The 72,089-nt window shown below is 42.3% G+C and overlaps 1 protein-coding gene and 3 long non-coding RNA genes across 15 annotated transcripts; 2 read left to right on the top strand and 2 right to left on the bottom strand.

The window, feature by feature from the left end:
* Positions 1–21,288: 21,288 nt before the first annotated feature.
* Positions 21,289–34,815, bottom strand: LOC139625688 (uncharacterized). Of its 9 annotated transcripts, none has more exons than XM_071485885.1 (19): positions 34,682–34,807; positions 34,429–34,464; positions 28,393–28,455; positions 27,673–27,714; positions 27,435–27,554; positions 25,735–25,770; positions 25,561–25,644; positions 25,405–25,449; positions 25,157–25,183; positions 24,964–25,068; positions 24,800–24,817; positions 24,530–24,577; positions 23,042–23,068; positions 22,849–22,953; positions 22,350–22,385; positions 22,189–22,260; positions 22,015–22,062; positions 21,812–21,937; positions 21,289–21,711 (listed from the first exon to the last, which is right to left on the bottom strand). In XM_071485885.1, the coding sequence occupies exons 2-18, from the start codon at positions 34,459–34,461 to the stop codon at positions 21,854–21,856; spliced, it is 993 nt and encodes a 330-aa protein (XP_071341986.1). In that variant the 5' UTR covers positions 34,462–34,464; positions 34,682–34,807; the 3' UTR covers positions 21,289–21,711; positions 21,812–21,853. The 9 variants fall into 9 exon arrangements, with proteins under 9 accessions (XP_071341986.1, XP_071341984.1, XP_071341983.1 ...); XM_071485883.1 differs by lacking the exons at positions 28,393–28,455; positions 34,429–34,464; positions 34,682–34,807 and adding exons at positions 27,836–27,883; positions 27,973–28,008; positions 29,072–29,211; XM_071485882.1 differs by lacking the exons at positions 34,429–34,464; positions 34,682–34,807 and adding exons at positions 28,546–28,581; positions 29,072–29,166 and having other exon boundaries at positions 21,812–21,925.
* Positions 25,831–26,724, top strand: LOC139625692 (uncharacterized). Its single transcript, XR_011691979.1, has 2 exons — positions 25,831–25,938; positions 26,126–26,724. It is a non-coding gene; the product is annotated as an uncharacterized lncRNA (long non-coding RNA).
* Positions 28,875–52,900, top strand: LOC139625690 (uncharacterized). Of its 4 annotated transcripts, none has more exons than XR_011691975.1 (5): positions 29,278–29,413; positions 30,867–30,973; positions 51,463–51,554; positions 51,906–51,971; positions 52,080–52,900. It is a non-coding gene; the product is annotated as an uncharacterized lncRNA (long non-coding RNA). The 4 variants fall into 4 exon arrangements; XR_011691976.1 differs by having other exon boundaries at positions 30,867–30,977; XR_011691977.1 differs by lacking the exons at positions 51,463–51,554; positions 51,906–51,971; positions 52,080–52,900 and adding an exon at positions 31,871–31,990 and having other exon boundaries at positions 28,875–29,413; positions 30,867–30,977.
* On the bottom strand, positions 48,074–48,656 carry LOC139625691 (uncharacterized). Its single transcript, XR_011691978.1, has 2 exons — positions 48,329–48,656; positions 48,074–48,203 (listed from the first exon to the last, which is right to left on the bottom strand). It is a non-coding gene; the product is annotated as an uncharacterized lncRNA (long non-coding RNA).
* Positions 52,901–72,089: the final 19,189 nt, after the last annotated feature.

The raw sequence follows: 72,089 nt of genomic DNA, 5'->3' as shown, positions 1-72,089 counted from the left end.
ATCTGCAGACTATAGCGATTTCTGACAAGAGGACACATGACAAAGCACCGCCGCCAAACGCCACACTACCAACTCATCCCAGTCCACTCAAAGTGGCCTGAAATGTGCTCCCAAAGCCATTCTGCTGACACTTTTTTTTTTCTCTGACTTCTTTCATTGAGCATGAAATCCCCCTAAACGATCAACATTTGCATCAGGTGTCGGCAGCAGTCCGCTGGAGGTGCGCCGACCTCCCCAGAAACCAAGTTTCACACCTCCGCCCTGCTCCACAGAAGCTACAGCTGTTCTGACCAATCACAGGCCTAGTATGCTAATGAGAGTCAAACTGCTGAGAGTCCTTTGCCATATTCACCCATATACCTACCTCTGTCTGACCCCAGCCCTAGCCCTAGAGAGCAACGCCCCCCTGTGGCCGTCCCCAGGCGCTGATCTTAACCCTAGCCACTCATATTAGGTCATATTTGTTGTAATTTATTTCTACATTTTTCCCTTGTCCTTCTCTATCTTGAAGAGGTTTTTTTTTCTTTCCATAACAAAAAAAACTCATTGGATGATGTTTTTTCTTCAGATTTCATGTATTAGAAAATATATCAGGGCTTTACATACATTTCATTAGGGAGGATTTCACAACAGAAGTGACATATAAAGCAGTTGCCAGTGCCGATACATCAAAAATATATTGGCCTTATTTTTCTTCTAGCACACAGGTTTCAATAAATCATTTTGTTCATTGCTGTGGACACACGATAGCTGCACAACCTCCAAATTGATTTGGGATCATGAAAATCACAATAAATGAGAATTAAACATTTAATTGGCACATAAAGAGTTTTAAAAAAAAGGCATGGAATACATTTTATAATCCAATAAAAAACAGCAACATGCAATACATACAATATACAACATACAACATTAAAACCTCAAAACCATTGACCTCAAGCAAATACTTGCTTTCAGGGAACCTTGCCTTCAGCTAACATTAGAGCTGGGCTTAAATTGACTGTATTTCAATTTCATGGGCTGTTTTGAGGCTAAAATGAGTGCTTTTTACTGATCTGTAACTGCAGGTTGAATGATTGCTGTTTTTTCCCAAGGTGGATGCAATGATTTGTTTTGTCCAACACATGGAGACACGGGGCCACTAATCACAAGAGTTACCATCTCTTCAACTCTGTACAGTAACCCTGTCAGTCTAGACAACACATCAGCCCCACTGAACACATTGCCTTTTCATACAAGCCTACACAACACATGAGTGGCACAGTTACTTGCTGTGTGTTTTGCATGCATTTCTTGCACTTGATGCATGTATATTGTGTTTTTCTATCCATCTTGGGCCAACACGCTCAGCAGCGCTTCTTTTTGTTGCTGCTGGCCACAACCTAGAATAATGAAAAGATGAAAAGATGAGGAATTTTACCAACATATCTCTCTCTCTCTCTCTCTCACAGACAAACACACACACACACAAACACTCACTCACTCTCTGTCTCTTTCTCTCTCACACACACACAGACACACACACACACACACACACAAAACAATTAAAAACAAATTTAAAAACAATGAATCATATCATTTTTCTTTTGATAAAAAACGAAAACGGGTCCCTCACACCGCTGAGCCAGGACTCCTTTCAACAGCTGTGGGAGAGTGTATTAGACAGGCTCAAATAAACCTGGAGTTGACCTTTGACCTCTCCAATTGTATGGGGTATTTTATTATTTCTATTTTTATTTCTTTTGACCATCACATGGCGTCTTTCCTAAACATAACCTGAGAGGAGAGAGTGCCTAATGCCAACCAATTGTGTTATTCATATTTTTATTCCTTTTAAACCTCACTCTTTCCTCATCTCAAGCAGAAATGGCCTACTCTTAACCTCATTTGATTTGTTTTTTTTATGAAATCATGAACATTTCTAGCTCTTGTAAACAAACTAAACGTGCCGTGGCTCGTCTTGACCACTCACCTGTTAGGACAGAACGGTGGAGCTGGGCAAACCATCGTCGAGCTTTGCGTCGTTTTATTTTGAAGGAACACTTCCTGTGGCAGAGGAAGTCCCAACGACGCCGCCATATCTAAAGTCACTTGACCGCGCCTGTCAGATCCTGCTACAATCTGCAGACTATAGCGATTTCTGACAAGAGGACACATGACAAAGCACCGCCGCCAAACGCCACACTACCAACTCATCCCAGTCCACTCAAAGTGGCCTGAAATGTGCTCCCAAAGCCATTCTGCTGACACTTTTTTTTTTCTCTGACTTCTTTCATTGAGCATGAAATCCCCCTAAACGATCAACATTTGCATCAGGTGTCGGCAGCAGTCCGCTGGAGGTGCGCCGACCTCCCCAGAAACCAAGTTTCACACCTCCGCCCTGCTCCACAGAAGCTACAGCTGTTCTGACCAATCACAGGCCTAGTATGCTAATGAGAGTCAAACTGCTGAGAGTCCTTTGCCATATTCACCCATATACCTACCTCTGTCTGACCCCAGCCCTAGCCCTACAGAGCAACGCCCCCCTGTGGCCGTCCCCAGGCGCTGATCTTAACCCTAGCCACTCATATTAGGTCATATTTGTTGTAATTTATTTCTACATTTTTCCCTTGTCCTTCTCTATCTTGAAGAGGTTTTTTTTTCTTTCCATAACAAAAAAAACTCATTGGATGATGTTTTTTCTTCAGATTTCATGTATTAGAAAATATATCAGGGCTTTACATACATTTCATTAGGGAGGATTTCACAACAGAAGTGACATATAAAGCAGTTGCCAGTGCCGATACATCAAAAATATATTGGCCTTATTTTTCTTCTAGCACACAGGTTTCAATAAATCATTTTGTTCATTGCTGTGGACACACGATAGCTGCACAACCTCCAAATTGATTTGGGATCATGAAAATCACAATAAATGAGAATTAAACATTTAATTGGCACATAAAGAGTTTTAAAAAAAAAGGCATGGAATACATTTTATAATCCAATAAAAAACAGCAACATGCAATACATACAATATACAACATACAACATTAAAACCTCAAAACCATTGACTTCAAGCAAATACTTGCCTTCAGCTAACATTAGAGCTGGGCTTAAATTGACTGTATTTCAATTTCATGGGCTGTTTTGAGGCTAAAATGAGTGCTTTTTACTGATCTGTAACTGCAGGTTGAATGATTGCTGTTTTTTCCCAAGGTGGATGCAATGATTTGTTTTGTCCAACAGATGGAGACACGGGGCCACGAATCACAAGAGTTACCATCTCTTCAACTCTGTACAGTAACCCTGTCAGTCTAGACAACACATCAGCCCCACTGAACACATTGCCTTTTCATACAAGCCTACACAACACATGAGTGGCACAGTTACTTGCTGTGTGTTTTGCATGCATTTCTTGCACTTGATGCATGTATATTGTGTTTTTCTATCCATCTTGGGCCAACACGCTCAGCAGCGCTTCTTTTTGTTGCTGCTGGCCACAACCTAGAATAATGAAAAGATGAAAAGATGAGGAATTTTACCAACATATCTCTCTCTCTCTCTCTCACAGACAAACACACACACACACAAACACTCACTCACTCTCTGTCTCTTTCTCTCTCACACACACACAGACACACACACACACACACACACACAAAACAATTAAAAACAAATTTAAAAAACAATGAATCATATCATTTTTCTTTTGATAAAAAACGAAAACGGGTCCCTCACACCGCTGAGCCAGGACTCCTTTCAACAGCTGTGGGAGAGTGTATTAGACAGGCTCAAATAAACCTGGAGTTGACCTTTGACCTCTCCAATTGTATGGGGTATTTTATTATTTCTATTTTTATTTCTTTTGACCTCCCCAGAAACCAAGTTTCACACCTCCGCCCTGCTCCACAGAAGCTACAGCTGTTCTGACCAATCACAGGCCTAGTATGCTAATGAGAGTCAAACTGCTGAGAGTCCTTTGCCATATTCACCCATATACCTACCTCTGTCTGACCCCAGCCCTAGCCCTAGAGAGCAACGCCCCCCTGTGGCCGTCCCCAGGCACTGATCTTAACCCTAGCCACTCATATTAGGTCATATTTGTTGTAATTTATGTCTACATTTTTCCCTTGTCCTTCTCTATCTTGAAGAGGTTTTTTTTTCTTTCCATAACAAAAAAAAAACTCATTGGATGATGTTTTTTCTTCAGATTTCATGTATTAGAAAATATATCAGGGCTTTACATACATTTCATTAGGGAGGATTTCACAACAGAAGTGACATATAAAGCAGTTGCCAGTGCCGATACATCAAAAATATATTGGCCTTATTTTTCTTCTAGCACACAGGTTTCAATAAATCATTTTGTTCATTGCTGTGGACACACGATAGCTGCACAACCTCCAAATTGATTTGGGATCGTGAAAATCACAATAAATGAGAATTAAACATTTAATTGGCACATAAAGAGTTTTAAAAAAAAGGCATGGAATACATTTTATAATCCAATAAAAAACAGCAACATGCAATACATACAATATACAACATACAACATTAAAACCTCAAAACCATTGACCTCAAGCAAATACTTGCCTTCAGCTAACATTAGAGCTGGGCTTAAATTGACTGTATTTCAATTTCATGGGCTGTTTTGAGGCTAAAATGAGTGCTTTTTACTGATCTGTAACTGCAGGTTGAATGATTGCTGTTTTTTCCCAAGGTGGATGCAATGATTTGTTTTGTCCAACACATGGAGACACGGGGCCACTAATCACAAGAGTTACCATCTCTTCAACTCTGTACAGTAACCCTGTCAGTCTAGACAACACATCAGCCCCACTGAACACATTGCCTTTTCATACAAGCCTACACAACACATGAGTGGCACAGTTACTTGCTGTGTGTTTTGCATGCATTTCTTGCACTTGATGCATGTATATTGTGTTTTTCTATCCATCTTGGGCCAACACGCTCAGCAGCGCTTCTTTTTGTTGCTGCTGGCCACAACCTAGAATAATGAAAAGATGAAAAGATGAGGAATTTTACCAACATATCTCTCTCTCTCTCTCTCTCTCACAGACAAACACACACACAAACACTCACTCACTCTCTGTCTCTTTCTCTCTCACACACACACAGACACACACACACACACACACACAAAACAATTAAAAACAAATTTAAAAAACAATGAATCATATCATTTTTCTTTTGATAAAAAACGAAAACGGGTCCCTCACACCGCTGAGCCAGGACTCCTTTCAACAGCTGTGGGAGAGTGTATTAGACAGGCTCAAATAAACCTGGAGTTGACCTTTGACCTCTCCAATTGTATGGGGTATTTTATTATTTCTATTTTTATTTCTTTTGACCTCCCCAGAAACCAAGTTTCACACCTCCGCCCTGCTCCACAGAAGCTACAGCTGTTCTGACCAATCACAGGCCTAGTATGCTAATGAGAGTCAAACTGCTGAGAGTCCTTTGCCATATTCACCCATATACCTAACCCTAACCCTAACCCTAACCCTGCTGAGAGTCCTTTGCCATATTCACCCATATACCTACCTCTGTCTGACCCCAGCCCTAGCCCTAGAGAGCAACGCCCCCCTGTGGCCGTCCCCAGGCGCTGATCTTAACCCTAGCCACTCATATTAGGTCATATTTGTTGTAATTTATGTCTACATTTTTCCCTTGTCCTTCTCTATCTTGAAGAGGTTTTTTTTTCTTTCCATAACAAAAAAAACTCATTGGATGATGTTTTTTCTTCAGATTTCATGTATTAGAAAATATATCAGGGCTTTATATACATTTCATTAGGGAGGATTTCACAACAGAAGTGACATATAAAGCAGTTGCCAGTGCCGATACATCAAAAATATATTGGCCTTATTTTTCTTCTAGCACACAGGTTTCAATAAATCATTTTGTTCATTGCTGTGGACACACGATAGCTGCACAACCTCCAAATTGATTTGGGATCATGAAAATCACAATAAATGAGAATTAAACATTTAATTGGCACATAAAGAGTTTTAAAAAAAAGGCATGGAATACATTTTATAATCCAATAAAAAACAGCAACATGCAATACATACAATATACAACATACAACATTAAAACCTCAAAACCATTGACCTCAAGCAAATACTTGCCTTCAGCTAACATTAGAGCTGGGCTTAAATTGACTGTATTTCAATTTCATGGGCTGTTTTGAGGCTAAAATGAGTGCTTTTTACTGATCTGTAACTGCAGGTTGAATGATTGCTGTTTTTTCCCAAGGTGGATGCAATGATTTGTTTTGTCCAACACATGGAGACACGGGGCCACTAATCACAAGAGTTACCATCTCTTCAACTCTGTACAGTAACCATGTCAACACATCAGCCCCACTGAACACATTGCCTTTTCATACAAGCCTACACAACACATGAGTGGCACAGTTACTTGCTGTGTGTTTTGCATGCATTTCTTGCACTTGATGCATGTATATTGTGTTTTTCTATCCATCTTGGGCCAACACGCTCAGCAGCGCTTCTTTTTGTTGCTGCTGGCCACAACCTAGAATAATGAAAAGATGAAAAGATGAGGAATTTTACCAACATATCTCTCTCTCTCTCTCTCTCACAGACAAACACACACACAAACACTCACTCACTCTCTGTCTCTTTCTCTCTCACACACACACAGACACACACACACACACACACACAAAACAATTAAAAACAAATTTAAAAAACAATGAATCATATCATTTTTCTTTTGATAAAAAACGAAAACGGGTCCCTCACACCGCTGAGCCAGGACTCCTTTCAACAGCTGTGGGAGAGTGTATTAGACAGGCTCAAATAAACCTGGAGTTGACCTTTGACCTCTCCAATTGTATGGGGTATTTTATTATTTCTATTTTTATTTCTTTTGACCTCCCCAGAAACCAAGTTTCACACCTCCGCCCTGCTCCACAGAAGCTACAGCTGTTCTGACCAATCACAGGCCTAGTATGCTAATGAGAGTCAAACTGCTGAGAGTCCTTTGCCATATTCACCCATATACCTACCTCTGTCTGACCCCAGCCCTAGCCCTAGAGAGCAACGCCCCCCTGTGGCCGTCCCCAGGCGCTGATCTTAACCCTAGCCACTCATATTAGGTCATATTTGTTGTAATTTATTTCTACATTTTTCCCTTGTCCTTCTCTATCTTGAAGAGGTTTTTTTTTCTTTCCATAACAAAAAAAAAACTCATTGGATGATGTTTTTTCTTCAGATTTCATGTATTAGAAAATATATCAGGGCTTTACATACATTTCATTAGGGAGGATTTCACAACAGAAGTGACATATAAAGCAGTTGCCAGTGCCGATACATCAAAAATATATTGGCCTTATTTTTCTTCTAGCACACAGGTTTCAATAAATCATTTTGTTCATTGCTGTGGACACACGATAGCTGCACAACCTCCAAATTGATTTGGGATCATGAAAATCACAATAAATGAGAATTAAACATTTAATTGGCACATAAAGAGTTTTAAAAAAAAGGCATGGAATACATTTTATAATCCAATAAAAAACAGCAACATGCAATACATACAATATACAACATACAACATTAAAACCTCAAAACCATTGACCTCAAGCAAATACTTGCCTTTAGCTAACATTAGAGCTGGGCTTAAATTGACTGTATTTCAATTTCATGGGCTGTTTTGAGGCTAAAATGAGTGCTTTTTACTGATCTGTAACTGCAGGTTGAATGATTGCTGTTTTTTCCCAAGGTGGATGCAATGATTTGTTTTGTCCAACAGATGGAGACACGGGGCCACTAATCACAAGAGTTACCATCTCTTCAACTCTGTACAGTAACCCTGTCAGTCTAGACAACACATCAGCCCCACTGAACACATTGCCTTTTCATACAAGCCTACACAACACATGAGTGGCACAGTTACTTGCTGTGTGTTTTGCATGCATTTCTTGCACTTGATGCATGTATATTGTGTTTTTCTATCCATCTTGGGCCAACACGCTCAGCAGCGCTTCTTTTTGTTGCTGCTGGCCACAACCTAGAATAATGAAAAGATGAAAAGATGAGGAATTTTACCAACATATCTCTCTCTCTCTCTCTCTCTCACAGACAAACACACACACACACAAACACTCACTCACTCTCTGTCTCTTTCTCTCTCACACACACACAGACACACACACACACACACACACACAAAACAATTAAAAACAAATTTAAAAAACAATGAATCATATCATTTTTCTTTTGATAAAAAACGAAAACGGGTCCCTCACACCGCTGAGCCAGGACTCCTTTCGACAGCTGTGGGAGAGTGTATTAGACAGGCTCAAATAAACCTGGAGTTGACCTTTGACCTCTCCAATTGTATGGGGTATTTTATTATTTCTATTTTTATTTCTTTTGACCTCCCCAGAAACCAAGTTTCACACCTCCGCCCTGCTCCACATAAGCTACAGCTGTTCTGACCAATCACAGGCCTAGTATGCTAATGAGAGTCAAACTGCTGAGAGTCCTTTGCCATATTCACCCATATACCTACCTCTGTCTGACCCCAGCCCTAGCCCTAGAGAGCAACGCCCCCCTGTGGCCGTCCCCAGGCGCTGATCTTAACCCTAGCCACTCATATTAGGTCATATTTGTTGTAATTTATTTCTACATTTTTCCCTTGTCCTTCTCTATCTTGAAGAGGTTTTTTCTTCTTTCCATAACAAAAAAAACTCATTGGATGATGTTTTTTCTTCAGATTTCATGTATTAGAAAATATATCAGGGCTTTACATACATTTCATTAGGGAGGATTTCACAACAGAAGTGACATATAAAGCAGTTGCCAGTGCCGATACATCAAAAATATATTGGCCTTATTTTTCTTCTAGCACACAGGTTTCAATAAATCATTTTGTTCATTGCTGTGGACACACGATAGCTGCACAACCTCCAAATTGATTTGGGATCATGAAAATCACAATAAATGAGAATTAAACATTTAATTGGCACACAAAGAGTTTTTAAAAAAGGCATGGAATACATTTTATAATCCAATAAAAAACAGCAACATGCAATACATACAATATACAACATACAACATTAAAACCTCAAAACCATTGACCTCAAGCAAATACTTGCCTTCAGGGAACCTTGCCTTCAGCTAACATTAGAGCTGGGCTTAAATTGACTGTATTTCAATTTCATGGGCTGTTTTGAGGCTAAAATGAGTGCTTTTTACTGATCTGTAACTGCAGGTTGAATGATTGCTGTTTTTTCCCAAGGTGGATGCAATGATTTGTTTTGTCCAACAGATGGAGACACGGGGCCACTAATCACAAGAGTTACCATCTCTTCAACTCTGTACAGTAACCATGTCAACACATCAGCCCCACTGAACACATTGCCTTTTCATACAAGCCTACACAACACATGAGTGGCACAGTTACTTGCTGTGTGTTTTGCATGCATTTCTTGCACTTGATGCATGTATATTGTGTTTTTCTATCCATCTTGGGCCAACACGCTCAGCAGCGCTTCTTTTTGTTGCTGCTGGCCACAACCTAGAATAATGAAAAGATGAAAAGATGAGGAATTTTACCAACATATCTCTCTCTCTCTCTCTCTCACAGACAAACACACACACACACAAACACTCACTCACTCTCTGTCTCTTTCTCTCTCACACACACACAGACACACACACACACACACACACACACAAAACAATTAAAAACACATTTAAAAAACAATGAATCATATCATTTTTCTTTTGATAAAAAACGAAAACGGGTCCCTCACACCGCTGAGCCAGGACTCCTTTCAACAGCTGTGGGAGAGTGTATTAGACAGGCTCAAATAAACCTGGAGTTGACCTTTGACCTCTCCAATTGTATGGGGTATTTTATTATTTCTATTTTTATTTCTTTTGACCTCCCCAGAAACCAAGTTTCACACCTCCGCCCTGCTCCACATAAGCTACAGCTGTTCTGACCAATCACAGGCCTAGTATGCTAATGAGAGTCAAACTGCTGAGAGTCCTTTGCCATATTCACCCATATACCTACCTCTGTCTGACCCCAGCCCTAGCCCTAGAGAGCAACGCCCCCCTGTGGCCGTCCCCAGGCGCTGATCTTAACCCTAGCCACTCATATTAGGTCATATTTGTTGTAATTTATGTCTACATTTTTCCCTTGTCCTTCTCTATCTTGAAGAGGTTTTTTTTTCTTTCCATAACAAAAAGAACTCATTGGATGATGTTTTTTCTTCAGATTTCATGTATTAGAAAATATATCAGGGCTTTACATACATTTCATTAGGGAGGATTTCACAACAGAAGTGACATATAAAGCAGTTGCCAGTGCCGATACATCAAAAATATATTGGCCTTATTTTTCTTCTAGCACACAGATTTCAATAAATCATTTTGTTCATTGCTGTGGACACACGATAGCTGCACAACCTCCAAATTGATTTGGGATCATGAAAATCACAATAAATGAGAATTAAACATTTAATTGGCACATAAAGAGTTTTAAAAAAAAGGCATGGAATACATTTTATAATCCAATAAAAAACAGCAACATGCAATACATACAATATACAACATACAACATTAAAACCTCAAAACCATTGACCTCAAGCAAATACTTGCCTTCAGCTAACATTAGAGCTGGGCTTAAATTGACTGTATTTCAATTTCATGGGCTGTTTTGAGGCTAAAATGAGTGCTTTTTACTGATCTGTAACTGCAGGTTGAATGATTGCTGTTTTTTCCCAAGGTGGATGCAATGATTTGTTTTGTCCAACACATGGAGACACGGGGCCACTAATCACAAGAGTTACCATCTCTTCAACTCTGTACAGTAACCATGTCAACACATCAGCCCCACTGAACACATTGCCTTTTCATACAAGCCTACACAACACATGAGTGGCACAGTTACTTGCTGTGTGTTTTGCATGCATTTCTTGCACTTGATGCATGTATATTGTGTTTTTCTATCCATCTTGGGCCAACACGCTCAGCAGCGCTTCTTTTTGTTGCTGCTGGCCACAACCTAGAATAATGAAAAGATGAAAAGATGAGGAATTTTACCAACATATCTCTCTCTCTCTCTCTCTCTCTCTCTCTCACAGACAAACACACACACACACAAACACTCACTCACTCTCTGTCTCTTTCTCTCTCACACACACACAGACACACACACACACACAAAACAATTAAAAACAAATTTAAAAACAATGAATCATATCATTTTTCTTTTGATAAAAAACGAAAACGGGTCCCTCACACCGCTGAGCCAGGACTCCTTTCAACAGCTGTGGGAGAGTGTATTAGACAGGCTCAAATAAACCTGGAGTTGACCTTTGACCTCTCCAATTGTATGGGGTATTTTATTATTTCTATTTTTATTTCTTTTGACCTCCCCAGAAACCAAGTTTCACACCTCCGCCCTGCTCCACATAAGCTACAGCTGTTCTGACCAATCACAGGCCTAGTATGCTAATGAGAGTCAAACTGCTGAGAGTCCTTTGCCATATTCACCCATATACCTACCTCTGTCTGACCCCAGCCCTAGCCCTAGAGAGCAACGCCCCCCTGTGGCCGTCCCCAGGCGCTGATCTTAACCCTAGCCACTCATATTAGGTCATATTTGTTGTAATTTATTTCTACATTTTTCCCTTGTCCTTCTCTATCTTGAAGAGGGTTTTTTTTCTTTCCATAACAAAAAAAACTCATTGGATGATGTTTTTTCTTCAGATTTCATGTATTAGAAAATATATCAGGGCTTTACATACATTTCATTAGGGAGGATTTCACAACAGAAGTGACATATAAAGCAGTTGCCAGTGCCGATACATCAAAAATATATTGGCCTTATTTTTCTTCTAGCACACAGGTTTCAATAAATCATTTTGTTCATTGCTGTGGACACACGATAGCTGCACAACCTCCAAATTGATTTGGGATCATGAAAATCACAATAAATGAGAATTAAACATTTAATTGGCACATAAAGAGTTTTTAAAAAAAGGCATGGAATACATTTTATAATCCAATAAAAAACAGCAACATGCAATACATACAATATACAACATACAACATTAAAACCTCAAAACCATTGACCTCAAGCAAATACTTGCTTTCAGGGAACCTTGCCTTCAGCTAACATTAGAGCTGGGCTTAAATTGACTGTATTTCAATTTCATGGGCTGTTTTGAGGCTAAAATGAGTGCTTTTTATTATCTGTAACTGCAGGTTGAATGATTGCTGTTTTTTCCCAAGGTGGATGCAATGATTTGTTTTGTCCTACAGATGGAGACACGGGGCCACTAATCACAAGAGTTACCATCTCTTCAACTCTGTACAGTAACCCTGTCAGTCTAGACAACACATCAGCCCCACTGAACACATTGCCTTTTCATACAAGCCTACACAACACATGAGTGGCACAGTTACTTGCTGTGTGTTTTGCATGCATTTCTTGCACTTGATGCATGTATATTGTGTTTTTCTATCCATCTTGGGCCAACACGCTCAGCAGCGCTTCTTTTTGTTGCTGCTGGCCACAACCTAGAATAATGAAAAGATGAAAAGATGAGGAATTTTACCAACATATCTCTCTCTCTCTCTCTCTCACAGACAAACACACACACACACAAACACTCACTCACTCTCTGTCTCTTTCTCTCTCACACACACACAGACACACACACACACACACACACACACAAAACAATTAAAAACAAATTTAAAAAACAATGAATCATATCATTTTTCTTTTGATAAAAAACGAAAACGGGTCCCTCACACCGCTGAGCCAGGACTCCTTTCAACAGCTGTGGGAGAGTGTATTAGACAGGCTCAAATAAACCTGGAGTTGACCTTTGACCTCTCCAATTGTATGGGGTATTTTATTATTTCTATTTTTATTTCTTTTGACCATCACATGGCGTCTTTCCTAAACATAACCTGAGAGGAGAGAGTGCCTAATGCCAACCAATTGTGTTATTCATATTTTTATTCCTTTTAAACCTCACTCTTTCCTCATCTCAAGCAGAAATGGCCTACTCTTAACCTCATTTGATTTGTTTTTTTATGAAATCATGAACATTTCTAGCTCTTGTAAACAAACTAAACGTGCCGTGGCTCGTCTTGACCACTCACCTGTTAGGACAGAACGGTGGAGCTGGGCAAACCATCGTCGAGCTTTGCGTCGTTTTATTTTGAAGGAACACTTCCTGTGGCAGAGGAAGTCCCAACGACGCCGCCATATCTAAAGTCACTTGACCGCGCCTGTCAGATCCTGCTACAATCTGCAGACTATAGCGATTTCTGACAAGAGGACACATGACAAAGCACCGCCGCCAAACGCCACACTACCAACTCATCCCAGTCCACTCAAAGTGGCCTGAAATGTGCTCCCAAAGCCATTCTGCTGACACTTTTTTTTTTCTCTGACTTCTTTCATTGAGCATGAAATCCCCCTAAACGATCAACATTTGCATCAGGTGTCGGCAGCAGTCCGCTGGAGGTGCGCCGACCTCCCCAGAAACCAAGTTTCACACCTCCGCCCTGCTCCACATAAGCTACAGCTGTTCTGACCAATCACAGGCCTAGTATGCTAATGAGAGTCAAACTGCTGAGAGTCCTTTGCCATATTCACCCATATACCTACCTCTGTCTGACCCCAGCCCTAGCCCTAGAGAGCAACGCCCCCCTGTGGCCGTCCCCAGGCGCTGATCTTAACCCTAGCCACTCATATTAGGTCATATTTGTTGTAATTTATTTCTACATTTTTCCCTTGTCCTTCTCTATCTTGAAGAGGTTTTTTTTTCTTTCCATAACAAAAAAAAAACTCATTGGATGATGTTTTTTTTTCAGATTTCATGTATTAGAAAATATATCAGGGCTTTACATACATTTCATTAGGGAGGATTACACAACAGAAGTGACATATAAAGCAGTTGCCAGTGCCGATACATCAAAAATATATTGGCCTTATTTTTCTTCTAGCACACAGGTTTCAATAAATCATTTTGTTCATTGCTGTGGACACACGATAGCTGCACAACCTCCAAATTGATTTGGGATCATGAAAATCACAATAAATGAGAATTAAACATTTAATTGGCACATAAAGAGTTTTAAAAAAAAGGCATGGAATACATTTTATAATCCAATAAAAAACAGCAACATGCAATACATACAATATACAACATACAACATTAAAACCTCAAAACCATTGACCTCAAGCAAATACTTGCCTTCAGCTAACATTAGAGCTGGGCTTAAATTGACTGTATTTCAATTTCATGGGCTGTTTTGAGGCTAAAATGAGTGCTTTTTACTGATCTGTAACTGCAGGTTGAATGATTGCTGTTTTTTCCCAAGGTGGATGCAATGATTTGTTTTGTCCAACAGATGGAGACACGGGGCCACTAATCACAAGAGTTACCATCTCTTCAACTCTGTACAGTAACCATGTCAACACATCAGCCCCACTGAACACATTGCCTTTTCATACAAGCCTACACAACACATGAGTGGCACAGTTACTTGCTGTGTGTTTTGCATGCATTTCTTGCACTTGATGCATGTATATTGTGTTTTTCTATCCATCTTGGGCCAACACGCTCAGCAGCGCTTCTTTTTGTTGCTGCTGGCCACAACCTAGAATAATGAAAAGATGAAAAGATGAGGAATTTTACGAGCATATCTCTCTCTCTCTCTCTCTCACAGACAAACACACACACACACAAACACTCACTCACTCTCTGTCTCTTTCTCTCTCACACACACACAGACACACACACACACACACACACACAAAACAATTAAAAACAAATTTAAAAAACAATGAATCATATCATTTTTCTTTTGATAAAAAACGAAAACGGGTCCCTCACACCGCTGAGCCAGGACTCCTTTCAACAGCTGTGGGAGAGTGTATTAGACAGGCTCAAATAAACCTGGAGTTGACCTTTGACCTCTCCAATTGTATGGGGTATTTTATTATTTCTATTTTTATTTCTTTTGACCTCCCCAGAAACCAAGTTTCACACCTCCGCCCTGCTCCACATAAGCTACAGCTGTTCTGACCAATCACAGGCCTAGTATGCTAATGAGAGTCAAACTGCTGAGAGTCCTTTGCCATATTCACCCATATACCTACCTCTGTCTGACCCCAGCCCTAGCCCTAGAGAGCAACGCCCCCCTGTGGCCGTCCCCAGGCGCTGATCTTAACCCTAGCCACTCATATTAGGTCATATTTGTTGTAATTTATTTCTACATTTTTCCCTTGTCCTTCTCTATCTTGAAGAGGTTTTTTCTTCTTTCCATAACAAAAAAAACTCATTGGATGATGTTTTTTCTTCAGATTTCATGTATTAGAAAATATATCAGGGCTTTACATACATTTCATTAGGGAGGATTTCACAACAGAAGTGACATATAAAGCAGTTGCCAGTGCCGATACATCAAAAATATATTGGCCTTATTTTTCTTCTAGCACACAGGTTTCAATAAATCATTTTGTTCATTGCTGTGGACACACGATAGCTGCACAACCTCCAAATTGATTTGGGATCATGAAAATCACAATAAATGAGAATTAAACATTTAATTGGCACATAAAGAGTTTTAAAAAAAAGGCATGGAATACATTTTATAATCCAATAAAAAACAGCAACATGCAATACATACAATATACAACATACAACATTAAAACCTCAAAACCATTGACCTCAAGCAAATACTTGCCTTCAGGGAACCTTGCCTTCAGCTAACATTAGAGCTGGGCTTAAATTGACTGTATTTCAATTTCATGGGCTGTTTTGAGGCTAAAATGAGTGCTTTTTACTGATCTGTAACTGCAGGTTGAATGATTGCTGTTTTTTCCCAAGGTGGATGCAATGATTTGTTTTGTCCAACAGATGGAGACACGGGGCCACTAATCACAAGAGTTACCATCTCTTCAACTCTGTACAGTAACCATGTCAACACATCAGCCCCACTGAACACATTGCCTTTTCATACAAGCCTACACAACACATGAGTGGCACAGTTACTTGCTGTGTGTTTTGCATGCATTTCTTGCACTTGATGCATGTATATTGTGTTTTTCTATCCATCTTGGGCCAACACGCTCAGCAGCGCTTCTTTTTGTTGCTGCTGGCCACAACCTAGAATAATGAAAAGATGAAAAGATGAGGAATTTTACCAACATATCTCTCTCTCTCTCTCTCTCACAGACAAACACACACACACACAAACACTCACTCACTCTCTGTCTCTTTCTCTCTCACACACACACAGACACACACACACACACACACACACACAAAACAATTAAAAACACATTTAAAAAACAATGAATCATATCATTTTTCTTTTGATAAAAAACGAAAACGGGTCCCTCACACCGCTGAGCCAGGACTCCTTTCAACAGCTGTGGGAGAGTGTATTAGACAGGCTCAAATAAACCTGGAGTTGACCTTTGACCTCTCCAATTGTATGGGGTATTTTATTATTTCTATTTTTATTTCTTTTGACCTCCCCAGAAACCAAGTTTCACACCTCCGCCCTGCTCCAAATAAGCTACAGCTGTTCTGACCAATCACAGGCCTAGTATGCTAATGAGAGTCAAACTGCTGAGAGTCCTTTGCCATATTCACCCATATACCTACCTCTGTCTGACCCCAGCCCTAGCCCTAGAGAGCAACGCCCCCCTGTGGCCGTCCCCAGGCGCTGATCTTAACCCTAGCCACTCATATTAGGTCATATTTGTTGTAATTTATGTCTACATTTTTCCCTTGTCCTTCTCTATCTTGAAGAGGTTTTTTTTTCTTTCCATAACAAAAAGAACTCATTGGATGATGTTTTTTCTTCAGATTTCATGTATTAGAAAATATATCAGGGCTTTACATACATTTCATTAGGGAGGATTTCACAACAGAAGTGACATATAAAGCAGTTGCCAGTGCCGATACATCAAAAATATATTGGCCTTATTTTTCTTCTAGCACACAGATTTCAATAAATCATTTTGTTCATTGCTGTGGACACACGATAGCTGCACAACCTCCAAATTGATTTGGGATCATGAAAATCACAATAAATGAGAATTAAACATTTAATTGGCACATAAAGAGTTTTAAAAAAAAGGCATGGAATACATTTTATAATCCAATAAAAAACAGCAACATGCAATACATACAATATACAACATACAACATTAAAACCTCAAAACCATTGACCTCAAGGAAATACTTGCCTTCAGCTAACATTAGAGCTGGGCTTAAATTGACTGTATTTCAATTTCATGGGCTGTTTTGAGGCTAAAATGAGTGCTTTTTACTGATCTGTAACTGCAGGTTGAATGATTGCTGTTTTTTCCCAAGGTGGATGCAATGATTTGTTTTGTCCAACACATGGAGACACGGGGCCACTAATCACAAGAGTTACCATCTCTTCAACTCTGTACAGTAACCATGTCAACACATCAGCCCCACTGAACACATTGCCTTTTCATACAAGCCTACACAACACATGAGTGGCACAGTTACTTGCTGTGTGTTTTGCATGCATTTCTTGCACTTGATGCATGTATATTGTGTTTTTCTATCCATCTTGGGCCAACACGCTCAGCAGCGCTTCTTTTTGTTGCTGCTGGCCACAACCTAGAATAATGAAAAGATGAAAAGATGAGGAATTTTACCAACATATCTCTCTCTCTCTCTCTCTCACAGACAAACACACACACACACAAACACTCACTCACTCTCTGTCTCTTTCTCTCTCACACACACACAGACACACACACACACACACACACAAAACAATTAAAAACAAATTTAAAAAACAATGAATCATATCATTTTTCTTTTGATAAAAAACGAAAACGGGTCCCTCACACCGCTGAGCCAGGACTCCTTTCAACAGCTGTGGGAGAGTGTATTAGACAGGCTCAAATAAACCTGGAGTTGACCTTTGACCTCTCCAATTGTATGGGGTATTTTATTATTTCTATTTTTATTTCTTTTGACCTCCCCAGAAACCAAGTTTCACACCTCCGCCCTGCTCCACATAAGCTACAGCTGTTCTGACCAATCACAGGCCTAGTATGCTAATGAGAGTCAAACTGCTGAGAGTCCTTTGCCATATTCACCCATATACCTAACCCTAACCCTAACCATAACCCTGCTGAGAGTCCTTTGCCATATTCACCCATATACCTACCTCTGTCTGACCCCAGCCCTAGCCCTAGAGAGCAACGCCCCCCTGTGGCCGTCCCCAGGCGCTGATCTTAACCCTAGCCACTCATATTAGGTCATATTTGTTGTAATTTATTTCTACATTTTTCCCTTGTCCTTCTCTATCTTGAAGAGGTTTTTTTTTTCTTTCCATAACAAAAAAAAAACTCATTGGATGATGTTTTTTCTTCAGATTTCATGTATTAGAAAATATATCAGGGCTTTACATACATTTCATTAGGGAGGATTTCACAACAGAAGTGACATATAAAGCAGTTGCCAGTGCCGATACATCAAAAATATATTGGCCTTATTTTTCTTCTAGCACACAGGTTTCAATAAATCATTTTGTTCATTGCTGTGGACACACGATAGCTGCACAACCTCCAAATTGATTTGGGATCATGAAAATCACAATAAATGAGAATTAAACATTTAATTGGCACATAAAGAGTTTTAAAAAAAAGGCATGGAATACATTTTATAATCCAATAAAAAACAGCAACATGCAATACATACAATATACAACATACAACATTAAAACCTCAAAACCATTGACCTCAAGCAAATACTTGCCTTCAGCTAACATTAGAGCTGGGCTTAAATTGACTGTATTTCAATTTCATGGGCTGTTTTGAGGCTAAAATGAGTGCTTTTTACTGATCTGTAACTGCAGGTTGAATGATTGCTGTTTTTTCCCAAGGTGGATGCAATGATTTGTTTTGTCCAACACATGGAGACACGGGGCCACTAATCACAAGAGTTACCATCTCTTCAACTCTGTACAGTAACCATGTCAACACATCAGCCCCACTGAACACATTGCCTTTTCATACAAGCCTACACAACACATGAGTGGCACAGTTACTTGCTGTGTGTTTTGCATGCATTTCTTGCACTTGATGCATGTATATTGTGTTTTTCTATCCATCTTGGGCCAACACGCTCAGCAGCGCTTCTTTTTGTTGCTGCTGGCCACAACCTAGAATAATGAAAAGATGAAAAGATGAGGAATTTTACCAACATATCTCTCTCTCTCTCTCTCTCACAGACAAACACACACACACACAAACACTCACTCACTCTCTGTCTCTTTCTCTCTCACACACACACAGACACACACACACACAAAACAATTAAAAACAAATTTAAAAAACAATGAATCATATCATTTTTCTTTTGATAAAAAACGAAAACGGGTCCCTCACACCGCTGAGCCAGGACTCCTTTCGACAGCTGTGGGAGAGTGTATTAGACAGGCTCAAATAAACCTGGAGTTGACCTTTGACCTCTCCAATTGTATGGGGTATTTTATTATTTCTATTTTTATTTCTTTTGACCATCACATGGCGTCTTTCCTAAACATAACCTGAGAGGAGAGAGTGCCTAATGCCAACCAATTGTGTTATTCATATTTTTATTTCTTTTAAACCTCACTCTTTCCTCATCTCAAGCAGAAATGGCCTACTCTTAACCTCATTTGATTTGTTTTTTTATGAAATCATGAACATTTCTAGCTCTTGTAAACAAACTAAACGTGCCGTGGCTCGTCTTGACCACTCACCTGTTAGGACAGAACGGTGGAGCTGGGCAAACCATCGTCGAGCTTTGCGTCGTTTTATTTTGAAGGAACACTTCCTGTGGCAGAGGAAGTCCCAACGACGCCGCCATATCTAAAGTCACTTGACCGCGCCTGTCAGATCCTGCTACAATCTGCAGACTATAGCGATTTCTGACAAGAGGACACATGACAAAGCACCGCCGCCAAACGCCACACTACCAACTCATCCCAGTCCACTCAAAGTGGCCTGAAATGTGCTCCCAAAGCCATTCTGCTGACACTTTTTTTTTTCTCTGACTTCTTTCATTGAGCATGAAATCCCCCTAAACGATCAACATTTGCATCAGGTGTCGGCAGCAGTCCGCTGGAGGTGCGCCGACCTCCCCAGAAACCAAGTTTCACACCTCCGCCCTGCTCCACAGAAGCTACAGCTGTTCTGACCAATCACAGGCCTAGTATGCTAATGAGAGTCAAACCGGTGAGAGTCCTTTGCTATATTCACCCATATACCTAACCCTACCTATCCTACCTCTCTCTGACCCCAGCCCAACTGTGCCCCCCTGTGGCCTTCCCCCAGGAGCTGATCTTCAGGGGTTTACATACATTTCATTAGAGAGGATTAAACAACAGAAGTGACATATAAAGCAGTTGCCAGTGGTGATACATCCAAATATATTGGTGTTGTTTTTCTTCTAGCACACAGGTTTCAGTAAATCATTTTGTTCATTGTTAACTTCTGGTGTTTAAAAGATTATAATGAAGTGAATGTGTATTGAATTAGTTTATGGCCACACACACTTGGTAAATTGAATGTAGTGTAAGTCAGTGCTGCAGCGGGACCTTGTGTGGGTAAGAGATCAAAAACTGTGTCATATTTCATGCTGGAAAAATCTGGAAAATGTTTGTGTTACATTTACAAAATCAGACAAACATACCAGAACAAAAGTTAAAAAAATAGGCTGGCCAGTATTTCCATAAAGTTGTTCCTCCTGGAACAAAACAAGCAGAGCTGGAATACACTGAAATCAGCCCTGTTCCTCACTGTCAATCTGCAGATGTAGAGTGAAGGTGACTTTTACCAGATGCTTGTTAAATTATTGAAATGACTGTATAAAAGACAAAAAGCATCTCATTCATTTATCAGCTGTTGTCTTTACTTCTTGTTCTCACTGACAGGTCACAGACACACACACACACACACACACAAACACTCACTCACTCACTCTCTGTGTCTTTCTCTCTCACACACACACACACAGACACACACACACACAAAACAATTGAAAACAAATTAAAAAAAAAATGAATCAAATCATTTTTGTTTTGATAAAAAACGAAAACGGGTCCCTCACACCGCTGAGCCAGGACTCCTTTCAACAGCTGTGGGAGAGTGTATTAGACAGGCTCAAATAAACCTGGAGTTGACCCTTGATATTGACCATATTAAATGTATTCTTCTAAATGTTGTGAAAGACACTACCTGATGGAAAGAGGAGACTCTGAGCTTTCATCTGATGTGTAATATGTTTGAATTGAAGCAGGTAAGGATGAAATAAAATGGGTTATATTGGAGCATATCTAAAGGCTGGCTGGAGGCCTGGGTAGCCTGTTGAAAGTCACCTAAACTCTCCAGGGTTTTGTTAGCCACCAGAACATTCACAATAGATACTGTTGTGCTCATTTAAAAGGTCTCCTCCTAACGTTTATTTAGATATGTCACTCAACAAAATCAGACAATACTAGACTGAAAAAGGCGAGGTTTGAAAGAAATGAAACAGGACAAATATGACTTTTTAAATAGTTAAACATATTCATTTATTCATTTTCCTCCTGTTCGTCCTCTTCAACGTCAGTGACTGTTGGGCTGAACTTCTCCCACACCCACCAAAACTGTCCTCTCCTACAATCAAAGAAATATTTAAGATTGACTTTCAAAGACTGAATTTCAAAAACACTATATGCTTCATACAAAGTAAAAATGTCTTCTGCATAATTCTTACCAGGCTTGGTGCAGGTGCAGGTGGTGGTGGCGGATGAAGTGGTCAAGGTGGTGGACGGCCTCGGTGTGAGTAGCAGGGCCCTCCTGCATAGGCCTCCAGCTCCAGGGCCACGGCCTTCAAGAAAAACTGATATAACCACACTGTTTGTGAATGAGGACAAGTGGTTTTTAAAAGTCAATTGAATTCTATGAAGTTAAACTTACAGTCCTGTCCAGTCCTCCTGAGAGGAGAATCATCCATTTTGAACATCCCTAGAGAGTGATAAAGTATCTTTTTTTACCTTTTTGTTATCATCTTTATTATCAGCTGTAAATGAAACAAATACAAGTTTCAGCATGTTTCATGTAAAGTAAAAATGGGTCCTGTTAAGTTCTCACCATGCTTGGTGAAGATGGAGGTGGTGAAGGTGGTCTAGGTGGTAGGGTTGGTGGGGATGGTGGAGGACACGGCTGCATTAAAAGAGTGAAAAAGTCAGTGTGTAAAACCTGTGTACCTGGTAGTTTTCAAAGTAAATTGAACTACTTGAAAGTATAACTACAGTCCACGGTTGTCCACTGCTGTGAGACATCATCAGCTGTGAATGAGAAGAAAAAGAGATGTCATCTTATTTAGCTTTTGTTCTTGGGTGTTTCCTTTGACTTTGTCTGATTTTGTAAATAGACACCAACATGTTGATAGTGACATAAATGCAGCACATGGGCTGAATGGAGGAGGACTTTTTCCCAGTCTCAACTATGTCTGATTCAGCTTCTTTATACCTCACAGGTTGTAGCTTTGAAGGTTTGTGTTTGTTGGAAAGTACAAAATGTGAGGTTAAATTTGATGTATTATTGAAATCATTCAGATGTTTCCAGCAAGAAATACAAGACTATTTTTGATCACACAAGGTCCCTTTCCTGAGATAAAACACAATTATTGATTTTTCAAGGTTCAACATTATATTGCCAAAACAATATTATTGATTGGATCAGTATTTTTCTGAATTAAATAGATTAGTGAATGATGATGATTTTAATGATTTTATTATGCATCATTACATTCTCGTCCTCTGTGTCCCCATGAGGTGGTGAGGGAGGTGAAGGAGGTGGATGTGGTAAAGGAGGTGCAGAGGATCGGGGGAAGTCCTCACTGTAATCACTGTCCTGTAAAATGGTACAGTAGAAAGCTGACAGGGGAAAACCACAGTGTAGAAACACAGGCACAGCTTATAGACAGGTGTTCTCAACTTACAGTACAGCTGAACCACATGGTGGAGGCCTGTAAGGGAAGCAGCATCAAAAACTCACTGAAATACATCCTGTATGTCTGAGTTCTTTATACATGGTGTAAAATCACTTCACTAACATATATGAAGGTGTCAGTCTGTGCAGAAAACAAGTGCACAAAGCAAAAGGTGTGTGCTTACATGGGTGTCATTTTTGACCAGGACTTGTCCTTTACTTCACATATAAAGCAAGTCTCTAGGACAGCCTTCTTCCACCTGCGCAATATTGCTAAAATCAGACCCATTCTATGTCTAAAGGATGCTGAAAAACTAGTTCATGCATTTGTTACCTCAAGACTAGACTACTGTAACTCTTTATTGTCAGGATGTCCCAAAAAATCAGTAAAAAGCCTCCAATTGATCCAGAATGCGGCAGCACGAGTACTGACAGGAACTAGGAAACGAGATCACATCTCTCCTGTGTTAGCCTCTCTGCATTGGCTCCCTGTAAAATCCAGAATCGAATTTAAAATCCTCCTCCTCACCTACAAAGCCATTAATGGTCAGGCACCATCGTACCTTGGAGAGCTTATAGTTCCCTATTTTCCCAATAGGACACTTCGCTCTCTAAATGCAGGTCAACTTGTGGTTCCCAGAGTTTGTAAGAGCAGAATGGGGGGCAGAGCCTTCAGCTATCAGGCTCCTCTCCTGTGGAACCAGCTCCCAGTGTGGGTTCGGGAGGCAGACACCCTCTCTACCTTTAAGATCAGGCTTAAAACTGTCCTGTTTAGTAAAGCTTATAGTTAGGGCTGGCTCGGGTATGTCCTGACCCATCCCTTAGTTATGCTGCTATAGAGCTAGACTGCTGGGGGATTCCCATGATTCACTGGGCGCTCTCTCTCTATTTCTTTCTCTCTCCCTCTCTCTCTCTTGATGACTTCATGCCATTAACTTTGTTTCCTTTTCTCTCCTCAGTAGTTTGTGCTTCTCCTCTCTCTCCCTCTCTCTGTCCTCATTCTGCAGGTATCTCTGCCTCGGGAGCAGCAGGATCCAGATCCACCACTACTCATCATTACTATTAACCACTGTTATCTGTCATTATTATTGATAACACCATTACCTACACAGCTGTTCCTGGTCTCTCTCTCTCTCTCTTCTCTCCCCTCTCCTCCCCCTCCCCCTCTTTCTATCTTCTCCTAAACCCAACCGGTCGAGGCAGACGGCCGCCCACCCTGAGCCCGGTTCTGTTGGAGGTTTCTTCCTGTTAAAAGGGAGTTTTTCCTCCCCCCTGTCGCCAAGCGCTTGCTCTTTGTGGGAACTGTTGGGTTTTTCTCTGTAACAAAGTAAGGTCTTGACCTGCCCCTGTAAAGTGCCTTGAGATAATGTATATTATGATTTGGCGCTATACAAATAAAATTGAATTGAATTGAATTGAACTTACATGTGTTTCACAGAATACAAACAAACTCAGGTGAGACAACACAGATGAGGGAATTCATTTAAGGTGGACTTACAGGACTGTGGTCCCCACTGCCTACCCCGCTCTCATCTGACATTGTGACCTGTCAGTGAGAACAAGAAGTAAAGACAACAGCTGATAAATAAATGAGATGCTTTTTGTCTTTTATGTAGTCATTTCAACAATTTAACATCTAATATATGTCACCTTCACTCTACGTCTGGTGGTGGAGAAGGAGGTTGATACGGAGGTGGAAATGGTGAAGGAAGAGAAGGAGGTGGCAGATTTTTCAACAAGAAATACAAGACTGTTTTTGATCACTTACCCACACAAGGTCTCCTTCCTGAAATAAAACATAACCATTGATTATTCAAGGTTCAACATTTTATTGCCAGAACAATATTATTGATTGGAACATGTGTTACTCAGTATTTTTCTGAATTAAATAGATTAGTGAATGAAACATGTGATTTTATTATGCATCATTACATTCTCGTCCTCTGTGTCCCCATGAGGTGGTGAGGGAGGTGAAGGAGGTGGATGTGGTAAAGGAGGTGCAGAGGATCGGGGGAAGTCCTCACTGTAATCACTGTCCTGTAAAATGGTACAGTAGAAAGCTGACAGGGGAAAACCACAGTGTAGAAACACAGGCACAGCTTATAGACAGGTGTTCTCAACTTACAGTACAGCTGAACCACATGGTGGAGGCCTGTAAGGGAAGCAGCATCAAAAACTCACTGAAATACATCCTGTATGTCTGAGTTCTTTATACATGGTGTAAAATCACTTCACTAACATATATGAAGGTGTCAGTCTGTGCAGAAAACAAGTGCACAAAGCAAAAGGTGTGTGCTTACATGTGTTTCACAGAATACAAACCAATTCAGGTGAGACAATATAGATGAGGGAATTAATTTAAGGTGGACTTACAGGACTGTGGTCCCCACTGCCCCTGCTCTCATCTGACATTGTGACCTGTCAGTGAGAACATAGAGTGATAAAGTATTTTATTTTTACCTTTATCTATTATCTTTATCATCAGTGGTAAATGAAAAAACAAGTTTCGACATGTTTCATATAAAATACAAATGTCTCCTGCATAATTCTTACCAAGCTTGGTGGAGGTGGAGGTGGAGGAGGTGGAGGTAGTGAGGTTGGTGGAGGAAACGGCTGCATTAAAAGAGTGAAAAAGTCAGTGTGTAAAACCTGTGTACCTGGTAGTTTTTCAAAGTAAATTGAACTACTTGAAAGTATAACTACAGTCCACGGTTGTCCGCTGCTGTGAGACATCATCAGCTGTGAATGAGAAGAAAAAGAGATGTCATCTTATTTAGCTTTTGTTCTTGGGTGTTCCAGATTTTACAGGTTGTTTTAGCTTAGAAGGTTTGTGCTTGTTGGAAAGTACAAAATGTGAGGGTTAATTTGATGTATGATGTCAATAATTCATAGAAGGTTGGATCTAAGGTTTATTTTGATATGTCACTCAACTAGTCCACACAACTAGTTCTCCACAGAGGAGCGTCATCCAATCACCCTAGGGACTGAAAACGTATTTTTACCTTTATTGATTATCTTTATCATCAGCTGTAAATGAAATGAATAAAAGTGTTAGATGTTGTTTTCCTTACATTCATAGAAGGTTGGATCTAAGGTTTATTTTGATATGTCACTCAACTAAATCAGACAATGCTGGACTGAAAGAAGTGGCTATATTTAAAGGCATGATTTGACCTCTGACCCAGGCCCTGTTTTCCTTGTGTTTCAGGTCCATACTGGAACCCTGCTGCCTGCCACAACCCTGGCCCTTTTTTCTGTCAGAGCACCAAACAGCCAAAGATGAATTTGTCTGAGCTGAGTCAGAACCTACCTCTTAGTCAGGACTCCCTCACTGGGGACTGTCACCTCCCCCCTACCTCCACCCTTTATTAAATTGTGGTAAGTTTCTGTTTATTTTTATTTTACTTTGTAAATAGTTTTTTTTATTCTGAATCAGTGGACGGCACACCTGTATTTATTTGATCTGATTTGACAGATTTTATGTTATGGTAAGTGCAACACTGAGAGCAACCTGCCATTTCCCACATAATCTGACATGGCAAAAACTATATTGTAATATATTCCTTATTCCTTGACTGATTCATTTGTTTATTCTTGTTGTTTTTTTTTAAATTAAATGTTCTTTAATATTTCTTGTATATAGTTCAGTTTCCTTTGATATTAAACCAAATGCTTCTATCTATTTATTTCTTTTTTTTTAAAAAAAAACAGCCTTGTTGATGTAGTTGTTGTCTGGCACCTGTTTGCTCACACATGTTAAGTTGATGTTTGATTGACAGGTTTATGTTGTTCTTTGAAATTCTGATTTTTGTTCTTGATCATGGTGAGGATCAGCATTAAAATAAGTCATGGCCCCACTTCAGAAGTAAATCAGGGTAAAGGTAAATCAGGAAGACATGTTGGAAACTGCAAAGAATGCAAAGGTCAGAGGGCAGCAGAACAGAGAGGTCCTAATCCACAGTTCCTGGGTAAGTACTTTTTGTTAGAAATCATTTATTTATCCTTCCATGTGTTCTTCTGGGTTAATGGCTGCTGCTCTGCTGTGTACATCAGAGTGTGACAGTAGGTGGCGTTACTGGCAACAGGTTTAACTTGGATTCTTTCTGACAGCCAGGATGTATGAAATGAAACAGGACAAATGTGCCTCTTTTAAATTATATTTTGTTTTATAGCTTTTATTCAATAACAATTAATTTGTTTGTTCTTTTTTTTAATCGTCATCCTCTTCCTCCTCCTCAATGTCAGACACTGTGGGGCTAAATTTCTCCCACTTCTTCCAGTGCCTGCTTCTCCTCTTCATCTATAATCAAACAAATATTCAAGACTGACTTTCAAAGACTGCATTTCAATTATTTTACAGCATGCTTCATATAAAGTACAAATGTCTTCTGCATAATTCTTACCAAGCTTGGTGCAGGTGGAGGAGGATGAAGTGGGGGTGGAGGTGGCGGTGGTGGAGGGCGTGAGTGGCAGGGCCCTTGTGCATAGGCCTCCAGTTTCAGGGCCACAGCCTCCAAAATAAACTAATAAAACAAGACAAAAAGACAAAAAGTCAGTTCGTTTACAACCTTTAGCACACAGTTTGTGAATGAGGCCAAATGGTTTTTAAAAGTCGATTGAATTCATTTAAATTAAACTTACTGTCCTTTCCAGTTCTCCACAGAGGAGCGTCATCCAATCACCCTAGGGATTGAAAACGTATTTTTACCTTTATTGATTATCTTTATCATCAGCTGTAAATGAAATGAATAAAAGTGTCAACATATTTCATATAGTGTAAAAATGTCTCCTGCATAATTCTTACCAGACTTGGTGGAGGAGGTGGAGGTGGTGAGGTTGGTGGAGGAAACGACTGCATTAAAAGAGTGAAAAAGTCAGTGTGTAAAACCTGTGTACCTGGTAGTTTTCAAAGTAAACTGAACTACTTGAAAGTATAATTACAGTCCACGGTTGTCCACTGCTGTGAGACATCATCAGCTGTGAATGAGAAGAAAAAGAGATGTCATCTTATTTAGCTTTTGTTCTTGGGTGTTTCCTTTGACTTTGTCTGATTTAGTTCCACATTTTACAGGTTGTTTTAGCTTAGAAGGTTTGTGCTTGTTGGAAAGTACAAAATGTGAGGGTTAATTTGATGTATGATGTCAATAATTCATAGAAGGTTGGATCTAAGGTTTATTTTGATATGTCACTCAACTAGTCCACACAACTAGTTCTCCACAGAGGAGCGTCATCCAATCACCCTAGGGACTGAAAACGTATTTTTACCTTTATTGATTATCTTTATCATCAGCTGTAAATGAAATGAATAAAAGTGTCAACATATTTCATATAGTGTAAAAATGTCTCCTGCATAATTCTTACCAGACTTGGTGGAGGAGGTGGAGGTGGAGGAGGTGGAGGTGGTGAGGTTGGTGGAGGACACGGCTGCATTAAAAGAGTGAAAAAGTCAGTGTGTAAAACCTGTGTACCTGGTAGTTTTTTAAAGTAAATTGAACTACTTGAAAGTATAATTACAGTCCACGGTTGTCCACTGCTGTGAGACATCATTAGCTGTGAATGAGAAGAAAAAGAGATGACATCTTATTTAGCTTTTGTTCTTGGGTGTTTCCTTTGACTTTGTCTGATTTAGTTCCACATTTTACAGGTTGTTTTAGCTTAGAAGGTTTGTGCTTGTTGGAAAGTACAAAATGTGGGGGTTAGTTTGCTGTATGTGCATAGCTAATTGTCAGGGGTGAAAACAAAAAGAACATTACATTTACTGTCCTTACTATAAAAAAGTCGGTTTTTTTTCTGCATTTGTACTTCCTAAGTTCTTACCGAAATAAGTCGCTTAGTGTGTCGCTTACAGTAGCTCTGTTTATCACAAGTTGTGTGTGTGTGTGTTTACTAATCAAATGGCAGTCGCGCCCGGGCGGTGCTAGCAGTAGCGAACAGTAAAACAATGCACAACAATGCAATAAAACTAAAGACGATGCCAGTATGGTCTAAAGTAAGCATTATTGTGTCTCGGACATAGACTGTAAAAACGGGTCGTACCTACTGTTTTTAATCGCTGGTTTGTGCACCGCCCGGCGGGCATACCAAGTGACGAAAATCAAACATCTTTAGTATTGCAGGTGCATGCTGGGTCCGGCCAATACGGTAGATGGTGAAATGTCCTGCGTGGATCCTCCAGCGGTGACTTGGGAGTTTATTGAGGAGTGTTTCACCGTCAGTGAGGGTGTGAGTGGACAGTCTCATTCAGCTCTAATGTTCAACATGTTGAGGAGCGCAGCAGGACAGAGGCTGAGTGGACGCTGACATCAACATGACTCTAACTCTAACCTGGAGCACACTGTGGAGGACTTTGCAGTGCATGAGGCACAAAATGACGTCCAGACAGGTGAGAACAATAAAACTGTTACTCTCCCTCCCGAGGGACGTCAACAATCACTGCGTTGCCTAGTAACACGTTGATTTGTGCGCATGTGCCATAACCAAGTCCTTCTAGGTTTTGTTATGTCAGTGGTTATAGCAGGAGTGTAACAAATGCTGCCTCTCTTGCTTTCTTGGTGGTTCCTGTTGCCATGGCGCCGCGGATGGCTGCCTCGGTGTGTTGGTGCGCACTTTTTTGCCTTATTTTCTTTATAAATTCAGTTTTCTGCTTTGGTTTCCGGAGCTCTTTCACCAGAGAAGAGCTCATTAACATCAGAGAAACAGCTCCAGAGGATTTCCACCTTTCTCGACTCACCTGTGGGATTATTGGACATTTTGGTCAGAGGTCACTGACCGTTGCTGACGTGCCGGTGCGCTTGCGCGTCTCCGCCGGCGCGGACTCCGCACACCGCTCCCAGGTATCTTTCTCTCCAAGGTGCGTTCACTGCCCAACAAGCTGGATGAACTTCAGCTACTGGTGCAGAAGAACAGAGACTTTTCTTCATCTTCCGTCCTGTGCTTCACGGAGACGTGGCTGTGTGGATCGATTCCGGACTCTGCGCTGGAGCTGGCCGGCTTCCAGCTCTTCAGAGCGGATCGCGACACAGAGCTGTCCGGCAAAACCAAAGGTGGAGGAATCTGCTTTTATGCAAACAGTGGCTGGTGCAGAGACGTGACAGTGATCCTGCAGCACTGTTCTCCTGACCTGGAGACTTTCATCATAAACTGCAGGCCCTTCTACTCCCCCCGTGAGTTCACCTCATTCATCCTGGTCGGTGTTTACATCCCACCACAGGCCACAGCAGATACTGTGTGTGGAGCGGACCAACCCGGACTCCGTAGTTATTGTCCTTGGTGACTTTAACAAAGGGAACCTCAGCCACGAACTGCCCAAATACAGACAGTTTGTTAATTGCCCGACCAGAGAGGGGAACACTCTGGACCACTGTTACCCCACAATCAGTGGTGCTTATCACGCCGTCCCCCGGGCTGCACTGGGCCACTCTGACCATGTGATGGTCCACCTGATTCCCACATACAGACTGAAACTAAAACTGTGTAAACCTGTTGTTTACAAGAACCTCCAAGAACCTCCAACTGCATCAATCACCAGAACAAATTCCTTGTATGTGGAAACATACTTGGCAATAAAACTGATTCTGATTCTGATTCTGATTCTGATTCATGTGTGTGTTTGCTGCTAATTCTATAAGAAATGTCAGGCTGTTTCATTTATGTGACTGAATAGTATTTGTTGCACACACCATGTTGTCCACAGTTCTTTTTATTTCTTGTCATTTTTCAAAAAAAGGTTGTTTATTTATAAATGATAGTTTATTGTGTGCATAAAGGTGCTGTCTGTAGAAATGCAATTTATTAAATCGGACATGAATGAACCGATCTCTCTCAATTCATCACAGGAATTTGTGGCTGCACAAGTGCCCTCTGTCTGCCTTCTGACCACAAGAGTGTCCTGTCAAACTTCACCAACTGCACCTGAGTCTGCTCTCAAACCACATCAGCCACTGCAAGTAAGAGGGCTCATCAGCCTCTATTAGGTTCATGATTTGAATGTTTCTTTGTATTTTATTTTCTGCTTGACCTGTAGGTGGCCAGCCTAAAACGCTGAATGTCTGCTAAATATTTCTCTTGATTTTGTTCGGTGGAGAGATGTGGAGCTGTAAGGAGTGTAGTGTATCTCTGTCTGGTAGATATGAGCTGCTGAAACATTTTAGACTACAGCACCGCCAGAGGCAGCGTTACCCATGCCCACACCATGTCAGGCACAAAGATGAATGAGTTCTTAGAAGAACTGCACTACTCGCCCCTCTCCATGAACATTCTTGAAGGTGTTTTTCAGAAACCTAGTCCCACAACTGATAAGTCTGTGATAACAGAAGTAGCCACAGCTCTCTGTGCATCTAACACTATCTGTAGTGCAACAATGCACTTTTAAGCACAAAATAAAAAAAGTTTCCATTGTGCAGTCAACAGTTAGGATTGCTTAAAAATGCATGTTCTATCAACCTAGCCAGCAAAAAATGGGCAACTGGACTGTGTTAGAACACGAGAAAGGTTTACTGCAGGAATCACTCATGAACAACATCTTATATCATGGTAGCGAAAAGCATTCTGGGTAGAAAACCACACAGCATTGTGGGTAATGTAGTATTGAACTTGTATTTTTTTTATTGAATAATCAAATCAAACAGATTACATCCAACTAGGCAACTATCCAGATTCGAACAATATTCAAATGATAACTTTAAAGTGCTTAAACTCGAACAATAAACATTAAGTTGCAAACGTGTATATTGAAAACAAATGGCTTTTAATGTTGTGACCTCCTCATCCACTCTGCTGTTTGGTTGAGATAGTGTTTCTGAAAGCTCTTTTGTTGTTTTACATATTCTCTGGTTTGCAGACTGACAGCATTGATGTGAGACGAGAATGCATCCTCACAGGACTTGTGTCTACGTGAACGAAGATCCAGAGAAGCTGGTGAGGGAATACTTGGTATGTTAATTTACCGTATCTACCTACCTACCTTCACTAAGGGGATGATCAAAGTTGGAATAGATGGGGTTCCTCTTGGTACCAATTGGCTTTAAACTTCAGAAAAGATAAGGCCTTAAAACATTGTGAAATGAACCTTCTTGCCTACTGCATTCGTTCCACAAGTTTTTTAAGGTATGTGACAGGAATTGCTTTCCAAACTTTCTTAAGTTCATCAATGAGAGACTGCTGATTCGTGGGACGCACTTTTCTGACTGATTGATCCAATTTGTCCCACACAAGCTCAATTGGAGAGAGGTCTGGAGACTGAGGGGGCCAAACCATCTTTCGAAGAACACCTTCCTCTTCTTTTTTGTCTAGGTTACCCCGACAGAGCTTGGAATAATGCTTAGAATCAGAATCAGAATCAGTTTTATTACCAAGTATGTTTCCACATACAAGGAATTTAAAATATTATTTAAAATAAGAGGTAGAATTTACAAGTTCAAAATTAAAATAAGATTAAAATAAAATTAAGATAAAAAATATACAACAAAGATGTGGGATATTTGCAATAATGATAAAGACATGGGGAATGTAGTGCAAAAAAAAATAGACAATGTAAATAATATATAAATATAATCTGTATAGATATTTACACTGTGCATGTAACGGGAATGAGCAGTAGTTCTATAGGGGGACAGGGGGATCAGTGACAGTGGGGCTCTCTAGCCTTGTTGATAAGGCTGATAGCAGCAAGAAGAAGCTGTTTTTGTGGCGAGAGGTTTTGGTCCTGAAGGACCGCAGCCTCCTACCAGAGGGGAGTGTCTCAAAGAGTTTGTGTCCAGGGTGGGAGGAGTCAGCTACAATCTTCCCTGCACGCCTCAGGGTCCTTGAGGCGTACAGGTCCTGGAGGGATGGTAGATTGCAGCCAATCACCTTCTCAGCAGAGTGGATGATATGCTGCAGTCTGCTTTTGTCCTTCTCAGTGGCAGCAGCGTACCAGATGGTGATGGAGGAGGTGAGGATGGACTCGATGATGGAGGTGTAAAAGTTCATCATCATAGTCCTTGGCAGGTTGAACTTCTTCAACTGCCTCAAGGAATACATCCTCTGCTGGTTTCTTGATGAGGGAGCTGATGTTCAGCTCCCACTTGAGATCCTGTGTGATGGTGGTTCCCAAGAAGCGGAAATGCTTCACGGTGGCCACGGGGGAGTCGCACAGGGTGATGGGGGTGGGTGGGGCTAGGCTCTTCCTGAAGTCCACTATCATCTCCACTGTCTTCAGAGCGTTAAGCTCTAGGTTGTTCTGCCTGCACCAGGTCACCAGACGCTCAGTCTCCCACCTGTAGGCAGACTCATCGCCATCAGAGATGAGTCCAATGAGAGTGGTGTCGTCTGCAAACTTCAGGAGCTTGACAGACTGATGGCTGGAGGTGCAGGTGTTGGTGTACAGGGAGAAGAGCAGAGGAGAAAGAACGCAGCCTTGCGGGGATCCAGTGCTGATGGTCTGGGAGTCAGACACGTGCTTTCCTAGCTTCACGTGCTGCCTCCTGTCAGACAGGAAGTCGGTGATCCACCTGCAGGTGGAGTCAGGCACACTCAGCTGGGAGAGCTTGTCCTGCAGCAGAGCCGGGATGATGGTGTTGAAGGCAGAGCTGAAGTCCACAAACAGGATCCTGGCATAGGTCCCTGAGGAGTCCAGGTGCTGGAGGATGAAATGGAGAGCCACGTTGACGGCGTCGTCTACAGACCTGTTGGCTCTGTAGGCGAACTGCAGGGGGTCCAGGAGTGGGTCAGTGATGGATTTGAGGTGGGACAGGACAAGGCGCTCAAATGATTTCATGACCACAGAGGTCAGGGCAATGGGTCTGTAGTCACTTAGTCCTGTGGGCCTTGGTTTTTTGGGGACAGGGATGATGGTGGAGGATTTGAAGCAGGCTGGCACGTGGCAGGTCTCCAGTGAGGTGTTGAAGATGTCCGTGAACACCGGAGACAGCTGATCAGCACAGTGCTTCAGGGATGATGGAGAGACAGAGTCAGGACCGGCTGCTTTGTGGGGGTTCTGCTTCTTAAAAAGCCTGCTGACATCTCTCTCCAGGATAGAGAGAGACGTTCCTTTGGTAGGGGAGAAGGAGGGGGGTTCTGATGTGGCTAGTTGTGGAGGTGCCAGGGCCCCTGCTGAAGTGGGGGAGGAGAAGCTGGTGGTCCGGAGGTGGTGGCTGGACTCGCGGGGGTTGGCTGCATTAAAAGAGTGAAAAAGTCACTCTTTTCAGTAAAGTGCCTGTGCTGACTGATGTGGAACAACTCACCACCCTCCATCATCTCCATAACTATCAGAAGCCGCGCTCTTGGGCTAGACTCATGTGGGAACTGGACACTATGGGCATAAACCTCCAGGATTTGCACTATGTTTGGGTGGTGTGTAAAACCTGTGTACATGGTAGTTTTCAATGTAAATTGTGAACTACTTGAAAGTATAACTACAGTCCACGGTTGTCCACTGCTGTGAGACATCATCAGCTGTGAATGAGAAGAAAAAGAGATGTCATCTTATTTAGCTTTTGTTCCGGGTGTTTCCTTTGACTTTGTCTGATTTAGTTCCACATTTTACAGGTTTTGTTCGCTTAGAAGGTTTGTCTTTGTTGGAAAGTACAAAATGTGAGGTTTAGTTTGATGTATGACGTCAATAATTCAGATTTTTCCAGCATGAAATATTAGACTGTTTTTGATCACTTACCCACACAAGGTCCCGCTGCAGCACTGACTGCACTTCATTGGCTTTACCAAACACAGTGTGATGTCAGAGAAAGGGGCAGGGCTTGTTGTAACTTGTTGATGGTGAGTGAAATGCAGCACATGGGCCAAATGGAGGAGGATTTTCTCTTCTCTCTGCAAAGCGGCTGCTAAGCAAGACGCGTATGTAACGCATATTTAATCCAAGATGTTCGAAGCTTTCATTTGATGTGCAGCATTCTTGGCTTGAAGCAGGTAAGGAGTAAATAAAACGAGGCAAGTAAATAGTTCTCTGTAAATAGTTCAGTGTTCAGTGTTTTTATTTAGATTTTGTTTTCATTACATTCATAAAAGGTTGGATCTAAGGTTTATTTTGATATGTCATTCAACTAAATCAGACAATGCTGGACTGAAAGAAGTGGCTATATTTAAAGGCATGATTTGACCTCTGACCCAGGCCCTGTTTTCCTTGTGTTTCAGGTCCATACTGGAACCCTGCTGCCTGCCACAACCCTGGCCCTTTTTTCTGTCAGAGCACCAAACAGCCAAAGATGAATTTGTCTGAGCTGAGTCAGAACCTACCTCTTAGTCAGGACTCCCTCACTGGGGACTGTCAACTCCCCCCTACCTCCACCCTTTATTAAATTGTGGTAAGTTTCCATTTATTTTTATTTTACTTTGTAAATTGTTTTTTATTCTGAATATATAGTATGTTTGTGTGTTTTATTTGTTTTGATTTGACTGATTCTATGTTATTGTCTGTGCAACACTGAGAGCAACCTGCCATTTCCCACATAATCTGACATCGCAAAAACATAACCTGAGTTCCTGTGTCAACTACCAGACAAAATACTCCATGTGTTTGCGGTGTAGTATGAAGCACAAATGTCAGTGAAGTTCTGAAAGACAGCTGTCTGTAACCCACTGTCACAGCCTGAGGCACACAGAGCATGAGCAGGCAGCCTTTAACCCAAACAAAAGATGTGGCTGCAGCCATATTAGCATGTGTGTGGTGAGTGTTTTCTTTTCGCTCTAAGGTGCACACACTACGTGCGGAAAATAGGTGAGACACCGAACTTAATCTAGAAGTTTGTTTGATGTGCAGCATTCTTGGATTGAAGCAGGTAAGCAGTCAATAAAACAAGCTGGGTAAATAGTTGTATGTAAATAGTTCAGTGTTTTTATTTAGATTTTTTCATTACATTCATAGAAGGTTGGATCTAAAGTTTATTTTGATATGTCACTCAACTAAATCAGACAATGCTAGACTGAAAGAAGTGGCTAACTTTAAAGGCATGATTTGACCTCTGACCCTGCTGTGAAATATACCTGATATTGACAATATTAAAAGTGTTCTTCTAAACGTTGTGTCTGTGCTAATTTGGCTATCTATCGATCTATCTATCTCCAGTTGTACCTAGTGGGCATCACAGGAAAAAAACATCTGCTCACCTACAGAGGGAGGCTGAGCGAGGCTGGAGCAACATGGCCGCTCCCCTAAAAAAAAATAAATAAAAAGCCTAACCCTGGAGGCAGTAACCCTCCCGACGACCAAACTTTCTAATCCTAACCCAGAAATCACCAAGAGACTTGGAGCAGAGAGGACAAGATTAGCCCCAAATGACAAACAGCGCTATCTGGACGAGGCGGAGTGGGACAAGATGCAGTATGCCCAGGAGCTGAAGGAATATCAGCAGACTGAGGCCACACTGACCCAACCCTTTACACACTGACTTAGCTGTTTCCTCCACCAACCTCACTACCTCCACCCCCTCCACCACCTCCACCAAGCTTGGTAAGAATTATGCAGGAGACATTTGTACTTAATATGAAACATGTTGAAACTTGTTTTTTCATTTACCACTGATGATAAAGATAATAGATAAAGGTAAAAATAAAATACTTTATCACTCTATGTTCTCACTGACAGGTCACAATGTCAGATGAGAGCGGGGGCAGTGGGGACCACAGTCCTGTAAGTCCACCTTAAATTAATTCCCTCATCTGTGTTGTCTCACCTGAGTTTGTTTGTATTCTGTGAAACCTGTCCCTATCGACCTCCATCACCTCCACCATCTCGTTAAGTGGAGAGGAGGAACAGGAGGAAAATTATAAATATTATCTAAAAAGCCATATTTGTCCTGTTTCATTTCGTACATCCTGGCTGTTAAGAAAGAATCTGAATTAGACATCAGCTCACATAGTTGAGACTGGGAGATAAATCCTCCTCCATTCGGCCCATGTGGTACATTTTACTCACTATCAACAAGTTACAACAAGCCCCGCCCCTTTCTATGACATCACACCCAGGTATAAAGCTGTTACAGTGCTGGTTTTTGTTACTATATACAAGTGTAGTTTTTCATGTTGCTCTTGTTAACATCTGGTGTCTAAAGGATAAAAATGCCAGAACAAAAAAAAAAAAAAAAAAAAAAATTTAATAAATGCCTGAAACTGAGCTGGTGTTGAAAAAAGATTTTAATAAAACCAATTACATTTAAAATAATTCAATCAAAAACAATTAAACAAAGTAGCAAACTTTAATTAAATTAAATTAAATGAACTATTTACAACTATTTATATTAAATTTATTAAATATTAATAAATTTAATATATTTTTTAAAAACATCAAAATTGTAAATCCCATTTAAGGTTTGTCTCCTTACTGCTTCTGTCATGTGCTGACCTCACATTGGCTTCCCAGTAAAACCACCCTCCAGGGTTTTGTTAACACCCAAGAAGACGGCCACACCTGTGATGATGTGGATGAAGTGCTCGATCTCCTGAGCGATGGGGGTTTTGCCAGTCTCCAGGCCAGAAGTCAGAGTAGCAATACGACCCATGACTGCGGTCTCCTGTGCAGATAACGATGCCACGCGCTGTGTCTGGTTTGGAAAAGAAAAGAGATACAATGTTATTAAATATCATTTATGGCAACAAAATCTGTCTATTTATTTAAGATAAAACTACTATTAACTGTAACATTTTAGCCAAGAGAAAAGTATAAGTTTAAAGTTTGTAACTCTGCTCAGTTTGGTGGGTTTAAATCAAGCCACTGTTAATAAGAGAATGTAATGTTATCGCCATAGTGACCTGCTCTGAGGTTCTGACTGGCCTGTCAGGAAGGAGTTATCCACCTATTAAGAAACAGAAAAAAAAAAAAAACCCAACATGTTGCATGCAAAAAGAAGCAAGAATGTGAATGTTTCTGCTCATGGCTGCAAGGTACACATAAGTTGGTTTCTTTTGTGCAAATGCATATTTACCTGAGGCACCATGTTCTTAAAGGACTCCATGATTTTGGAGCTCTTGGCCTCTTGGTAGTAGGAGAAGCAACCAGTGATGATGACGACAGCTGTGAGCACTGCATGTCAGGCCCATTGTTGTGCGTCACTGTAGAGATGCAGGGTTAATTCACTCTTCTTTCTGCTTGTCCTCCGCACCTTCGCCGTATTTCGGTATGATATACCGAATGATATACCCTTGTAGCTAACTTTGAGCACCGTCTGCTTTTGAATCAGTTTCTCCTCCTGGTTCGGTCCGGGTCTGACCCATGTCGTCTCCGGACCATTCGACAAATCCTCTCCAGATCAGGACGGGCTTTTCTCAACTGGAGAGAGTCGATTGTTTCCAGTATCCACTCTCGGTACTTATTGGGCTCAGACATCTTCTAACAGTCTTCTAATTGGAGGACAGCCTTTCCACTGGTACAGAGTACGTTGCGCTACGTCAACTGGAAGTGGTCGAACTATATCACCTTTGAAGGGAAAGTCATATCAACATGGGACCAAGACAGACATGTTCAATGACCCCGAAAATGGGTAGATGGGACTTGGTTGCGTGGCTCTACGATGCTTCTTTCGGGATATATCGGTCAAAATGTCCGCCATTCAAAGTGAATAGGGCAAAATGGGTGAGTGAAAATGTGGACCTGCCCTTGCACTGCAGAACCCCGCACCACTACTACAGACGCTTCTAACACACACTTTGTGACAAGTGTGTTAATCCTAGTGCAATGAGGTCATCCTCGGACACACATGCTCTCTTACTCAGGTTTCCTGTTGTCAGAAGTTGCTAAAGGCCCCCAACATCAAAATGAAATATTAAGCCCCTTCGGCAGGTCTTTCTTCCTGGGGCCCCTGGGGCCAGAACCGGCACCCAAAGGGGCCCCAAATCCCCAAAAACCTACTTGAGTCCTCTCTTTAGGGCCCCTAATAAGATCCCTAAAGTCCCCATTCTAAAATTCAAACTGAAGGTCCCCAGACTTTGAAAAATTCACCCAGAGGATTAGGGTTAGGGGACAAGAGCTTATTCAAAAGCAGCACTGGCAACAGGTGTAAAAGATGTCATTTCATATTTTTATTTCTCCTTATAACTTATAACTCTGATTAAAGGGGAAGGAAGGTGCACGGTCCTTCCACCCATAGGACAAACAGCCCCCAGCACCAAAATGAAATATTAAGCCCCTTTGCTTGGTCTTTCATCACAGAACTGACCACTCTTTCTCAGAGCATTCAGGAAACTCTCATCCTCAAAGATTAAATAACCGTTTGGAATCATCTTGGTGAATTTTGATGGTATGCCTAATAGAGAATAATGCAAATCCAGGGAAGTACCACTGCTGAGAGTAGAACAGGAACCAAAGGTAGGCAAAGCAGACTGAGATCACAGTGGAACTAAGTCTTCTTCACCCAAGGAGAGGGATTGGAAGTCGTCAGAAGAAATGCCAGTCGACAACACGGGTGTGATCAGTTAGGAGAGGGGGATCAGCCGCACGGAGAAACTCTCAGGCTTGAACCGGCTGTAATCACGCCTAACCATTTTCTGTTAACATTTGAGTTTTCAGTCATGGCCTACACAGCATCTGGGAAAAAAATCCATTACAGCAGGTGTCTCTCTGACAATACCATTAGCAAATTTAAAGAAAGAATCCCATCAGTACTTAGCCCACTGCCATGTATCAATGCAGTAGGGAACAGCTCTCTTAACTTCACATCCACACAGGTTGATGATCTTGTTGACAGGACTGTAGCCTCACTGCGTGCAACTCTAGATACTGTGGCCCCTCTGAGGAAGAAGGTGGTGAGTCAGAGAAGGCTAGCTCCATGGTACAACTCAGAAACACGAGCTTTAAAGCAAAATTCAAGGAAACTAGAAAGAAGGTGGTGTTCTACCAACCTGGAAGAATCTCTAAAGGCTTGGAAAGACAGCCTATTGGCGTATAAAAAAAGCCTCCGTAAAGCCAGAACATCCTATTATTCATCATTGATAGAAGAAAACAAGAACAATCCCAGGTTTCTGTTCAGCACTGTAGCCAGGCTGACAGACAGCCACAGCTCTGTTGATCCATCCATACCTTTAGCCCTCAGTTGTAATGACTTTATGAGCTTCTTTACAAATAAAATTGTCTCTGTTAGAGAAAAAATTCACCATCTCCTCCCCACAGCTGGCTCAGATGTACTGTCCAGTTCAACAGCCTCAGAGTCCACTGTAACTGGCTTATATTTTGACTGTTTCTCTCCTGTACATCTCCCTGAGCTCACTTCAACAGTTTCTTCATCTAAACCATCAACTTGTCTTCTAGACCCCGTTCCAGCAAGGAGTTTTTCCTTTAATCGACACCTCTATATCAAATCTGATTAACTTATCTTTATCAGTATTTGTTTTTTTATGAAATCATGAACATTTCTAGCTCTTGTAAACAAACTAAACGTGCCGTGGCTCGTCTTGACCACTCACCTGTTAGGACAGAACGGTGGAGCTGGGCAAACCATCGTCGAGCTTTGCGTCGTTTTATTTTGAAGGAACACTTACTGTGGCAGAGGAAGTCCGAACGACGCCGCCATATCTAAAGTCACTTGACCGCGCCTGTCAGATCCTGCTACAATCTGCAGACTATAGCGATTTCTGACAAGAGGACACATGACAAAGCACCGCCGCCAAACGCCACACTACCAACTCATCCCAGTCCACTCAAAGTGGCCTGAAATGTGCTCCCAAAGCCATTCTGCTGACACTTTTTTTTTTCTCTGACTTCTTTCATTGAGCATGAAATCCCCCTAAACGATCAACATTTGCATCAGGTGTCGGCAGCAGTCCGCTGGAGGTGCGCCGACCTCCCCAGAAACCAAGTTTCACACCTCCGCCCTGCTCCACAGAAGCTACAGCTGTTCTGACCAATCACAGGCCTAGTATGCTAATGAGAGTCAAACTGCTGAGAGTCCTTTGCCATATTCACCCATATACCTACCTCTGTCTGACCCCAGCCCTAGCCCTAGAGAGCAACGCCCCCCTGTGGCCGTCCCCAGGCGCTGATCTTAACCCTAGCCACTCATATTAGGTCATATTTGTTGTAATTTATTTCTACATTTTTCCCTTGTCCTTCTCTATCTTGAAGAGGTTTTTTTTTCTTTCCATAACAAAAAAAACTCATTGGATGATGTTTTTTCTTCAGATTTCATGTATTAGAAAATATATCAGGGCTTTACATACATTTCATTAGGGAGGATTTCACAACAGAAGTGACATATAAAGCAGTTGCCAGTGCCGATACATCAAAAATATATTGGCCTTATTTTTCTTCTAGCACACACGTTTCAATAAATCATTTTGTTCATTGCTGTGGACACACGATAGCTGCACAACCTCCAAATTGATTTGGGATCATGAAAATCACAATAAATGAGAATTAAACATTTAATTGGCACATAAAGAGTTTTAAAAAAAAGGCATGGAATACATTTTATAATCCAATAAAAAACAGCAACATGCAATACATACAATATACAACATACAACATTAAAACCTCAAAACCATTGACCTCAAGCAAATACTTGCTTTCAGGGAACCTTGCCTTCAGCTAACATTAGAGCTGGGCTTAAATTGACTGTATTTCAATTTCATGGGCTGTTTTGAGGCTAAAATGAGTGCTTTTTACTGATCTGTAACTGCAGGTTGAATGATTGCTGTTTTTTCCCAAGGTGGATGCAATGATTTGTTTTGTCTAACAGATGGAGACACGGGGCCACTAATCACAAGAGTTACCATCTCTTCAACTCTGTACAGTAACCCTGTCAGTCTAGACAACACATCAGCCCCACTGAACACATTGCCTTTTCATACAAGCCTACACAACACATGAGTGGCACAGTTACTTGCTGTGTGTTTTGCATGCATTTCTTGCACTTGATGCATGTATATTGTGTTTTTCTATCCATCTTGGGCCAACACGCTCAGCAGCGCTTCTTTTTGTTGCTGCTGGCCACAACCTAGAATAATGAAAAGATGAAAAGATGAGGAATTTTACCAACATATCTCTCTCTCTCTCTCTCTCACAGACAAACACACACACACACAAAACAATTAAAAACAAATTTAAAAACAATGAATCATATCATTTTTCTTTTGATAAAAAACAAAAACGGGTCCCTCACACCGCTGAGCCAGGACTCCTTTCAACAGCTGTGGGAGAGTGTATTAGACAGGCTCAAATAAACCTGGAGTTGACCTTTGACCTCTCCAATTGTATGGGGTATTTTATTATTTCTATTTTTATTTCTTTTGACCTCCCCAGAAACCAAGTTTCACACCTCCGCCCTGCTCCACATAAGCTACAGCTGTTCTGACCAATCACAGGCCTAGTATGCTAATGAGAGTCAAACTGCTGAGAGTCCTTTGCCATATTCACCCATATACCTAACCCTAACCCTAACCCTGCTGAGAGTCCTTTGCCATATTCACCCATATACCTACCTCTGTCTGACCCCAGCCCTAGCCCTAGAGAGCAACGCCCCCCTGTGGCCGTCCCCAGGCGCTGATCTTAACCCTAGCCACTCATATTAGGTCATATTTGTTGTAATTTATTTCTACATTTTTCCCTTGTCCTTCTCTATCTTGAAGAGGTTTTTTTTTCTTTCCATAACAAAAAAAAAACTCATTGGATGATGTTTTTTTTTCAGATTTCATGTATTAGAAAATATATCAGGGCTTTACATACATTTCATTAGGGAGGATTTCACAACAGAAGTGACATATAAAGCAGTTGCCAGTGCCGATACATCAAAAATATATTGGCCTTATTTTTCTTCTAGCACACAGGTTTCAATAAATCATTTTGTTCATTGCTGTGGACACACGATAGCTGCACAACCTCCAAATTGATTTGGGATCATGAAAATCACAATAAATGAGAATTAAACATTTAATTGGCACATAAAGAGTTTTAAAAAAAAGGCATGGAATACATTTTATAATCCAATAAAAAACAGCAACATGCAATACATACAATATACAACATACAACATTAAAACCTCAAAACCATTGACCTCAAGCAAATACTTGCTTTCAGGGAACCTTGCCTTCAGCTAACATTAGAGCTGGGCTTAAATTGACTGTATTTCAATTTCATGGGCTGTTTTGAGGCTAAAATGAGTGCTTTTTACTGATCTGTAACTGCAGGTTGAATGATTGCTGTTTTTTCCCAAGGTGGATGCAATGATTTGTTTTGTCCAACAGATGGAGACACGGGGCCACTAATCACAAGAGTTACCATCTCTTCAACTCTGTACAGTAACCCTGTCAGTCTAGACAACACATCAGCCCCACTGAACACATTGCCTTTTCATACAAGCCTACACAACACATGAGTGGCACAGTTACTTGCTGTGTGTTTTGCATGCATTTCTTGCACTTGATGCATGTATATTGTGTTTTTCTATCCATCTTGGGCCAACACGCTCAGCAGCGCTTCTTTTTGTTGCTGCTGGCCACAACCTAGAATAATGAAAAGATGAAAAGATGAGGAATTTTACCAACATATCTCTCTCTCTCTCTCTCTCACAGACAAACACACACACACAAACACTCACTCACTCTCTGTCTCTTTCTCTCTCACACACACACACACACACACACACACACACACACACAAAACAATTAAAAACAAATTTAAAAACAATGAATCATATCATTTTTCTTTTGATAAAAAACGAAAACGGGTCCCTCACACCGCTGAGCCAGGACTCCTTTCAACAGCTGTGGGAGAGTGTATTAGACAGGCTCAAATAAACCTGGAGTTGACCTTTGACCTCTCCAATTGTATGGGGTATTTTATTATTTCTATTTTTATTTCTTTTGACCATCACATGGCGTCTTTCCTAAACATAACCCGAGAGGAGAGAGTGCCTAATGCCAACCAATTGTGTTATTCATATTTTTATTTCTTTTAAACCTCACTCTTTCCTCATCTCAAGCAGAAATGGCCTACTCTTAACCTCATTTGATTTGTTTTTTTATGAAATCATGAACATTTCTAGCTCTTGTAAACAAACTAAACGTGCCGTGGCTCGTCTTGACCACTCACCTGTTAGGACAGAACGGTGGAGCTGGGCAAACCATCGTCGAGCTTTGCGTCGTTTTATTTTGAAGGAACACTTCCTGTGGCAGAGGAAGTCCCAACGACGCCGCCATATCTAAAGTCACTTGACCGCGCCTGTCAGATCCTGCTACAATCTGCAGACTATAGCGATTTCTGACAACAGGACACATGACAAAGCACCGCCGCCAAACGCCACACTACCAACTCATCCCAGTCCACTCAAAGTGGCCTGAAATGTGCTCCCAAAGCCATTCTGCTGACACTTTTTTTTTTCTCTGACTTCTTTCATTGAGCATGAAATCCCCCTAAACGATCAACATTTGCATCAGGTGTCGGCAGCAGTCCGCTGGAGGTGCGCCGACCTCCCCAGAAACCAAGTTTCACACCTCCGCCCTGCTCCACAGAAGCTACAGCTGTTCTGACCAATCACAGGCCTAGTATGCTAATGAGAGTCAAACTGCTGAGAGTCCTTTGCCATATTCACCCATATACCTACCTCTGTCTGACCCTAGCCCTAGAGAGCAACGCCCCCCTGTGGCCGTCCCCAGGCGCTGATCTTAACCCTAGCCACTCATATTAGGTCATATTTGTGGTAATTTATTTCTACATTTTTCCCTTGTCCTTCTCTATCTTGAAGAGGTTTTTTTTTCTTCACATAACAAAAAAAAAAAAAACTCATTGGATTGATGTTTTTTTTTTCAGATTTCATGTATTAGAAAATATAGCAGGACACTTCGCTCTCTAAATGCAGGTCTACTTGTGGTTCCCAGAGTTTGTAAGAGTAGAATGGGGGGCAGAGCCTTCAGCTATCAGGCTCCTCTCCTGTGGAACCAGCTCCCAGTGTGGGTTCAGGAGGCAGACCCCCTCTCTGCCTTTAAGACCAGGCTTAAAACTGTCCTTTCTCTTTCTCTCTCTCTCTCTCTCTCTCTCTCTCTCTCTCTCTCGATGACTTCATGCCATTAACTTTGTATTTTTCTTCTCTCCCGTAGTTTGTGCTTCTCCTCTCTCTCCCTCTCTCTGTCCTCATTCTGCAGGTCTCTCTGCCTCGGGAGCAGCAGGATCCAGATCCACCACTACTCATCTTTACTATTAACCACTGTTACCTGTCATTATTATTGATAACACCATGACCTACACAGCTGTTCCTGGTCTTTCTCTCTCTCTCTTTTCTGCTTTCGGCCATTGCAGAATATTCCACTTCTTTGCTTTAAAAAACTCCTGGGTTGCTTTTGCAGTATGTTTTGGATCATTGTCCATCTGTACTGTGAAGTGCCGTCCAATCAACTTTGCTGCATTTGGCTGAATCTGAGTAGAAAGTATATCCCTATACACTTCAGAATTCATCCGGCTGCTTCTGTCTTTTGTCACATCATCAATAAACACAAGTGACCCAGTGCCATTGGAAGCCATGCATGCCCATGCCATCACACTGCCTCCACCATGTTTTACAGAAGATGTGGTGTGCTTTGGATCATGAGCTGTTCCAATTCTTCTCCAGACTTTCTTCTTCCCATCATTCTGGTACAGGTTGATCTTAGTCTCATCTGTCCAAAGAATGCTGTTGTTCCAGAACTGGGCTGGCTTCTTCAGGTGTTTTTTGGCAAAGTCAATTCTGGCCTTTCTATTTTTGAGGCTGATTAATGATTTGCACCTTGTGGTGAATCCTTTGTATTTACTCTCATGAAGTCTTCTCTTTATGGTAGACTCAGATACTGATACACCTACTTCCTGGAGAGTGTTCTTCACTTGAGTGGATGTTGTGAAGGGGTTTTTCTTCACCATGGAAAGGATTCTGTGATCATCCACCACTGTTGCCTTCCATGGACGTCCAGGCCTTTTTGAGTTCCCAAGCTCACCAGTGCACTCTTTTTTTCTCAGAATGTACCAAACTGTTGATTTGGCCACTCATAACATTTCTGCTATCTCTCTGATGGATTTCTTCTTTTTTTTCAGCCTCAGGATGGTCTGTTTCACCTCCATTGAGAGCTCTTTTGACCACATGTTGTGTGTTCACAGCAACAGCTTCCAAATGGAAACACCACACCTGGAATCAACTCCAGACCTTTTAACTGCTTAATTGATGACAGGTTATTTTTTTTTTGCAGCCTTCTGAGTCAATTGTCCAATTACTTTTGGTCCCTTGAAAAAGAGGCAGCTACGTATTAAAGAGCTGTAATTCCTTGCTCCAATTTGGATGTGAATACTCTCAAATTACAGCTGAGAGTCTGCACTTTAAGCCCATATAGATTATGTAATTGTATCCTGAATATGTTTTCATAAACAGCTAAAATTACAAAACTTGTGTCACTGTCCAAATATTTCTGGGCCTAACTGTATATTGGGTTTTCACGGTCAGTATTTTAGGTTTTGGTGTTGTTATATCGTATGTATTGTATATTGTTGTTTTTATTGTATTATAAAATTTATTCCATGCCCTTTTTAACTCTTTATATGCCAATTAAATATTTAATTCTCATTTATTGTGATTTTAATGTTTTAATTTTTTTTAACCCTTTTCAATACAAATGAATTCCTGTAATGATAGTGGGTGTTAACAGAAGGTGCACCCCTGTTCATGTTCTTTCTTTGTTTTGCCTTAAAGTGCGGTCTCAGTAAAGTTCACCTGCTTTCTTCAATCCTGAAAAATGGCTTCCCAGAAGTAAATTGAGATGCATTTTTATTTCCATTTCTTTCCTCTTTCCTTACACAGCAGCAGCAGCTCCCTTTAACCCAGAAGAACACATGGGAGGACAAATAAATGATTTCTAACAAAAAATACTTACCCAGGAACTGTGGATTAGGACCACTCTGTTCTGCTGCCCTCTGACTTTTGCATTCTTCGTCGTTTCCAACATGTCTTCCTGATTTACCTTTGCCCGTATTTACTTCTGAACTGGGACCATGGCTTATTTTAATACTGATCCTCACTATGATCAAGAATGAAAGACAGAATTTCAAAGAACAACATAAATCTGTCAATCAAACATCAGCTCACATAGTTGAGACTGGATTTTACTCACTATCAACATGTGTGAACAAACAGGTGACAGACAACAACTGCATCCTCTCTCAGGTGAGATTAAAATGGTCCTTTACCAGAACAAATAATATAATAATAAATGACTGAGACTGAGCTGGTGTTGAATTTTTTTTATTTTATTTAAGAACATTTAATTAAAAAAAAAAACACAAGAATGAATAAATGAATGAATTTGAACTGTTTACAACATAAAATCAGACAAATCTAATAAAACAAAAGGAAAAATACAGGTGTGTGGTCCACTGACCTCAAAAAAAGAACATAATGTGTATAAAAAATGAACAAAATGAAACTTACCACTCTGAACTATATACAAAAAACACACAAACATACTGAGAGGTATGTCCAGACTCAGCAGGGTTGCAGTATTGACCTGAAACACAAAGAAAACAGGGCCTGGGTTAGGGTCAGAGGTCAGATCATGCCTTTAGGAAGACGTTTCACCTCTCATCCAAGAGCTTCATCAGTTCTTTCTTGCACCTGACCAGGCTGGGACTGGTCCAGTTCCTTTCGATTTAAAACTCCTTTGAGATACTATGACCTGGACAAATGAGAATATTCACAGGCTATATTTTGAGTTGTTTTGTTCTGGCATTTTAATCTTTTAAACACCAGAGGTTAACAAGAGCAACATGAAAAATATCTACACTTGCTCCTAGTACCAATAACAAGCACTATAACAGCTTTATACCAGGGTGTGATGTCATAGAAAGGGGCGGGGCTTGTTGTAACTTGTTGATAGTGAGTAAAATGCACCACATGGGCTGAATGGAGGAGGATATTCTCCAAGTCTCGAATATGTGAGCTGATGTTTGATTGACAGATTTATGTTGTTCTTTGAAACTCGGTCTTCCATTCTTGATCATGGTGAGGATCAGTATTAAAATAAGTCATGGCCCCAGTTCAGAAGTAAATCAGATTCTTTCTAAACAGCCAGGATGTATGAAATGAAACAGGACAAATATGGCTTTTTAAATAAAATAAAATATTAATAATTATTTTCCTCCTGTTCCTCCTCTCCATGTAACAAGATGGTGGAGGTGATGGAGGTTGATAAGGAGGTGGAGGTGATAAAGGAGGTGGAGCGGGTCGGGGGACGTCCTCACTGTCCTGTAAAATGGTACAATACAAAGCTGACATGGGAAAACCACAGTGTAGAAACACAGGTTTCACAGAATACAAACAAACTCAGGTGAGACAACACAGATGAGTGAATTAATTTAAGGTGGACTTACAGGTGGTCCCCACTGCCCCCGATCTCATCTCTCATCTGCCTGGGGGGCTGTCATCTGACATTGTGACCTGTCAGTGAGAACAAGAAGTAAAGACAACAGCTGATAAATGGATCAGATGGTTCTTGTCTTTGTTAGAAATCATTTAGTTATCCTTCATGGTGTTCATGGCCAAGCAGAGTTCTCAGTGACAGCTGTAACTTGACCATTACCTAAGTTACACCAGTCACTAAGCACTTCACTTACTGTCACACCCTGACATGTGCCGCAGCAGCAGCAGCAGCAGCAGCAGGAGCAGCAGCAGCAGCAGCAGCAGCAGCAGCAGCAGCAGCAGCAGCAGCAGCAGCAGCAGCAGCAGCCTTTAACCCAGAAGAAAGTATAATTACAGTCCATGGTTGTCCACTGCTGTGAGACATCATTAGCTGTAAATGAGAAGAAAAAGAGATGTCATCTTATTTAGCTTTTGTTCCGGGTGTTTCCTTTGACTTTGTCTGATTTTGTTACAGATTTTACAGGTTTTGTTAGCTTTGAAGGTTTGTGTTTGTTGGAAAGTACAAAATGTGAGGGTTAATTTGATGTATGATGTCAATAATTCTGATTTTTCCAGCACAATATACGAGACTGTTTTTGATCACTTACAAAAGGTCCCGCTGCAGCACTGACTACACTTCATTGGGTTTACCAAACACAGTGTGATGTCAGAGAAAGGGGCGGGGCTTGTTGTAACTTGTTGATAGTGAGTGAAATGCAGCACATGGGCTGAATGGAGGAGGATTTTCTCTTTTCTCTGCAAAGCGGCTGCGACGCAAGGCGCGTATGTAACGTGTATTTAATCCAAGATGTTCGAAGCTTTCATTTGATGTGCAGCATTCTTTACTTAAAGCAGGTAAGGAGTAAATAAAACAAGGTAAGTAAACAGTTCTCTGTTCAGTGTTCAGTGTTTTTATTTAGATTTTGTTTTCATTACATTCATAGAAGGTTGGATCTAAGGTTTATTTTGATATTTCACTCAACTAAATCAGACAATGCTGGACTGAAAGAAGAGGCTAAATTTAAAGGCATGATTTGACCTCTGACCCGTCCCTGTTTTCCTTGTGTTTCAGGTCCATACTGGAACCCTGCTGCCTGCCACAACCCTGGCCCTTTTTTCTGTCAAACAGCCAAAGATGAATTTGTCTGAGCTGAGTCAGAACCTACCTCTTAGTCAGGACTCCCTCACTGGGGACTGTCACCTCCCCCCTACCTCCACCCTTTATTAAATTGTGGTGAGTTTGTGTGTTTTTAAGTTTAATTTCATTCATTTTTGTGTGTGTGTTTACTAGCTGCACCAGGGCGGTGCTAGCAGTAGCTAACAGTAAAACAATACACAACAATGCAATAAAACTAAAGACAATGCCATTATGGTCTAAAGTAAACATTATTGTGTCTCGGACATAGACTGTAAAAACAGGTCGTATCTACCGTTTTTAATTGCTGGTTTGTGCACTGCCCAGCAGGCATATCAAGTGACGAAAATCAAACACATCTTTAGTATTGCAGGTGCATGCCGGGTCCGGCTAATACGGTAAATGTTGAATTGTCCTGCGTGGATCCTCCAGCGGTGACTTGGGAGTTTATTGAGGAGTGTTTCACCGTCAGTGAGGGTGTGAGTGGACAGTCTCATTCAGCTCTAAATGTTCAACATGTTGAGGAGCGCAGCAGGACAGAGGCTGAGTGGACGCTGACATCAACATGACTCTAACTCTAACCTGGAGCACACTGTGGAGGACTTTGCAGTGCATGAGGCACAAAATGACGTCCAGACAGGTGAGAACAATAAAACTGTTACTCTCCCTCCCGAGGGACGTCAACAATCACTGCGTTGCCTAGCAACATGTTGATTTGCGTGCATGTGCCATAACAAAGTCCTTCTAGGTTTTGTTATGTCAGTGGTTATACCAGGAGTGTAAAAATGCTGCGTTACCCATGCCCACACTCAAACTGTCCGTGTACTTTTAAAACATGGAATGCTTTGCACATGCATTTAAGTAGAATCCACCCTAAACGAAACTCTCAGGAGCCGCTGGAATTGTCAACATTCAGTTGTCATTTGTGCTCTTGTCACAATCTTCCGACAGAGGAGGATTATTTTGTACACATTGGCACTCATCTGAGGAGTAATGAAACTGTGACTTGTATGTTTTGGGGTTGCAGTTTTCAAACAAATATATATGGAACATTTCACTCACACAAGAACAGGAAACACAACCCACACACATTGAAAGATTTCAAGCCAGGTGTCATTACAAGTACTGAAGTTTCACAAGAATCCTCTGATAATCCTGAGGAAGATTCATGTGACCACAATAACTCGGCAGTTGAAGCAGACAGTGCATGTTCAGGTAGTGACGTGCATGTAACTAAGAACTTGTCCAAAGTAATTGAGCAAAATGTTGCTGCAGCACTGCTCAAGTTAGAGCATTTTGCACACGTGCCAGGCACAAAGATGAACGAGTTCTTAGAAGAACTGCACTACTTGTTAAGTTCAGCAACATTGCCCCTCTCCATGAACATTCTTGAAGGTGTTTTTCAGAAACCTAGTCCCACAACGGATAAGTCTGTGATAACAGAAGTAGCCACAGCTCTCTGTGCATCTAACACTATCTGTAGTGCAACAATGCACTTTTAAGCACAAAATAAAAAAAAGTTTCCATTGTGCAGTCAACAGTTAGGATTGCTTAAAAATGCATGTTCTATCAACCTAGCCAGCAAAAAATGGGCAACTGGACTGTGTTATAAAAGAAGAAACGTTTACTGCAGGAATCACTCATGAACAGCATCCTATATCATGGTAGGGAAAAGCATTCTGGGTAGAAAACCACACAGCATTGTGGGTAATGTAGTATTGAACTTGTATTTTTTTTATTGAATAATCAAATCAAACAGATTACATCCAACTAGGCAACTATCCAGATTCAAACAATATTCAAATGATAACTTTAAAGTGCTTAAACTCGAACAATAAACATTAAGTTGCAAAAGTGTATATTGAAAACAAATGGCTTTTAATGTTGTGACCTCCTCATCCACTCTGCTGTCTGGTTGAGATAGTGTTTCTGAAAAGTTTTTTGTTGTTTTACATATTCTCTAGTCTGCAGACTGACAGCATTGATGTGAGACGAGAATGCATCCTCAAAGTACATGTGTCTACTTGAACGAAGATCCAGAGAAGCTGGTGAGGGAATACTTGGTATGTTAATTTACCGTATCTACCTACCTATCTTCACTAAGGGGATGATCAAAGTTGGAATAGATGGGGGTTCCTCTTGGTACCAATTGGCTTTAAACTTCAGAAAAGATAAGGCCTTAAAACATTGTGAAATGAACCTACTTGCCTACTGCATTGCATAAAGACACCAGGTATGTACACTACAGGCCAAAAGTTTGGAAGCAAGATCAAATTTGTAGAAAAAAGATCATAGTTTCATTGGTATACTTTGCAACAAAATAAACATGATTATTATATAAAGAGTCACTTATCAGAATACATTTTTACTGTAGGTATTTGGGTTTTTCTTGCTTAGACTTTGCTTTCTTCAAGGTAACCTCCTCTGGCTTTAACAACAGCATGGCATATACGAGGCATTCGTTCCACAAGTTTTTTAAGGTATGTGACAGGAATTGTTTTCCAAGCTTTCTTAAGTTCATCAGTGAGAGACTGCTGATTCGTGGGACGCACTTTTCTGACTGATCGATCCAATTTGTCCCACACAAGCTCAATTGGAGAGAGGTCTGGAGACTGAGGGGGCCAAACCATCTTTCGAAGAACACCTTCCTCTTCTTTTTTGTCTAGGTTACCCCGACAGAGCTTGGAATAATGCTTAGGGTCATTATCTTGCTGCAAAACAAACTTTTGCGCACAAGTCTTAGTCCAGATGGAACTGCATGATACTGGAGGATGGAGTGGTACTGTTCCTTCTTGACGATATCCTTTACCTCAAACAAATCTCCTACTCTATCACCTGCAAAACATCCCCATAGTAGTGTTTTTTTGCCTTCAGACCAGCCTTTCTCAAATGTCTTTTCACATTCATCAGAGATATGGGTTTTGACCTTGTCATGTTGATTTCCTTCCTCATTTGTGGTGCTGTTTTTTGCCGATCTCTCTTACTGGCAATGATATGTTTATCCTCTGCTTTTGTAGTAACCCGCTTTCTTTCAGACCTTTTTCTATCATCATAACTTCCAGTTTCCTTTAGTCTCTTCAGGGTGTAGTGAACTCCTTTGTTGGACACCATTAGGCATTTTGCAGTTTCTCTTTCAGTGTATCCTTCTTTCCCTTAATGTACAAATCTGTACTCTTGTTTCTTTACTCAGCTGTTTCTTTCTAGCCATTTCTGTGGTAGTTTGTCAGAGATATGAACACAGTTGAGATTTATTGGGATTTTTGTATGCAAACCCTCAAAAGCCAAAGAGCTAAAGTGAATAATGCAAACTTTCTTTTCTTTTGTTAACATTTATTCAGTAATGGTCTGGTAACATCAATGTATCCCTAAAGGTAAATTGAGGAAAATGGTGCATATCAATGAAAGCATAGTCTGATCATGCGGTAAATACATCCCAGAATCCAAAGAACTCATACTGGTTTTTAAGAAAGGCATTGTGAATAGACACTTGAAGTTGCTTCCAAATGTTTGGCCTGTATTGCCCTTGCTTCCAAACTATTGGCCTGTAGTGTACTTACAAAATAATGTCTGCATATGTAACACACCCGGCTGCACTGGGCATGTATACAGATAATAAATTCCTGTAAACCAGGAGAAAATGATGAGGTGAAGACACTGGCTGCCGTTTGCCTGGTCAGTCCTGCTAGAATGGCAAACTTACAGCAGCTACGTTATCCCCCCAGTGCCATTACCATCAGCCCTGTGCTGCTAGGAGTTATACATAGTCAGTACTAAAATGTCACTTATTTTTGCATTGTTATATTCTTTCCTATTAAAACAAAAGCTGTTAGAACTTCATAAACACTGATGGTTCAGGACAGACTCAAGGCTTTCCAAATAGTTCAATTTCAGGTATGTTTTTTAACTTTTGTTCTGGTGTGTTTGTGATTTTGTAAATGTCACAAACACAAACATTTTCCAGATTTTTCCAGCATGAAATACAAGACTATTTTTGATCACTTGCCCACACAAGGTCCCGCTGCACCACTGACAACACTAGAGGGTTTCTGCTTTCTTGTCATTAATGTCATTTTGAATTTTATTCAACCTAAGTTTTTTCTGTCTGATCTGAGACACTATTATTCCACAGGCTGATGAATAAAACACGTCTGTACATTAAGAAGACATGCTTGCAATTACCAAAAATGCAAAAGGTCAAAGGTCAGCAGAAGCTCTGTGATGTTAAAGGGCCACACAGCACCTCCATAAGACCTCCACAGCCACACACATGCTTCTCCTCCCCTGTATTAGAGCTCCAGCACCCAGGCTTATGACTCAGCCACTGGCCCTGTGATTTTAAAGAACTGCAAAGCACCTCCACAGAAGCTCCACAGACACACACATTCTGCATTGTTTTTATATCACCACATGTCTCAACCCCCTCATTTGGAAAGATTTCACCTTAAAATGTATCTCTTTTTTTTTCAACTTACTTTTAGAAGTGAAAGTTTTAATTTGGTGTGTAATGTTTAAACACTGGATCAGGTTTACAACTCCAACATGTTGATAGTGAGTTAAATGCAACATACAGTCAGGTCCATAAATATTGGGACATTGACACAATTCTCATCTTTTTGGCTCTAAACACCACCACAATGGATTTGAAATGAAACGAACAAGATGTACTTTAACTGCAGACTTTCAGCTTTAATTTGAAGGTATTTACATCCAAATCAGGTAAATGGTGTAAGAATTACAACAGTTTGTATTTGTGCCTCCCACTTTTTAAGGGACCAAAAGTAATGGGACAATTGGCTGCTCGGCTGTTCCATGGCCAGGTGTGTGTTATTCTCTCATTATCCCATTTACAAGGAGCAGATAAAAGGTCTAGAGTTCATTTCAAGTGTGCTATTTGCATTTGGAATCTGTTGCTGTCAACTCTCAATATGAGATCCAAAGAGCTGTCACTATCAGTGAAGCAAGCCATCATTAGGCTGAAAGATCAAAACAAACCCATCAGAGAGATAGCAAAAACATTAGGTATGGCCAAATCAACAGTTTGGAACATTCTTAAAAAGAAAGAACGCACCGGTGAGCTCAGCAACACCAAAAGACCCGGAAGGCCACGGAAAACAACTGTGGTGGATGACCGAAGAATTCTTTCCCTGGTGAAGAAAAACCCCTTCACAACAGTTGGCCAGATCAAAAACACTCTCCAGGGGGTAGGTGTATGTGTGTCAAAGTCAACAATCAAGAGAAGACTTCACCAGAGTGAATACAGAGGGTTCAACCACAAGATGTAAACCACTGGTGAGCCTCAAAAACAGGAAGGCCAGATTAGAGTTTGCCAAACAACATCTAAAAAAGTCTTTACAGTTATGGAACAACATCCTATGGACAGATGAGACAAAGATCAACTTGTACCAGAGTGATGGGAAGAGAAGAGTATGAAGAAGGAAAAGAAACGCTCATGATGCAAAACATACCACCTCATCAGTGAAGCATGGTGGTGGTAGTGTCATGGCGTGGGCATGTGTAGCTGCCAATGGAACTGGTTCCCTTGTATTTATTGATGATGTGACTGCTGACAAAAGCAGCAGGATGAATTCCGAAGTGTTTTGGGCAATATTATCTGCTCATATTCAGCCAATTCAGACATTTTTTTCCCAAGATGGCGCCGTTCTAAGTGGCAGCTTGTTGCAGCGGCTCCTTTGTTTTTGTTTTTGTACTTTCTTGTACTTTCTTTTTTATTTCCGTCCTGTCCACGGGTACATTTTCTGTCAGTCATTGTCAAATCACTAGAGACAATGACTTTTCTCTTTTTTTAAACTTTTCTGGCCGTCTTTTGGCTACTGTTGGCTGCTGTTTGGCTGCTGTTTGGCTGCTGTTGGCTGCTGTTGGCTGCTGTTGGCTACTGTTTGGCTGCTGTTTGGCTGCTGTTGGCTGCTGTTGGCTGCTGTTGGCTGCTGTTGGCTACTGTTGGCTGCTGTTTGGCTACTGTTTGGCTACTGTTGGCTGCTGTTTGGCTACTGTTGGCTACTGTTGGCTGCTGTTTGGCTGCTGTTGGCTACTGTTGGCTGCTGTTGGCTACTGTTGGCTACTGTTGGCTGCTGTTTGGCTACTGTTGGCTACTGTTGGCTACTGTTTGGCTGCTGTTTGGCTGCTGTTGGCTGCTGTTGGCTACTGTTGGCTGCTGTTTGGCTGCTGTTGGCTGCTGTTGGCTGCTGTTGGCATCCATAGCAACGGAGGGTAACAGACGCGACGGTGCCGGCATTGTTTACTCTCGGGCCCAGCTGATCGCGCTGTGCAAACCTGAGCTGCTGCCCGAAGCGAGGCCAGTGATCCCGGAGGAGCTGCGGAGGAGGCGCCGGGGGTGCAGAGCTGGAGCCAAGCTGAGGGCGAAGAAGAGGAGATGTCGCCCAGCTGTACCGGCGATTATCATGGGGAACGTGAGGTCTCTGGGGAATAAGACGGACGAGCTCGCCGCGCTGGTTAACACTCAGAGGGAATACCGGGAGTGCAGTGTGTTGTGTTTCACTGAGACATGGCTGCACTCGCACATCCCGGACCACAGCGTGGCGGTACCCGGCTTCAGCACTGTTCGGGCGGGCAGGGACGTTGTTAGCAGCGGGAGGAGGAAGGGAGGAGGGATTGCACTGTACGTGAGCGAGAAGTGGTGTAATCCCGGACATGTGCACGTGAAGGAACGTCTCTGTAGCCCGGACATTGAACTGCTGGCTGTGGGAATGCGGCCGTATTATCTGCCACGGGCGCTCACGTCCGCCATTGTTATTGCTGTTTACCTCCCCCCAACAGCCGATGAAGTGACTGTCTGTGACGTCATCACCTCCACCGTTACACGGGTTCAGACCCCAATGCCTTCACCATCATAACTGGGGACTTCAACCATGTCACACTGGACAGGCTACTACCAGCTTTCCACCAGTATGTTGACTGCCCCACCAGAGACAATAAAACCCTGGATCTGCTGTATGCCAACACCAGTGGTGCAGACAACACCACAGCCCTTCATGTGTAAATAGTGTAAATACACTCTCAGCCCTAACAGCCCTTATTGTGCCCTTATTGAAATATTGTACATTCTTTTTTGTTACTTTCTGTATCGTATTGTATATATTGTAAGTTATGCTGCTGCTGCAACGCAACAATTTCCCAGTTTGGGATCATTAAAGTCATTTGATTTGATTGGATTTCACTTGCTGAAGACAAAACTGAAGGGAAAATGCCCCAAGAACAAGCAGGAACTGAAGACAGTTGCAGTAGAGGCCTGGCAGAGCATCACCAGGGATGAAACCCAGCGTCTGGTAATGTCTATGCGTTCCAGACTTCAGGCTGTAATTGACTGCAAAGGATTTGCAACCAAGTATTAAAAAGTGAAAGTTTGATTTATGATTGTTAATTTGTCCCATTACTTTTGGTCCCTTAAAAAGTGGGAGGCACATATAGAAACTGTTGTAATTCCTACACCGTTCACCTGATTTGGATGTAAATACCTTCAAATTAAAGTTGAAAGTCTGCATTTAAAGCACATCTTGTTCGTTTCATTTCAAATCCATTGTGGTGGTGTTTAGAACCAAAAGATGATAATTTTGTTGATGTCCCAATATTTATGGACCTGACTGTATGGGGTGAATGGAGGAGGACTTTCTCCCAGTCTCAACTATGACTGATTCAGCTTCTTTTTTCTTCAGTCTGACTTTCGTTCTTGATCAGGGTCAGGATCAGCGTTTGCCACGATAAGTCATAGTCCCAGTTCAGAAGAAAACTGAAGAAGAGTCCTTACACTATTCCTGGCTGAGGGAAACAATTTGTTTCTGTAACAACAGGGCTGATCTTTGTACATTTGAAAGACATGTTCGACATTGCCAAGAATACAAAGGTCAGAGGCCAGCAGAAAAGACAGGTCATCAACTGAGTTCCTGTGTCAGCTCTGGTGTGTTTGTTTGATTTTGTAAATGTAACACAAACATTTCAGCTAAGAGCATCGAGGGGGCGCCGAGAGGCAGGGGCTGGGACAGACGGTTTCTGCTTTCTTGTCATTACTGTCATCATGAAGTTTATTCAACCTAAGTTTTTTCTGTCTGGTCTGAGACACTGTGATTCCACAGGCTGATTAATAAAAAAAAGTCTGTACATTAAGATTTGCCAAAAATGCTAAGGTCAAAGGTCAGCAGAAAAGAGAGGCCATAAACCTGAGTTCTTGTGTCAACTACCAGACAAAATACTCCATGTGTTTGTGGTGTAGTATAAACCACAAATGTCAGTGAAGTTCTGAAAGACAGCTGTCTGTAACCAACTGTCACAGCCTGAGGCACACAGAGCATGAGCAGGCAGCCTTTAACCCAAACAAAAGATGTGGCTGCAGCCATATTAGCATGTGTGTGGTGAGAGGTGAGGTTGGAGGGTGAGCAGGTAACATTTGTGGAGGTCAGTCTAGAAAACAGACAGAAGGGGATCTATAAAGAGATGAGATTTTAAATCATGTGAAACAAAGACACAGATCAGTTTTAAACACATCCACTCAAATTGAGATTTTATTTTTGAAAATAAGAGTTTATCATATAAAGTCAGCAAACTATATGCACAGTGTAGACAAGTGTTCATATAACAACCCAAACCCAAGTCTGACACTTTAACATATCCACTTTGTTTTTGAGATTTTAGATTTTAGACAATAAAAGAAGTTCATCAACAATACTCATCATTAAAGCAAGCAAACTATGAACAAATGTCCACCAAATGTATCTTTACATTAATACAAATATAAACAGAGCAACAAATGTCCTCGTAGTCTTGGTCACAGATGAGTTTTGCCTCTTCCTGGATGGTCGGGGTCATGAACCAGCCTCAGCTTGGAGCTCATCACAGGATTGGAGTCCATCATTGAGAGTGGGGGTGAAGATGCAGATCACATGAAAACAGAGGACACATCTTAGTATTAGCCTCAGTCACAAATATTAAACAAAGCAGTGGTGAGTAAACCGTGTGTCACTTATGTTCGCTTATGTTGCCATGGCGCTGCGGATGGCTGCCTCTGTGTTATTTTCTTTGTAAATTCAGTTGTCTGCCTTGGTTTCCGGAGCTCTTTCACCAGAGAAGAGTTCATTAACATAAGAGAAACAACTCCAGTGGATTTTTTTCCCCATCTTTCTCGACTCACCTGTGGAATTGTTGGACATTTTGGTCAAAGGTGCACTGACCGTTGCTCTCGCAGTGAAACGCCAGAGGAGAGAAAAAAGTGCCAGTGCTGTGGTGCGTCTCCACCAGCGCGCACTCTGCACACCGCTCCCAGGTATCTTTCTCTCCAACGTGCGTTCACTGCCCAACAAGCTGGATGAACTTCAGCTACTGTTGCAGAAGAACAGAGACTTTTCTTCATCTTCCGTTCTGTGCTTCACGGAGATGTGGCTGTGTGGATCGATCCAGACTCTGCGCTGGAGATGGCCGGCTTCCAGCTCTTCAGTCCGGCAAAATGAAAGGTGGAGGAATGTGTTTTTATGAAAACAGTGGCTGGTGCAAAGACGTGACAGTGATCCTGCAGCACTGTTCTCCTGACCTGGAGACTTTCATCATAAACTGCAGGCCCTTCTACTCCCCCTGTGAGTTCACTTCATTCATTCTGGTCGGTGTTTACATCCCACCACAGGCCACAGCAGATACTGTGTGGAGTGGACCAACCCGGACTCCGTAGTTATTGTCCTTGGTGACTTTAACAAAGGTAACCTCAGCCACGAACTGCCCAAATACAGATAGTTTGTTAATTGCCCGACCAGAGAGGGGAACACTCTGGACCACTGTTACCCCACAATCAGTGGTGCTGATCACGCCGTCCCCCGGGCTGCACTGGGCCACTCTGACCATGTGATGGTCCACCTGATTCCCACATACAGGCAGAAACTAAAACTGTGTAAACCTGCTGGGAGGACATGGAAGCAGTGGAGCAGTGAAGCCATAGAGGATCTGCGGGCATGTTTGGACTGCACTAACTGGGAGGTGTTCAGTCTGGATGAGTTCACAGAGGCTGTGACGTCATACATCAGCTTCTGTGAGGACTGCTGTATCCCATCACGTACAAGGGTGAGTTATAACAATGACAAACCCTGGTTCACAGCTAAGCTCAGTCAGCTCAGGAGGCAAAAGGAGGAAGCTTTCAGGAGCAGGGACAGGGACAAGTTTAAAGAGTCCAAGTACAGGTTTAGCAAAGCGGTGAGAGAAGCTAAACGACTGTACTCTGAGAAACTTCAGCTCCAGTTCTCAGCCAACGACTCTGCTTCTGTCTGGAAAGGGCTCAGACAGATCACTAACTACAAACCTAAACCCCCCCCCCACTCCGTTAACGACTTCCGTCTGGCCAACGGCTGCCGCTTTGAAAGACAATGGGACAGGCCTGACACCAACCCCCGTGAGTCCAGCCACCACCTCCAGACCACCAGCTTCTCCTCGCCCACTTCAGCAAGGGCCCTGGCACTTCCACAACTAGCCACATCAGAACCCCCCTCCTCCCCTACCAAAGGAACGTCTCTTTCTATCCTGGAGAGAGATGTCAACAGGCTTTTTAAGAAGCAGAACCCCCGCAAAGCAGCCGGTCCTGACTCTGTCTCTCCATCATCCCTGAAGCACTGTGCTGATCAGCTGTCTCCAGTGTTCACGGACATCTTCAACACCTCACTGGAGACCTGCCACGTGCCAGCCTGCTTCAAATCCTCCACCATCATCCCTGTACCCAAAAAACCAAGGCCCACGGGACTAAATGACTACAGACCCATTGCCCTGACCTCTGTGGTCATGAAATCATTTGAACGCCTTGGTCAGAAACAACACTTGTGTGATTTTTGTGAAGCTTTTCAGTTTCTGAGGTCTGCAGGCCTGAAACACTAATTTTAAAGCACAGTCAACTGAAAATGACTCAGTGTGAGTGAATCGTGGTCAGAATCAGCACTTGTGTCGTTTTTGTGAAGCTTTTCAGTTTCTGAGGTTTGCAGGCCTGAAATATTCATTTTCAAAGATAGTCAACTGAAAACCACTCAGTGTGAGTGAATACTGGTCGGAATCAGCACTTGTGTGATGTTTGTGAAGCTTTTCAGTTTGTGAGGTTTGCAGACATGAAACAGTAATTTTAAAGCACAGTCAACTGAAAATGACTCAGTGTGAGTGAAAAGTGGTCAGAATCAACACTATTGTGTTTATCGTGAAGCTTTTCAGTTTCTGAGGTTTGCAGGAATGACACACAAATTTTAGAAAAAAGTCAACTGAAAACCACTCAGTGTCAGTGAATACTGGTCAGAATCAGCACTTCTGTGTTTTTTGTCAAGCTTTTCAGTTTGTGGGGTCTGCAGGAATGAAACAACTGAAAATGACTCAGTGTGATTGAATCGTGGTCAGAATCAACGCTTGTGTGATGTTTGTGACACTTTTCAGTTTCTGAAGTTTGCAGGAATGAAACAAGCAACAATGATGCAACTGGGAAGTGTCCCAAGCTCCCACAGAGGACTCATGAACGCTCTGGTCCGGACCACGTCTGAGACCGGCAACGCTGAAAAGCGACAAACGTCACAGACGCGTGTCCTCTCTGGGAGTGTGGAATGAGACCTATGGCAGAAATAACACCCATGGTTTCCGGAGCTCTTTCACCAGAGAAGAGCTCATTAACATCATCACTTGTTACTTTGCCCCATTCAGGCCTGGAGTGCATTTGTGTTCTCTGGTTTCTAACATAACAGTGTGTTTTATGTGAAGCTTTTCAGTTTCTGAGGTTTGCAGGCATGAAACAGTCATTTTAAAGCACAGTCAACTGAAAATGACTCAGTGTGAGTGAAAAGTGGTCAGAATCAACACTATTGTGTTTATCGTGAAGCTTTTCAGTTTCTGAGGTTTGCAGGAATGACACACAAATTTTAGAAAAAAGTCAACTGAAAACCACTCAGTGTGAGTGAATACTGGTCAGAATCAGCACTTCTGTGTTTTTTGTCAAGCTTTTCAGTTTGTGAGGTCTGCAAGCCTGAAACAACTGAAAATGACTCAGTGTGATTGAATCGTGGTCAGAATCAACGCTTGTGTGATGTTTGTGAAACTTTTCAGTTTCTGAAGTTTGCAGGAATGAAACAAGCAACAATGAGGCAACTGGGAAGTGTCCCAAGCTCCCACAGAGGACTCATGAACGCTCTGGTCCGGACCACGTCTGAGACCGGCAACGCTGAAAAGCGACAAACGTCACAGACGCGTGTCCTCTCTGGGAGTGTGGAATGAGACCTATGGCAGAAACGGCTCCTATTTAAAATCTTCCGAGGGTGAAGTAGTCATATCGAATGTGACGTCACCAAGCCAGGGACGTATCAAAGGAGGATCCCGCTCATTTTGCTTTGAAGTCGAGGCTTTGCTGCTGTGTGCTTTATTCTGTTTCAGGTCCAGTGTTACAGCGATTCCCTTTGCCATGTGTTGAGCCAGCCGTGTGGTGACTGCGCAATAATGAGGCAGGAGAGACATTGACTGCCACTGCTGTTTTGTTTCCTTGTGGTTTATGTAGTTGTTTTTATTTGTGATTGTATTATTAGTCTTTTGGTTTCTCTCGGCTGTGGCAATCATTGTTTTTCCCCAGTCAATTGAACACTATAGATCATTGTAACTGCCTCATGGCAGTAATTGTGGCTTTTACGCACGCTCCTTCCGCCTCTAGAATCATGTCAATACCAAAATGACGCCCAACATAATGATCAAATGATTTTCACTTTCACTGATTCTTGCTCAAGCATATGTTTCAGCAGCAAAGTGGATCTACGGGACGCTTCGATAAAGCCAATCACAGCAGCTCCTCTCATCAGGAACAGACAGTTTAACGAGCCAACACTTCAGCAGGAAACCTCCCTCCACAGACAAAAGTATACGTTTAAGTATAAGTTGAGCTCCTGAGGTCCTGGCCGTATTATTGACTTGTAAGTGTTTTTCCCCTGTGTTTTTTGTGTAAGAGTGTATGCTCTGTTTTTGCGAGGAGCTTTGCGTTCCGAGGACCCGCAGGCTGTCGCGTGAGTTGGATGGGACACCAACAGGGAGCAGGCCCGTGTCGCGGCGCAGGCCAAGGCAACACTCAACACTGAGGCAACTGGGAAGTGTCCCGGTGCTCCTCAAGGGCTGCCCACCACAAGCTCCCACAGAGGACTCATGAACGCTCTGGTCCGGACCACGTCTGAGACCGGCAACGCTGAAAAGCGACAAACGTCACAGACGCGTGTCCTCTCTGGGAGTGTGGAATGAGACCTATGGCAGAAACGGCTCCTATTTAAAATCTTCCGAGGGTGAAGTAGTCATATCGAATGTGACGTCACCAAGCCAGGGACGTATCAAAGGAGGATCCCGCTCATTTTGCTTTGAAGTCGAGGCTTTGCTGCTGTGTGCTTTATTCTGTTTCAGGTCCAGTGTTACAGCGATTCCCTTTGCCATGTGTTGAGCCAGCCGTGTGGTGACTGCGCAATAATGAGGCAGGAGAGACATTGACTGCCACTGCTGTTTTGTTTCCTTGTGGTTTATGTAGTTGTTTTTATTTGTGATTGTATTATTAGTCTTTTGGTTTCTCTCGGCTGTGGCAATCATTGTTTTTCCCCAGTCAATTGAACACTATAGATCATTGTAACTGCCTCATGGCAGTAATTGTGGCTTTTACGCACGCTCCTTCCGCCTCTAGAATCATGTCAATACCAAAATGACGCCCAACATAATGATCAAATGATTTTCACTTTCACTGATTCTTGCTCAAGCATATGTTTCAGCAGCAAAGTGGATCTACGGGACGCTTCGATAAAGCCAATCACAGCAGCTCCTCTCATCAGGAACAGACAGTTTAACGAGCCAACACTTCAGCAGGAAACCTCCCTCCACAGACAAAAGTATACGTTTAAGTATAAGTTGAGCTCCTGAGGTCCTGGCCGTATGATTGACTTGTAAGTGTTTTTCCCCTGTGTTTTTTGTGTAAGAGTGTATGCTCTGTTTTTGCGAGGAGCTTTGCGTTCCGAGGACCCGCAGGCTGTCGTGTGAGTTGGATGGGACACCAACAGGGAGCAGGCCCGTGTCGCGGCGCAGGCCAAGGCAACACTCAACACTGAGGCAACTGGGAAGTGTCCCGGTGCTCCTCAAGGGCTGCCCACCACAAGCTCCCACAGAGGACTCATGAACGCTCTGGTCCGGACCACGTCTGAGACCGGCAACGCTGAAAAGCGACAAACGTCACAGACGCGTGTCCTCTCTGGGAGTGTGGAATGAGACCTATGGCAGAAATAACACCCATGGTTTCCGGAGCTCTTTCACCAGAGAAGAGCTCATTAACATCATCACTTGTTACTTTGCCCCATTCAGGCCTGGAGTGCATTTGTGTTCTCTGGTTTCTAACATAACAGTGTGTTTTATGTGAAGCTTTTCAGTTTCTGAGGTTTGCAGGCATGAAACAGTAATTTTAAAGCACAGTCAACTGAAAATGACTCAGTGTGAGTGAAAAGTGGTCAGAATCAACACTATTGTGTTTATCGTGAAGCTTTTCAGTTTCTGAGGTTTGCAGGAATGACACACAAATTTTAGAAAAAAGTCAACTGAAAACCACTCAGTGTCAGTGAATACTGGTCAGAATCAGCACTTCTGTGTTTTTTGTCAAGCTTTTCAGTTTGTGAGGTCTGCAAGCCTGAAACAACTGAAAATGACTCAGTGTGATTGAATCGTGGTCAGAATCAACGCTTGTGTGATGTTTGTGAAACTTTTCAGTTTCTGAAGTTTGCAGGAATGAAACAAGCAACAATGATGCAACTGGGAAGTGTCCCAAGCTCCCACAGAGGACTCATGAACGCTCTGGTCCGGACCACGTCTGAGACCGGCAACGCTGAAAAGCGACAAACGTCACAGACGCGTGTCCTCTCTGGGAGTGTGGAATGAGACCTATGGCAGAAACGGCTCCTATTTAAAATCTTCCGAGGGTGAAGTAGTCATATCGAATGTGACGTCACCAAGCCAGGGACGTATCAAAGGAGGATCCCGCTCATTTTGCTTTGAAGTCGAGGCTTTGCTGCTGTGTGCTTTATTCTGTTTCAGGTCCAGTGTTACAGCGATTCCCTTTGCCATGTGTTGAGCCAGCCGTGTGGTGACTGCGCAATAATGAGGCAGGAGAGACATTGACTGCCACTGCTGTTTTGTTTCCTTGTGGTTTATGTAGTTGTTTTTATTTGTGATTGTATTATTAGTCTTTTGGTTTCTCTCGGCTGTGGCAATCATTGTTTTTCCCCAGTCAATTGAACACTATAGATCATTGTAACTGCCTCATGGCAGTAATTGTGGCTTTTACGCACGCTCCTTCCGCCTCTAGAATCATGTCAATACCAAAATGACGCCCAACATAATGATCAAATGATTTTCACTTTCACTGATTCTTGCTCAAGCATATGTTTCAGCAGCAAAGTGGATCTACGGGACGCTTCGATAAAGCCAATCACAGCAGCTCCTCTCATCAGGAACAGACAGTTTAACGAGCCAACACTTCAGCAGGAAACCTCCCTCCACAGACAAAAGTATACGTTTAAGTATAAGTTGAGCTCCTGAGGTCCTGGCCGTATGATTGACTTGTAAGTGTTTTTCCCCTGTGTTTTTTGTGTAAGAGTGTATGCTCTGTTTTTGCGAGGAGCTTTGCGTTCCGAGGACCCGCAGGCTGTCGTGTGAGTTGGATGGGACACCAACAGGGAGCAGGCCCGTGTCGCGGCGCAGGCCAAGGCAACACTCAACACTGAGGCAACTGGGAAGTGTCCCGGTGCTCCTCAAGGGCTGCCCACCACAAGCTCCCACAGAGGACTCATGAACGCTCTGGTCCGGACCACGTCTGAGACCGGCAACGCTGAAAAGCGACAAACGTCACAGACGCGTGTCCTCTCTGGGAGTGTGGAATGAGACCTATGGCAGAAATAACACCCATGGTTTCCGGAGCTCTTTCACCAGAGAAGAGCTCATTAACATCATCACTTGTAACTTTGCCCCATTCAGGCCTGGAGTGCATTTGTGTTCTCTGGTTTCTAACATAACAGTGTGTTTTATGTGAAGCTTTTCAGTTTCTGAGGTTTGCAGGCATGAAACAGTAATTTTAAAGCACAGTCAACTGAAAATGACTCAGTGTGAGTGAAAAGTGGTCAGAATCAACACTATTGTGTTTATCGTGAAGCTTTTCAGTTTCTGAGGTTTGCAGGAATGACACACAAATTTTAGAAAAAAGTCAACTGAAAACCACTCAGTGTCAGTGAATACTGGTCAGAATCAGCACTTCTGTGTTTTTTGTCAAGCTTTTCAGTTTGTGAGGTCTGCAGGCCTGAAACAACTGAAAATGACTCAGTGTGATTGAATCGTGGTCAGAATCAACGCTTGTGTGATGTTTGTGAAACTTTTCAGTTTCTGAAGTTTGCAGGAATGAAACAAGCAACAATGATGCAACTGGGAAGTGTCCCAAGCTCCCACAGAGGACTCATGAACGCTCTGGTCCGGACCACGTCTGAGAGCGACAAACGTCACAGACGCGTGTCCTCTCTGGGAGTGTGGAATGAGACCTATGGCAGAAACGGCTCCTATTTAAAATCTTCCGAGGGTGAAGTAGTCATATCGAATGTGACGTCACCAAGCCAGGGACGTATCAAAGGAGGATCCCGCTCATTTTGCTTTGAAGTCGAGGCTTTGCTGCTGTGTGCTTTATTCTGTTTCAGGTCCAGTGTTACAGCGATTCCCTTTGCCATGTGTTGAGCCAGCCGTGTGGTGACTGCGCAATAATGAGGCAGGAGAGACATTGACTGCCACTGCTGTTTTGTTTCCTTGTGGTTTATGTAGTTGTTTTTATTTGTGATTGTATTATTAGTCTTTTGGTTTCTCTCGGCTGTGGCAATCATTGTTTTTCCCCAGTCAATTGAACATCATAGATCATTGTAACTGCCTCATGGCAGTAATTGTGGCTTTTACGCACGCTCCTTCCGCCTCTAGAATCATGTCAATACCAAAATGACGCCCAACATAATGATTTCATGTAATGATCAAATGATTTTCACTTTCACTGATTCTTGCTCAAGCATATGTTTCAGCAGCAAAGTGGATCTACGGGACGCTTCGATAAAGCCAATCACAGCAGCTCCTCTCATCAGGAACAGACAGTTTAACGAGCCAACACTTCAGCAGGAAACCTCCCTCCACAGACAAAAGTATACGTTTAAGTATAAGTTGAGCTCCTGAGGTCCTGGCCGTATTATTGACTTGTAAGTGTTTTTCCCCTGTGTTTTTTGTGTAAGAGTGTATGCTCTGTTTTTGCGAGGAGCTTTGCGTTCCGAGGACCCGCAGGCTGTCGTGAGTTGGATGGGACACCAACAGGGAGCAGGCCCGTGTCGCGGCGCAGGCCAAGGCAACACTCAACACTGAGGCAACTGGGAAGTGTCCCGGTGCTCCTCAAGGGCTGCCCACCACAAGCTCCCACAGAGGACTCATGAACGCTCTGGTCCGGACCACGTCTGAGACCGGCAACGCTGAAAAGCGACAAACGTCACAGACGCGTGTCCTCTCTGGGAGTGTGGAATGAGACCTATGGCAGAAACGGCTCCTATTTAAAATCTTCCGAGGGTGAAGTAGTCATATCGAATGTGACGTCACCAAGCCAGGGACGTATCAAAGGAGGATCCCGCTCATTTTGCTTTGAAGTCGAGGCTTTGCTGCTGTGTGCTTTATTCTGTTTCAGGTCCAGTGTTACAGCGATTCCCTTTGCCATGTGTTGAGCCAGCCGTGTGGTGACTGCGCAATAATGAGGCAGGAGAGACATTGACTGCCACTGCTGTTTTGTTTCCTTGTGGTTTATGTAGTTGTTTTTATTTGTGATTGTATTATTAGTCTTTTGGTTTCTCTCGGCTGTGGCAATCATTGTTTTTCCCCAGTCAATTGAACATCATAGATCATTGTAACTGCCTCATGGCAGTAATTGTGGCTTTTACGCACGCTCCTTCCGCCTCTAGAATCATGTCAATACCAAAATGACGCCCAACATAATGATCAAATGATTTTCACTTTCACTGATTCTTGCTCAAGCATATGTTTCAGCAGCAAAGTGGATCTACGGGACGCTTCGATAAAGCCAATCACAGCAGCTCCTCTCATCAGGAACAGACAGTTTAACGAGCCAACACTTCAGCAGGAAACCTCCCTCCACAGACAAAAGTATACGTTTAAGTATAAGTTGAGCTCCTGAGGTCCTGGCCGTATTATTGACTTGTAAGTGTTTTTCCCCTGTGTTTTTTGTGTAAGAGTGTATGCTCTGTTTTTGCGAGGAGCTTTGCGTTCCGAGGACCCGCAGGCTGTCGTGTGAGTTGGATGGGACACCAACAGGGAGCAGGCCCGTGTCGCGGCGCAGGCCAAGGCAACACTCAACACTGAGGCAACTGGGAAGTGTCCCGGTGCTCCTCAAGGGCTGCCCACCACAAGCTCCCACAGAGGACTCATGAACGCTCTGGTCCGGACCACGTCTGAGACCGGCAACGCTGAAAAGCGACAAACGTCACAGACGCGTGTCCTCTCTGGGAGTGTGGAATGAGACCTATGGCAGAAACGGCTCCTATTTAAAATCTTCCGAGGGTGAAGTAGTCATATCGAATGTGACGTCACCAAGCCAGGGACGTATCAAAGGAGGATCCCGCTCATTTTGCTTTGAAGTCGAGGCTTTGCTGCTGTGTGCTTTATTCTGTTTCAGGTCCAGTGTTACAGCGATTCCCTTTGCCATGTGTTGAGCCAGCCGTGTGGTGACTGCGCAATAATGAGGCAGGAGAGACATTGACTGCCACTGCTGTTTTGTTTCCTTGTGGTTTATGTAGTTGTTTTTATTTGTGATTGTATTATTAGTCTTTTGGTTTCTCTCGGCTGTGGCAATCATTGTTTTTCCCCAGTCAATTGAACACTATAGATCATTGTAACTGCCTCATGGCAGTAATTGTGGCTTTTACGCACGCTCCTTCCGCCTCTAGAATCATGTCAATACCAAAATGACGCCCAACATAATGATCAAATGATTTTCACTTTCACTGATTCTTGCTCAAGCATATGTTTCAGCAGCAAAGTGGATCTACGGGACGCTTCGATAAAGCCAATCACAGCAGCTCCTCTCATCAGGAACAGACAGTTTAACGAGCCAACACTTCAGCAGGAAACCTCCCCCTTCACAGACAAAAGTATACGTTTAAGTATAAGTTGAGCTCCTGAGGTCCTGGCCGTATGATTGACTTGTAAGTGTTTTTCCCCTGTGTTTTTTGTGTAAGAGTGTATGCTCTGTTTTTGCGAGGAGCTTTGCGTTCCGAGGACCCGCAGGCTGTCGCGTGAGTTGGATGGGACACCAACAGGGAGCAGGCCCGTGTCGCGGCGCAGGCCAAGGCAACACTCAACACTGAGGCAACTGGGAAGTGTCCCGGTGCTCCTCAAGGGCTGCCCACCACAAGCTCCCACAGAGGACTCATGAACGCTCTGGTCCGGACCACGTCTGAGACCGGCAACGCTGAAAAGCGACAAACGTCACAGACGCGTGTCCTCTCTGGGAGTGTGGAATGAGACCTATGGCAGAAATAACACCCATGGTTTCCGGAGCTCTTTCACCAGAGAAGAGCTCATTAACATCATCACTTGTAACTTTGCCCCATTCAGGCCTGGAGTGCATTTGTGTTCTCTGGTTTCTAACATAACAGTGTGTTTTATGTGAAGCTTTTCAGTTTCTGAGGTTTGCAGGCATGAAACAGTCATTTTAAAGCACAGTCAACTGAAAATGACTCAGTGTGAGTGAAAAGTGGTCAGAATCAACACTATTGTGTTTATCGTGAAGCTTTTCAGTTTCTGAGGTTTGCAGGAATGACACACAAATTTTAGAAAAAAGTCAACTGAAAACCACTCAGTGTCAGTGAATACTGGTCAGAATCAGCACTTCTGTGTTTTTTGTCAAGCTTTTCAGTTTGTGAGGTCTGCAAGCCTGAAACAACTGAAAATGACTCAGTGTGATTGAATCGTGGTCAGAATCAACGCTTGTGTGATGTTTGTGAAACTTTTCAGTTTCTGAAGTTTGCAGGAATGAAACAAGCAACAATGAGGCAACTGGGAAGTGTCCCAAGCTCCCACAGAGGACTCATGAACGCTCTGGTCCGGACCACGTCTGAGACCGGCAACGCTGAAAAGCGACAAACGTCACAGACGCGTGTCCTCTCTGGGAGTGTGGAATGAGACCTATGGCAGAAATAACACCCATGGTTTCCGGAGCTCTTTCACCAGAGAAGAGCTCATTAACATCATCACTTGTTACTTTGCCCCATTCAGGCCTGGAGTGCATTTGTGTTCTCTGGTTTCTAACATAACAGTGTGTTTTATGTGAAGCTTTTCAGTTTCTGAGGTTTGCAGGCATGAAACAGTCATTTTAAAGCACAGTCAACTGAAAATGACTCAGTGTGAGTGAAAAGTGGTCAGAATCAACACTATTGTGTTTATCGTGAAGCTTTTCAGTTTCTGAGGTTTGCAGGAATGACACACAAATTTTAGAAAAAAGTCAACTGAAAACCACTCAGTGTCAGTGAATACTGGTCAGAATCAGCACTTCTGTGTTTTTTGTCAAGCTTTTCAGTTTGTGAGGTCTGCAAGCCTGAAACAACTGAAAATGACTCAGTGTGATTGAATCGTGGTCAGAATCAACGCTTGTGTGATGTTTGTGAAACTTTTCAGTTTCTGAAGTTTGCAGGAATGAAACAAGCAACAATGAGGCAACTGGGAAGTGTCCCAAGCTCCCACAGAGGACTCATGAACGCTCTGGTCCGGACCACGTCTGAGACCGGCAACGCTGAAAAGCGACAAACGTCACAGACGCGTGTCCTCTCTGGGAGTGTGGAATGAGACCTATGGCAGAAACGGCTCCTATTTAAAATCTTCCGAGGGTGAAGTAGTCATATCGAATGTGACGTCACCAAGCCAGGGACGTATCAAAGGAGGATCCCGCTCATTTTGCTTTGAAGTCGAGGCTTTGCTGCTGTGTGCTTTATTCTGTTTCAGGTCCAGTGTTACAGCGATTCCCTTTGCCATGTGTTGAGCCAGCCGTGTGGTGACTGCGCAATAATGAGGCAGGAGAGACACTGACTGCCACTGCTGTTTTGTTTCCTTGTGGTTTATGTAGTTGTTTTTATTTGTGATTGTATTATTAGTCTTTTGGTTTCTCTCGGCTGTGGCAATCATTGTTTTTCCCCAGTCAATTGAACATCATAGATCATTGTAACTGCCTCATGGCAGTAATTGTGGCTTTTACGCACACTCCTTCCGCCTCTAGAATCATGTCAATACCAAAATGACGCCCAACATAATGATTTCATGTAATGATCAAATGATTTTCACTTTCACTGATTCTTGCTCAAGCATATGTTTCAGCAGCAAAGTGGATCTACGGGACGCTTCGATAAAGCCAATCACAGCAGCTCCTCTCATCAGGAACAGACAGTTTAACGAGCCAACACTTCAGCAGGAAACCTCCCTCCACAGACAAAAGTATACGTTTAAGTATAAGTTGAGCTCCTGAGGTCCTGGCCGTATTATTGACTTGTAAGTGTTTTTCCCCTGTGTTTTTTGTGTAAGAGTGTATGCTCTGTTTTTGCGAGGAGCTTTGCGTTCCGAGGACCCGCAGGCTGTCGTGTGAGTTGGATGGGACACCAACAGGGAGCAGGCCCGTGTCGCGGCGCAGGCCAAGGCAACACTCAACACTGAGGCAACTGGGAAGTGTCCCGGTGCTCCTCAAGGGCTGCCCACCACAAGCTCCCACAGAGGACTCATGAACGCTCTGGTCCGGACCACGTCTGAGACCGGCAACGCTGAAAAGCGACAAACGTCACAGACGCGTGTCCTCTCTGGGAGTGTGGAATGAGACCTATGGCAGAAATAACACCCATGGTTTCCGGAGCTCTTTCACCAGAGAAGAGCTCATTAACATCATCACTTGTAACTTTGCCCCATTCAGGCCTGGAGTGCATTTGTGTTCTCTGGTTTCTAACATAACAGTGTGTTTTATGTGAAGCTTTTCAGTTTCTGAGGTTTGCAGGCATGAAACAGTCATTTTAAAGCACAGTCAACTGAAAATGACTCAGTGTGAGTGAAAAGTGGTCAGAATCAACACTATTGTGTTTATCGTGAAGCTTTTCAGTTTCTGAGGTTTGCAGGAATGACACACAAATTTTAGAAAAAAGTCAACTGAAAACCACTCAGTGTCAGTGAATACTGGTCAGAATCAGCACTTATGTGTTTTTTGTCACGCTTTTCAGTTTGTGAGGTCTGCAGGCCTGAAACAACTGAAAATGACTCAGTGTGACTGAATCGTGGTCAGAATCAACGCTTGTGTGATGTTTTTTGAAACTTTTCAGTTTCTGAAGTTTGCAGGAATGAAACAATCAACAATGAGGCAACTGGGAAGTGTCCCAAGCTCCCACAGAGGACTCATGAACGCTCTGGTCCGGACCACGTCTGAGACCGGCAACGCTGAAAAGCGACAAACGTCACAGACGCGTGTCCTCTCTGGGAGTGTGGAATGAGACCTATGGCAGAAACGGCTCCTATTT

This window comes from Trachinotus anak, unplaced genomic scaffold, assembly GCF_046630095.1.
Source record: "Trachinotus anak isolate AG129_WGS33_773 ecotype Australia unplaced genomic scaffold, CSIRO_AGI_Tana_v1 ptg000009l, whole genome shotgun sequence".
In the NCBI taxonomy this organism is placed as follows: Eukaryota; Metazoa; Chordata; class Actinopteri; order Carangiformes; family Carangidae; genus Trachinotus; species Trachinotus anak.
Note: the sequence above shows the minus strand (reverse complement) of the source record. Positions and strands in the feature narration are given on the sequence as shown.

Excerpts from the sequence above, each read along its gene's own strand:
- LOC139625688 (XM_071485882.1), bottom strand. The coding sequence starts at position 29,110 with ATGCCCGCCGGGCGGTGCACAAACCAGCGATTAAAAACA. Across the intron at positions 22,261-22,349 it reads GCAGTGGACAACCGTGGACT|CCGTGTCCTCCACCATCCCC; the intron begins GTAGTTATACTT and ends CTTTTAATGCAG. Across the intron at positions 22,063-22,188 it reads CTCCATCTTCACCAAGCATG|GGATGTTCAAAATGGATGAT; the intron begins GTGAGAACTTAA and ends ATCACTCTCTAG.